The 72,089-nt window shown below is 42.9% G+C and overlaps 1 protein-coding gene across 1 annotated transcript; it reads left to right on the forward strand.

The window, feature by feature from the left end:
• Nucleotides 1-7,478: 7,478 nt before the first annotated feature.
• On the forward strand, nt 7,479-41,752 carry LOC126282679 (uncharacterized). Its single transcript, XM_049982217.1, has 3 exons — nt 7,479-7,719; nt 24,695-24,979; nt 41,075-41,752. Exons 1-3 carry the CDS (start codon nt 7,479-7,481, stop codon nt 41,116-41,118), a joined length of 570 nt encoding a protein of 189 aa, XP_049838174.1. The 3' UTR covers nt 41,119-41,752.
• The last annotated feature ends 30,337 nt before the right edge of the window (nt 41,753-72,089 follow it).

The raw sequence follows: 72,089 nt of genomic DNA on the forward strand, positions 1-72,089 counted from the left end.
GCATGGTTTCTGTATTTTGTTCACATCCTCTTTCAAAAATAGTTTTTCTCCACTCTACACTACTTTTTTGGCCAAATCATTTTCTTATAGCTTCTCGATGCATTTCTTCCTATTCATCACAACACGTTCTCTTTTATAGCCTACCCCATCTTAAGCTAACTTAAATCTACTGAACTCAGATGCTAAACTAAAGGACGAGGCAATGCAACAGCACAAAACAATTAATACAAACAGCAATGAAAAAAAAATGGAAGTTGTCAAAGCAACCAGCAATATTACAACTAATATAAGGCAATAAAAAAATGGAAGTTGTCAAAGCAAGCAGCAATATTACAACTAATATAATGCAATGCACAGCAAACAAGAAAAATAAATCCGTAGTAAAACTGCCTTAACAGAGTAATACAAAGTCAAATTCAGTAACATTATGCCTGGTAAACAGCAGCAGCAAATGCAATAACTTTTACCTAAACATGACAAAGCTCAAGCAGAAAAAATATTACAGTAAAAATGACCATGTTTAATACCTACGTCACTTCTTAATACTACAGTGATGCATCAGGATAACTTACTCTACGAAAAAACTACCAAGTAGTTGAAAAGAAAATTATGTATGCAGTTCCTGTGAAGGGAAATGTCTTTTTGTGCTCCCTCATTTTTTTTGGAAGTATATCACATTATTATTAGATACTGGATCAGTAGACAGAAAATATTTATGTAAGTACATCTATAAAATTTTATTTTAACCAATGTTGCAGTGCAGTTAGGAACTAGATATTGAACAAAATAGACAAAGCAAGGCGTGAAACGTCATTCACTAGCCACATGGCGTTTCATAGTGCAGTAAACAAGCTTTCAACAAGCAAGAGAATACAAGTGAAATGTTTTTCATCATTTCATTTCAGTAAATATCGTAAATTAAGATCTTCACAGTGTAATGTTTTCAAGTTTGGGCGTGGCGTATTTGAGATGCTTTCTACAAAGGAATGTCAATAGCGAGGTTAATGGCCTCCTTTTTTCTCCACCTGTGCCTCTGAAAGGCACACACTAATGACTTTTTCTCAAGGTGGCTGGCACACCTGGCAGCTCACAATGCATTACGTTATGGTCACTTACCTTTCTTACCGAAATATTTACGACAGCAGTTTCCGCTACAGTGACAGTCTCATGTAAAAATATTTTTACAGGTTGAGAATTTGCGTTACAAACGTGTAGAAAATAAAATCCTGTAAATATAACGGTGTCCAAAAAATTTTCGACAGCATTGTAATACATTCACACATGTACACACATTTCATAATTCTTAAAGTACGATTCTTGGTTTCCAACATCCTGTTCCACAAATCAGAGTCCCTAACCACTACTCATTATTCCTTACCTTATTATACATATACATATTCATATACACTTCTTCAGTATTTCATCATAATAAATACGAAGCATAATCAAATTACTCACATAGCATCAGCCTATTGATCATAATCATACCGCAACAGCGTAATACACATCGTCATCATAACATCATAAAACCTCAGCCAAATCTCAAAAACGTCGTAGCTTTTTGCAATAATTTCAAAACCTAAAGAAAATTCTATGCTTATTTGAATAGTGTCATCTACCTCAAACGTAGTTTAATAATCATGAACTCATACCAAATACATCAGTCAAAGCTCTCATAATATCACAATGGTTCCGAAAAATAAACATTTCACAAAGTACAGACAAAATACAATTTGATAAGTGTGAAGTTATCCAACTGTGTAATTACGTAAACATCTGTCACTGATGTAGTAAAATAAATAGTTGTCTCTCTCAGTTAAATGATCAGATAGCTGTGTATTTCTGCGTTAGAGAAATATGGTACCGATGTGTAAAGTTATATAAGCAAATACCATATTAGCTAGGGCTCCTTGTGCTTGCCATACACATGGTACACAAAGTAAGCGTATACCCCGCTGAGGATTAATGTAATTATATCCTCAGGTGTTATAGATTACAGCAATGGAATGAAATGTATCGCGGAAAACCTTTGTATCATTGTACTTCAAATATCTTTAAAAGTAAATGTTTTAAGTACAAAATTTATCACTAAAATACGTGTACTGTAGCGCTAAACTGTGCTTCTCGTTGTAAGATAATCTCTGTGGAAGTGTCGTAGTTATCGTCCTCCAAAAGCTAAGTCAATGTACTTACCTTATGATAAACAAAAGTGAAATGCTATGCGTATAGATATCGTAGTTATTACGTACCTTATCGTGGTCAAGAAAGTACTATAGTGTAACGTATTGTTGTGCTACGGAAAAAGCTGTCTCATTGTAGCTATACCACAAAGGTTACTAGTAAAACATGTTTTACTTTCCAGAATAATTCAGAAAAACTGTGCAGATATAAAACAGACACACCGCAAAAGCAACATTGCAAATTGTCACTCATTAGTAGCGTCGTGATAAAATCGTGTAGCTGTCACATAAACTAACCACCGTGTCATCTGGTATCTCACAGAAAGTACTTTAAATCCAGAATGTATTTTCAAGTAAACCAAAATGTTGCATTAAGATCTCATTAGCAGTACCGGTACATGTTCTAAGTATGTCAGCCTTATAGTAGTTACGTAATCGTGCAACTAACAAGAAAAATGTACACACACAATAACACTGTGTCGTCTGTTCACTACAACAATGCACTCGTAAATACTGTCTAAATAAGTTCTCTTGGTTCTTGACTGGATATTTAACTTCGATCATTGTTGCATGTTAACAGATTCTAAGTCTGACAAAGCATACTAGTAATGTAAAGTGAAAAGTTATATGTCAACGACAAAGTTAAAAAACAGATTATATCTCAATAAATCGTTTTACATGTGAAATGTAGTGTAATCCTTCACTCTTCCTAGTGCGCAGAGTTTCAGCTTCAAAGCAATTATCACGTTGTATACGTCGGTAAAGAATACTGGAATTTTTCTCTGAGCCAGCCGGCTCACGTGGCTGCCTGCGGTGCAAGTCATTGTCTGTTTCTTTTTTCGCGTGAGTCGTTATTGGGATTAGGAGACCTAACTGCTACAAATTCACCTTGTCGAGATGGCCCTGCCCTGTTTGAAGCTCGCCAGTTCTGATGGAATTCAGGTCTGTCGTTTTGTCGGTAGTTTACATAGTTTCTTGTTTGTCGGTCATGTGGTGGAGAATTTCTCCCGGAATCGTAACTGCGTGGTGGACCGTTGCGTCTAAAGTTATTCTGTCTCCCTTGATAATAATTATTTTGGTTCCCATATTGTCTGTTTCTATGGTTGTCTCTGTCACATTCATTACTATGGCAAAGCGATCTTACTCTGTAACTATTATTCTGCCAGTGGTTGTCATACAGGTGGTGTCTGTTTTGGTCACGATTTACGTTGTAAGAATAGCCTTGTCGTGTCCAGTTATTATTTCTTTCCTCGCGGAATTGTGACGGATGTGACCTGTAATTGTTGTGTCCCCGTTTTCGCGTCCCGCGATTGTCAGTGTCAATTTCCAATTCTTGTAAGAGTCCCTGAAAAGATTCAATGTCGTCTTTGCAACGTCCTGCCAAAATAATATGTCGCAAATGTTCAGGTAATTTGATTAAGCAAATGCGGATGAGTTCTGAGGGGCTGTATGGGTTTGAAAGATACTGATTCTTATGTAACATGTCTTCGAAATATTTGACTAGACTGGAAAATTCAGATTGTTCGAAATGTTTCATAGTTATGATGCTATGTTTTACTCGGCCTTGTGTAGCTTGAGACCAATATGCTGAGAGGAAGGCATGATAAAATTCTCCTTCACTGTGACAATCGTGAATGACCGATCGCATTCTTACAGCTGGTTCATTCTCCAAGTAGCCACACATAAATTCTAATCTGTGCTCTAATGACCAGTTGGGAGGAAAACAATGAGAGAATTGATGGAGCCACGCTTGTGGATGAATGTCGTTGCCATAATTCTTAAATGTTTTGAATTTACATGCAGTAATGTACAGCTTATAGTCAAAATCATCGTGTCGGCGAGTAGCATATCGGTCATTGTTACGTAGTGTCGGCGGTTCCATCTCAAAATTCGGTGCACCTTGCCAATTTCTTTCATAATTTCCGAAATGCCCTGCGTTGTTATTTTGTGGCTTTTCCGTATTTCTAAGCTCCTCTTCCCGTTTTGGAGCGCGGGTGTCTTCTGAAATATGTAATTTTTGTATTATCTGCGTCAACTGATCTTGTACTTCCCGGATTTCTCTTTTGTATTGCGTATTAATTTGATTCTGATTTTGTTTGAATTTCTTAATTTGTTCATACTCTTCTGTGTCAGTGATGGCTACAGGTCTTGTGTCATCCAGATCATTATGTACCTTTGCAGATAAATTAGTGAACTGATCCGAAAATTCGGCTACTTCCTCCGATAGTGAACACATTTCCTCAGTGTGTTTTTCTGAACCAAGTTTCAGAGTGCCCATTTGTGTTTAAATCGAATCTACTGTGTCCTTTAAGTTTTCCTGAGTGCTTGCAAGTTGCGTAACCGAATCGGTGGATGCAACTTAGTCCATTTTAGCTTGCAGGTGTCGTGATTTTCACGAATAATAGTTTGCAATTCTTTTATGGCTGCTTCGTGATTCTGTAATGCATTTTCATGCCGCGAAAAAATAGGGTGAAAATGCTCACAAATTTGTATTTTTACGTCATTACACATTTTTTGACATTTCGATTCAATGTTATGTAACTCAGTAGTTAAATCTTCACGTGTTTGTTCAAGTGTGTTATCTAACTTCCGAAGATTTTGTTCCATTGTGTCTAACTGTTGCTGTGTTTGTCTCTGGTGTTGTTCCATTGTGTCTAACGTTTGAAGCTTTTGCTGTGTTTGTCTCCGATTTTGCTCCATTATGTCTAACGTTTGAAGCTTTTGCTGTGTTTGTCTCTGATTTTGTTCCATTATGTCTAACTTTTGTAGATTTTGTTCCATTGTGTCTAACTGTTGCTGTGTTTGTCCTGATTTTGTTTCATTTGTTGCATTATTTCCGATAATAATGTATTAGTGTCTGGAATCTGTTCCTCTATGCTTTTCGGCAGTGCATTTGCACCGGCAACATTCACATTTTGACAAGCAGATAATGTGTCTTGACTTATTTGAGAAAACGGTGAGGACGCAAAACCTGAATGTACAGTATTTCCTAGATTGTGTCCTGTCATTTCGGATTCCTGACGCGAGCTGTTGCCGACCGATCGATCGATAATGCTTCCCTGTTCTCTAATTGTTTCACTGTCTACACCATTATTTGCAGCCCGCTCCATTTCCCTATGCACTATTACCAAATTACTACTTTGAACATTAGTTAATTCATTACATGGTGGCGCCAACACACTGCTTTCGTCTTAACTGTCATTTCTCAGTTTACTTTGGAGCCTAGTATTACGTTTTTCACACGCCATTATTGTCACAATATTTCACACGACAACACAGAAAAACACAATTTGAAGAGCAAAAATAAGAGAACACATTAGCGTAGCAAATAATATCTACTTAATTGCAAGCGCAGCTGCGAAATACTTGGTGCAAATCTACATGCATACCACAACTGTTTTACTGTACAACAATGAAAGACTACAACTACAAAGGAGATTCTCTCTACAATTACGCGCTAGCAATAAACAAAATCTACAGTAATTACACAAACTGCAAGAAAAAAATCAGAAGATTCCAGTGAGGTATCCTCGGCTAAGAGTCGACATATGAAACATCCCCTTAGAACAATTATACATAACTGTGCTTAAACTGACACACAATATTTTATTTAGCGCAACGCAATCTGACTTTCAGTAATCCCTACAAGAGAATGGCCTGACTAACATGAACCTATACCTTTCACAAATCACTTACCTCACCAAAAATCTTCGTTACTCGAACTACTGCAATACAGCGAGCGCCACTACTGCCAGCTAAATAAAAGATTCAAACTACGAAAGGCACTAACTACTGATAGGCTTAGTTAGCGAATGAAAGATTCTAATAGAGAACAAACAATGTATTTACCTGAATAGTCATAATATATATAGCAGTTCATGACATCTAGTCTTACAAATTTCAAAACTCCGCCATCTGTCTCCCCATATCCACCACTGCTGGCGGCTCACCTCCAACTGCGCAACGCTACGCGCTGTTAACATCCAGATGCCCAACTCTACAATGCAGACAACAATGCAAACTACCCACAGACTGCGCACAGCACAGCCAGTGATTTTTCATACAGAGCGCTACGTGGCGTTACCAATAAGAAAACCTAAACATCCTACTTACACATTGACCAGACGTTTTCAATTGGTGAGAGATCTGGAGAATGTGCTGGCGAGGGCAGCAGTCTAACATTTTCTGTATCCAGAAAGGCCCGTACAGGACCTGCAACATGCAGTCGTGCATTATCCTGCTGAAATGTAGGGTTTCGCAGGGATCGAATGAAGGGTAGAGCCACGGTCAAAACACATCTGAAATATAACGTCCACTATCCAAAGTGCTGTCAATGCGAACAAGAGGTGCCTGAAACGTGTAACCAATGGCACCCCATTCCATCACGCCGGGTGATACGCCAGTATGGCGATGACGAATACACGCTTCCAATGTGCGTTCACCGCAATGTCGCCAAACACGAATGCGACCATCATGATGCTGTAAACATAATTTGGATTCATCCGAAAAATGACGTTTTGCCATTCGTGCACCCAGGCTCGTCGTTGAGTACACCATCGCATGCACTCCTGTCTGTGATGCAGCATCAAGTGTAACCGCAGCCACGGTCTCCGAACTGATAGTCCATGCTGCTGCAAACGTCGCCGAATTTTTGGTGCAGATGGTTGTTGTCTTGCAAACGTCCCTATCTGTTGACTCAGGAATCGAGACGTGGCTGCACGATCCGTTACAGCAATGCGGATAAGATGCCTGTCATCTCGACTGCTAGTGATACGACGCCGTTGGGATCCAGCATGGCGTTACGTATTCCCCTCCGGATGCCACCGATTCCATATTGTGTAACAGTGATTGGATGTAGACCAACGCGAGCAGCAATGTCACGATACGATAAACCGTAATCGCCATAGGCTACAATCCGACCTTTATCAAAGCCGGCAACGTGATGGTACGCATTTCTCCTCCTTACACGATGCATCACAGCAACATTCCACCAGGCAACGCCGGTCAACTGATGTTTGTGTGTGAGAAATCGGTTGGAAACTTTGCTCATGTCAGCACGTCATAGGTGTCGCCAACCTTGTGTGAATGCTCTGAAAAGCTAATTATTTGCATATCACAGCAGCTTTTTTTCCTGACGGTTAAATTTCACTTCTATAGCACGACATCTTCGTGGTGTAGCAGTTTTAATGGCCAGTACTGTAGAATGAGATTCATTTAGAGAATCGTTAGGCAGTGCAGTCCAGTTGAAGGTCAGCACGGTAGAGGCTACGTGACGAGTTGGCCGCTATTGCTGTACGTATGCAAGGTACCTGTTACGAAGCTGACGCATCCTGCGGCTGGCCCTGGCGTCAGAGCAGCAGGTGCGGGCCGGTGCTGGCAGCGGGCCGCCGAGGTCATCTGCCTGGAATCCCGCGCTTCAGGGTCCAGGGGCTGCCCCGCGCACGCCCAGCTCCGCTACTTCTCGCACCGGCCGCGCTCGCGGTACGCAGTCTCGCCTCCGCCGCCATGACGACCGCCTGGCTACTCCTGCTGTGCGCTCGTGAGTACTGCAGGCGCCACACCGGGCTCTTGTCTGCCCGTCTCTGAACCAGTGCAGAGTTTTCGAACAAGAATAACAATATCCTGTGCAGTTAACAACTTACTGTTATAGATACGACTGTGCACAATATATCACTTCTCGTACTTAATTCATAAACTTCTGTGCAATTACCGTTTGTAGTGCAACACACATCTAAAGGACTGTTTCTGTCCATTTGCTCTCATTCACATCCCATGTGCATAACATCGACTACCACCAGCACATTGCCAGCAATATTCTTCATGTGAAATTTGAGTTTCTCCCGGCGTAAAAAAATATGCAAACAACATACGGGAATGCAGCCGGGTGACGTCATCGACAATCGCTGATGTTTCGACTGGTCGAGACCCCATCATTTTCAGGTACAAATGCCTTTGTGCCCAGAAAATTACAGGCTGTTTATTCGTAGCAAAAAAAAAAAAAACTTTCAAATGGCTCTGAGCACTATAGGACTTAACTTCTGAGGTAATCAGTCCCCTAGAACTCAGAACTACTTAAACCTAACCAACCTAAGGACATCACACACATCCGTGCCTGAGGCAGGATTCGAGCCTGCGACCGTAGTGGTCGCGCAGTTCCAGACTGTAGTGCCTCGAACCGCTCGGTCACCCCGGCTGGCTATCAGTAGTAATATAATTGGTTGTCGAAGACGTCACCCGGTTGCATTTCCACAAATTATTTGTGTAATAGTCTTCATATCATTCCTAATAAACAAAATTCACTTGTTACAGAGATCTCCGCTTGAAAATCGTGTCTAAACAGGGTTCCCTGTACCATTACACATTTGTGGAAACATTTTTTTGTCGTTTTTGTGACTGATGCGAAGGTCCAGCGGTGCGTTGAAGTTTCCCTCAATTTCTTACAAACCAAATGTCTGCAGTACGTCAAGATCGTTGACACTGATAACAAGTTTCACTAAATGTCAATATGTCTGGCTCGTTCGCACAGTGGGCAAGTGCCAGACTACAAAACGAAAGGTCTGTGTTTCAGTCTCCAGTCGGTCCCAGGATTATTTATTTTCTATTTTTTAATCGTATCTTTCTTCTCTGGCAATGTTGAATTTCGCCATGATGTGGAGTATACAGTAAATTGTAAAACCGCCTGCAACAGAGTGGGTAAGCCACTTCATAGGTCGAAGAAAGGCAAAGGCCATCCTATATCGTCTTCAGACTGAAGATGACCTTAGGTCATATACATTACAGCGCAACAGCATTTGTGTTTTAACTGGTTCTCATTTACTTAGCCATAAAGCTAACTGCAACAGCTGAATCGATTTATATAGCTATATAGATTAAAAATTGTCTCACACAGGTAAATCACTCATTTTGATGCTCTGACATCAATGACCTTTCACAAGTAACGCATTAAATGTTGCCTATGAGTAATAACAATTTTTTTTCCACAAGTAGAGAGTGGATTCTAGAATTTACGTCCAACTTTCTTCACACTACGTCCGGTTATAGGTGCAGGTTCGCATGCGGACTACCGAATAAACTCAACGTATCGTTCTTCCAGTCGGTTTACTCTTTACTCCACTATTGACTATCGTAAAAATTCCTTTACTTTCCTTCATTTACCTAGAGTTGTACAGAATTTCAACAATGGATGTAGCTTAGATATGCTGTAGGCGGACATATAGTCTCTTCTTGGTGACATGTTGATATCGTACTATCCAACTTCCAGCCAAAATGCTACTGTATATCAATAGCTTACTAGTACTGCCTTCACAAACTACTTTCCCTTCTTACATGATACAATAAGTGAAAATTTCTGCTAGTAGACTGAAATCTTACTGTTAGTTTCAGAGACCTTTACCGTAATTTCACCTTGTTTGATATTAATGAGGGAAAAACTGTATCTTCGTGAAGATTAAAATGCCAGTTAGTTTGGTTTTCTTTGTAAAATAGAAAATAATCGGTTTAGATCGCATGTCCTTATGTTAAATTTGACCTCAATAATCGTTTATTTTATGTGATTCATTTTATTTTATGCGGTTCATTGGCTACGATTATTCATTGTAGCCTATGTCGGTGAGTAAGAGTCGAATTCTTCAATACACACTCAGTGTTTGGTCATATACCCGCTTTCCCAACTATTTTTTGTTTGTTTATATGAAGGAAAATGTATGCCTACAAGTTATACCTGAGAGCGCGCAGTTGTGTTAATTTCCACTTTCACTTTCGAGAATTAATTTTTGGAAACTGATGTTCTTGTTTATCTGAAGTCAAACATAATGGATTCATTGTCTTTTCCAGGATTATACTGAAGCTGGTAATCAGAAATATTTTTGATAGTGTTGAAGGTATTCCAGCTGTACTTCCTTCTATTTCTAAATTATGTTTACAACCTCTGCTAAGTTATTCTTCATCTACATGGTTACTCTGCAATTCATACTTAAGTGCCTGGCAGAGGGTTCATCGAACCATTTTCATACTATTTCTCTACCATTCCACTCTCGAATGGAGCATGGGAAAAAGGAACACCTAAATCTTTCCGTTTGAGCTCTGATTTCTCTTATTTTATTATGATGACCATTTCTCCCTACGTAGGAGCATATCAAAAAATATTCACGCATTCGTAAGAGAAAGTTGGTCATTGAAATTTCGTAAATAGATCTCGCCGCAAAGAAAACCGCCTGTGTTTCAATGACTGCCACCCCAGCTTGCGTATCATATCAACGACACTCTCACACCTATTGCGCGATAACACGAAACGAGCTGCCCTTCTTTGCACTTTTTCAATGTCCTCCGGTCATCCTACCTGGTAAGGATTCCATACGGCGCAGCAATATCCCAGCAGAGGACGGACAAGTGTACAGTAGACTGTGTCTTTAGTGAGTTTGTCGCATCTTCTAAGTTTTCTGCCAACAAAGCCCAGTCTTTGTTTCGGCTTCCCCACAACATTATCAATGTGGTCTTTCCAATTTAAGTTGTTCGCAATTGTAATTCCTAGGTATTTAGTCGAATTGACAGACATTAGATTTGTGCGATTTATCGTATACTCAAAATTTATCGGATTTCTTTTAGTACCCATGTGGATGACCTCGCACTTTTCTTTGTTTAGCGCTAATTACCACTTTTCGCACCATACAGAAATTCTCTCTATATCATTTTGTAATTGGAACTGATCGTCTGATAATTTTACTAGACGGTGAATTACGGCGTCATCTTCAAACAGTCTAAGGGTTTGTGAGATTATCACCTAGATCATTGATATAAATCGGGATAGCAGAGAGACGAACTGTCACCTCTCTGAGAGAAAATCACGAATCTAGTCACACATCTGAGACGATACACCATGTGCACGCAATTTTATTAATAGTCGCTTATGAGAAAGCCTTGTGGATATCTAGGAATATGGAATCGATCTGAGATCCCTTGTCGACAGCACTCATTACTTCATGGGAATAGCTGTGTTGAACAAGAACAATATTTTCTGAATCCTTGTTGTTTATGTATCAATAAGTCATTTTCTTCAAGATGATACATAATGTTCGAGTACAGTATATGCTCCAAAATCCTACTGCAAATTTACGTCAGTGATATGGGTCTGTAATTCAATGGGTTACTCCTATTTCCTTTCTTGAATATTGGTGTGCCCTGTGCTGCTTTCCAGTTTTTAGGAACAGACCTTTCGTCAAGTAAAAGGTTGTATATGATTGCTAAGAAAGGCGCTATTGTGTCTGCACACTCTGAGAGGAACCTGATTGGTATATCATCTGGACCGGAATACTTGGCTTTCTAAGTGTTTCGCAACACCTAAGGTATCTACTTTTACGTCACTCATGCTAACAGCTGTTCTGGTTTCAATTCTGCAATATTTACTTCGTCTTCTTTCGTGAAGGAATTACGGAAAACTGTATTTAGTAACTCCGCTTTAGTGGCACCATCATCGGTAACATTTCCACCGCTGTCGCGCAGTGACGGTATTGACTGTTTTTTACCATTGCTGTACTATACATACGACCAGAATTTCTTTGCGTTTTCTACCATATTTTGAGACATTATTTCATTGTGGAAACTATGAAAAGCATCTCGCATTGACGTCCGCACTAAATTTCGAGCTTCCGTGAAACTTAGCCAGTCTTGGGGATTTTGCGTTCTTCTGAATTTGGCATGCTTTTTTTAGTTGCTTCTGCAGCAGTGTTCTGGCGTGTTTTGTGTACCATTGTGGATCATTCCCTCCTCTTATTAACTTAAGCGGTATGAATCTATCTATTTCTGTCGATACTGTATCTTTGAATTTGAGCCAAATCTCGTCTACACTTACATAATTAGCTTGGAAGGAATGGAGACTCCCTCTTTGGAAGGCATCAAGCGATTTTTTTTCTGCTGTTTTAAATAGTTATATTTTGCGTTTGTTTTAAGTGGTTTTGGTGATACGGTTTTGAGCCTCGCTGCAATGACGTGTCCACTAATCCCTGTATCCGTCATGACACACTCTATTACGTCAGGATTATTTGTGGCTAAGAGGTCAAGTGCGTTTTCCAACCATTTACAATTCCTGTGGGCTCATTAACTAATTGTTCAAAGTAATTCTCAGAGAAAGCATTTAGTACAATTTCGGAAGATGTTTTCTGTCTACCATCGGCTTTGAACATATATTTTCGCTAACAAATTTAGGGTAGACTGAAGTCTCCACCAATTATAACTGTATGAGTGGGTTACTTATTTGTAATGAGATTCCAGTGTTCTTGGAAGCGTTCAGCTATTATATCATCTGAGTCGGGGGATCAGTAGAAGGAACCAATTATTATTTTTGTACGGCTGTTGAGTATAACCTTTACCTATAGTAAATCGTAGGAACTATCTATTTCGACTTCGCTACAAGATAAACTACTACCAACAGACACAAGCACAGAACCACCCTCTTTATTTAATCTATCCTTTCTAAACACGGTTTGCGCCTCTATAAAATTTTCGGCACAATTTATCTCCGGCTTTAGCCAGCTTTCTGTTCCTATAACCATTTCAGATTTAGTGCTTTCTATCAGCGCCTGAAGCTCTGGTACTTTTCCAAACATCTACGACAATTTGCAACTACAATACCGACTGTTCCTTGGTCGATTCTCGTCGTTTCTTTGCCCTGTACCCTTTGAGGCTGGAGCCCTTTTTGATCTTTCCCGAGACCGTGTAACGTAAAAAACCGCCCAATCCACGCGTCACCCGTGTAGCCGCCTCCTGTGTGTAGTGGACACCTGACCTATTAGTGGAACCCGGAACCCCCACCACCCTATGGCGCAAGTCGAGGAGTCTGCAACCTACACGGTCGCAGAACCGTCTGAGCCTCTGATTCAGACCTTTCACACGGCTCTGTACCATAGGTCCACAATCGGTCCTGTCGACGATGTTGCAGTTGGTGAGCTCTGTCTTCATGTCGCTAGCAAGACTGGCAGTATTCACCAACTCAGATAGCCGCCGGAAACCAGAGAGAATCTCTTCCGATCCATAGCGACACACGTCATTAGTGCCGACTTGAGCCACCACCTGCAGTTGGCTGCACCCTGTACTCTTCATGGCATCCGAAGTACCCTTTCCACATCTTGGATGATTCCCCTGATATGCACACGGAGTGCACATTGGCTTTCTTCCCGTCCTTAGCTGCCATATCCCTGAGGGGCTCCTTCACCCGCCTGACATTGGAGCTCCCAATGGCAAGTAATCCCAGCCTCTACGCCTGTCCGAACCCCTCAGGAAGACCGGCCACTGTGGCAACAGGCTAGGCCGCCCTTGCTGGCTTAGAAATACTTTCAGTAGTGGGTAGCAGCTCAAACCTGTTATGGGGACGTAAGGGCACAGCCTTGCGGCCAGCACCAACTTTCGCCTTCCGCCCAGGGATTCGCGACCCCGCCACGGTTCGCCAGTCACCGTCAGGCAAGTGTCGACCGGCAGGGACGTCCGAATCCGAGGGCGCAGTGACATCAGAGATCCCAGGCGATGCTACAACTTTTAGAGGCGAAATCATTTTGTAGCTCTAATAATGAGACAAAAATATGTAAATCTTACATAGTCTACTGATTTCTGCCTGGTTTTTATGTTCAATAATAGCAGATCACACATAAACATACACTTGACATCCAAGTAACATTTGCATCTGCTCTCAAATTTGTGAGATGCCCGCACACAGTGCGGACGTTGAGGGTGGAATCAGCTAATTGTTTAATGTGTGGATAACTTCTGTAGCACTACTGCAGTCAAACGAAGGAAAAAGGTTAAGAGCTGCATTGTATAATACACAGCTGTACTACTTTTTTTTTTATTAAAGGTGGTCGATTTCGATCATGAATCTGATCATCTTCGGTTGCCTAAAAGTTATTCAGCTGCAATGCCAAATGAAACTTTAAATATTCCTTCCTTCTACATCTATCTACATCTATACCCATACTCCGCAAGCCACCTGACGATGTGTGACGGAGGGTACCCTGAGTACTTCTATCGGTTCTCCCTTCTATTCCAGTCTCGTATTGTACGTGGAAAGAAGGATTGTCGGTATGCTTCTGTGTGGGCTCTAATCTCTCTGATTTTATCCTCATGGTCTCTTCGCGAGATATACGTAGGAGGGAGCAATATACTGCTTGACTCATCGGTGAAGGTATGTTCTCGGAGTTTTAACAAAAGCCCGTACCGAGCTACTGAGCGTCTCTCATGCAGAGTCTTCTACTGGAGTTTATCTATCATCTCCGTAACGCTTTCGCGATTACTAAATGATCCTGTAACAAAGCGCGCTGCTCTCCGTTGGATCTTCTCTATCTGTTCTATCAACCCTATCTGGTGCGGATCCCACACTGCTGAGCAGTATTCAAGCAGTGGGCGAACAAGCGTACTGTAACCTACTTCCTTTGTTGTCGGATTGCATTTCCTTAGGATTCTTCCAATGAATCTCAGTCTGGCATCTGCTTTACCGACGATCAACTTTATTGATCATTCCTTAATACAACTGCCTATTTGTGATAGTCATAAAAAGATCAAACATCAAAGACGCAAGCAAGCTTCTTCGATGTTTACTCATACAAGACAATTACTGCATCTTCTGAAGAGTCTGATGCGACCCGCCGTGAAATTCTCCTCTGCGCCAACCTTTTCATCACAGAGTAGCACTCGCAACCTATTGAATCAATTATTTTCTGTATGAATTTCAATGTCTATCTTCCTCTTTGCAATTTTTACCCTCTACAACTCCCTCTAGTATCGTGGAGGTTATTCCGTGGTGTCTTAACATATGTCCTATCTTTCAGTCCCTTCTTTTTGCCAGTGTTTTCCATGGATTCCTTTCTTCACCGATTCTGCGGAAAATCTCCTCATTCCATTCCTTATCAGTCCACCTAATTATCAATATTCCCCTGTAGCACCTCTTCGCCCATCATTTCCTGTAGCTTAATCCTTCTTTTCTCAGAATTTCGAACATCTTCCACTATTTCATATTGTCGAACGCTTTTTCTAGAACGACAGATCTTATTAACATTTCTTACTTTTTCTTCAGTCTCGATTCCATTATCAAACGTGAAGTCAGAACTACTTCTCCGGAGCATTTATCTTTCGTAAAGCCAAATTGATCGTCATGTAACAGATACACATTTTTCTTTGCCGTTCTTCTTTATATTAATGTTTTCAGCAACTTGGACACAAGAGATGTTAAGCTGACTCTGCAATAGATTTTGCATTTATGTACCCTTATGCGGTTGATATAGGTTTCTTGGGTTTCTTCTTTCTCACAGATGTGCTTTACGACAGGATGCATTATGATGGTGATACATACTCTCCGAACTGTTCTTCTACCGTATGAGGTACACAATGGTGTAAAAAGTGTTCATATCTTCCTTCACTAAACGAGTTCTCAAGGCTCAGTAAGGTGAGAAGACCATAACCACGAAAAAATACTCACCTCCGTACCTCAATGTAGCACTAAAAATTGTGGCCGGCATTCGCCAAGCCCAAGTCCCTCCATCGGTTTGCCATAGCGTGATTTACCACTGCTAACCATTCGTTTCCTGTCATCCACCATTCAGTGGCGTTGTCTTTACACAACTCCAAATGTCGCTTAACACTGATTGACTTATGACGAGGTGCTGGTTTATGAGAAGCTGCTCAACCATTATTGTACCCCATTCTTTTTAATTCCATTCGCACGGTCATTGTGGTAGCTGGACTGCAGCAAGTATTTGGAACTCACGAGTTATTTCTCCCTCCTGCTGATTTCATGCGATTTTTACAACCATCTACCCTATTCGTCAGTAGCTGAGATTTGCCTAGTCTTGGCTTACAGGACAACCTCGAGACGTCAGACACTCAGATCGGTACCAAACGTTGTGTGTCGATAGAGTATAAACCAAAACACCGACTTAATTCGTGCTATGTGCTATCGTCCAGTAGAACATGTGTTCCCGCATCTCGTGGTCGTGCGGTAGCGTTCTCGCTTCCCGCGCCCGGGTTCCCGGGTTCGACTCCCGGCGGGGTCAGGGATTTTCTCTGCCTCGTGATGGCTGTGTGTTTTGTTTTGTCCTTAGGTTAGTTAGGTTTAAGTAGTTCTCGGGGACTGATGACCATAGATGTTAAGTCCCATAGTGCTCAGAGCCATTTGAACAATTTTTTAGAACATGTGTAAATGGTAATTAAAAGTAACACGAGAGCTACAGAGTATAGCAAAAGCCTATCTGTGAGCTGCAAACATGGAGATCTCTGGTAGGTCAGTTGGTAGACCGCCGTACAAGAGGATCCGCATTCGAAACCTACTGATGGCTATTTTTTTTAACAGTTTACATGTGAAATTGTTATATGGGAGAACATTGTTTTGTAAAAGGACGTTTCAGAATTTGTAGCACTGTTCCTTTGGAAGTCTGCTTTCACTTCATTAGTTGAAAGTACCAAACCAATTGACTACATTTGTATGAATAGGTGTGGTGTCATCTATACAAATTTACGCTGTAAGTTTTGCTGCTTTCAATTAATGAAGCAAAAGCAGATTGCCAAAAGAACAGTACTACAAACTCCGAAACGTCCTTTCAGGTGTCAGAAAAATATTTTCCCTTATAACAATTTGACGCGTAAACAGTTAAAAAAAATTTCGCCATAAGTCAGTTCTGATCTTGTGATCTTTAGTATGACGATCTGATGCTCTACCATCTCACCTATAGACGATATTCACAGCCGAAGCTCACAGACACGCTTTTCCTATACTCCGCAATTCTGGTGTTACTTTTAATTACTGTTCACGGGTCTTCTACTGGACGAAAGCACATAGCACGAACTGAATCAGTGTTTTGATTGATACTCTCTCGACACAGAACGTTTGGTAGCGATCTGAGTGTCTCAGATATGGAGGTCTGGGTGTGAGCTGTAGTTGTTCCTTCGCGTTTTCATTTCACAGTAACATCACCAATGTCCGCCTTGCGCACTATGGAAGGGTCAAAAGTGTCCCTAAAGGTTCTGTTACTCAGGTGAGATACATGTAAAACCCGCTTTCGAAGTCACCGATGTCTACTCAGCGATCCATTCTGCTGTTTCTGCTACTGTACTGATAAGACGGCTCTGTCCGCCTCCTTTTATACTGACGGGTCTGTTCATGTCATATCTAGCAGTCAATGCCGCATTCCAAAGGGTTGTCCAGACACTTTCGATCAGACAGTGTGTATTCGTGAGAGTTCTTATGTGACAAAGCAGTGCCACTGACAATTTTTTCACAGTCTATCATTGACAAATGATTATTCTAAGATGTACTGTCGGAACATCGGCATCCGTTTATTGATGTACAACATATCGCAGGTGATCCCCACCTTCAACGAGATAATAAACACCTCAGTCCTTCACAACGCTGTCATTGTTTCGTGGGATCGTTTTCGATGACGAGTCACGAAATGACACTGAAAGAAAACAGACGGTCTCAGATGTTGTAGGGGGGAATTCGGATAATTGCATGAAAAATGAAAACAAGAGACTTAAGATAGAAGTGATGGAGAACAGTGACTAACTGAAAGAAAATTCTAGCTGTTTTTATTAGTGGATAAAAAGCTGATGGGAAGCAATGGTAGTTGGTTAATTAATATCGGGAAACAAGTAAAGAAACTGTAATCCTTGGGGTATGTAATGCAGGATCAATAGACGTAACACAAAAGGAATTAATAACAAACGTCAACGAAGCCAGAAGTAAGTTCGGTGTAGAAATGCCGCTGCCGTCCATGATCTCGCTCTTGTATTTTCGTCTAGGGGAGTGTTCTTGTGAGATTCCTGCTGCGGTAAAATCATTATCCTTGCGCTCGCCCACCTTGAACGCGTCGCCAGTTATCTTTTATTTGGGCAGGGACAGCATGTAGCGTAATGTTTGCAGAAGGTAGTCTGATGGAATCAAAGCTTCAAGGCCACATGTGGCGTCGCTCAGTGCTGGAGGACTGTAGAGCCGGATCCGGCGATATTCTGGTAGCCGGTACTTGCAGGAACGTGGCAGTTTTGTTACGTAAATGTATGTAATCTTGATAACGTTGTCCGGGGCTGGTAAGATTTGCCAACAAAAAGCAAACACAGTGTTGGCACAATGTTTCAGCAAAATGCTGCTACACGTACGCCTAGAAAGATGTTATCACACTGAAGTGCCAAAGCAACTGATATGCGTATTCAGATACAGAGATATGTAAACAGACGGAATATGGCGCTGCAGGCGGCAACGCCTATGTAACACAACAAGTGTCTGGCGCAGTTGTTAGATCGGTCATTGCTGCTACAATGGCAGGTTATCAAGATTTTAAATGAGTTTGTACGGGACGTTATAGTCGGCGCACGAGCTATGTGACACAGTCTCTCCAAGGTGGATTTTCCCGTACGACCATTTCACGAATGTCAAGAATCCGGTAAAACATCAAATCTCCGACTTCGCTGCGGCCGGAAAAAGATCCTGCAAGAACGGGACCAATGACGACTGAAGAGAATCATTTAACGTGACATAAGTGCAAACTTCCGCAAATTGCTGCAGATTTCAATGCTGGGCCATCAACAAGTGTCAGCATGCGAACCATTCAACGAAACCGATATGGGCTTTCGGAGCGGAAGGCCCACTCGCGTATCCTTGATCACTGCACGACACAGAGATTTACGCCTCACTTGGGCCCGTCAACACCGACAATGGACTGTTGATGGCTGGGAACATGTTGCCTGGTCGGACGAGTCTCGTTTTAAATAGTATCGAGCGGATGGACGTGTACTTTTATGGAGACAACCTCATGAAACCATGGACCCTGCGTGTCAGCAGAGGACTGTTCAAAATGGTGGAGGCTCTATAATGGTATGGGGCGTGTGCAGTTGGTGTGATATGGGACTCCCGAAACGTCTAAATACGACTCTGAGAGGTGCCACCTACGTAAGCATCCTCTATGATCACCTGCATCTTCCTCTGTGATCACCTGCATCCATTCATGTCCATTGTGCATTCCGACAGACTTGGGCAATTCCAGCAGGACAATGCGACACCCCACACGTCCAAAATTGCTACAGAATGGCTCCAGGAACACTCTTCTGATTTTAAACATTTCCGCTGACTACCAAACTCCGCAGATATGAACATTACTGAACATATCTGGGGCGCCTTGCAACGTGCTGTTCAGAAGAGTTCTCACCCCCTCGTACTCTTACGTATTTATTGACAGCCTTGCAGGATTCATAGTGTCTGTCCCCTTCAGTCATACTCCAGACATTAGTCGAGTCCATGCCAAGTCGTGTTGAGGCACTTCTGCTTTCTCGCGGAGGCTCTACACGATATTAGAAATGAGTACCAGTTTCTTTGGCTCTTCATTGTAGTTTCGTGTGTAATTTACGTTACAGTATGAGAGTGTGAATCTCTGAAGTAACGAGAAACACAATCGAATTGGTTTGCGTTTGCAGCAAGCTCTATTAAGTATCTAGACACATAAGCGGAATAAAAACACCTAATAAAAGTTTATTGTTGCCACAAAGATATTTACATGCCATGCAGAACTTCGCAGTGATTGCGGCACAGTGCAATTTCTACGACTTGCATAGACCTGTACACAAAAGTGGTGATGATGTATTCCGTAAGTAATGTCACAAATTAATATCAAAACCATCGAGGATCGTAGAACACTCAACATAAATAATAACATGGAAATATAGTTCTGAACTTCGTTACTGTACTTCGCAGTACAATGTTGGCTACTCCGCGTGACGTGTCATACAAAAATAATTTCCATTTAAAATAGAGACGTAAACATACGGTGTACTGAACCTTTAAAACCCAATGTCAAATGGTTCACAGTTATTTTGAGGTTGGTGACTTATTAAGAGCAGCTGTACCGAAACACGAAATGATTCATTGTTACGGTAGATTTGAACAAAACCAAACATTAATTCATATCCTAAAGTAATATGTCCTGTAATGTAGTTATACTAAGACTGATAAATGCATACTGAATATTCGGAATCTTTAGGGATAGTAACGAGTAGGAGATAAGGAATTAACAGTCGGAAATGAACAGTCTTTTCTTGAAGAAGACAACCCACACCTAATAGCAACACGTGGAGTTCGTAACAATTGTTCAAAGTTATGACCGCCAGTCTAAATACAAGCTAGTAGTCTAAATGCAAGGAACTCACAAAATAACCCATTTCTTAACTGCAATCTGTGTTAATACTCGTTCGGCCCCAAGAATACTCTCCACAGTGTTTCTTGGTGTGTTTTTCACGGGCCTGTTGGTGGGTGTGTATTCATGAATTTTGTTAAGTGTAAACTTCCGCAGCCGGCAGTATCACAATTAATAAAATGTTCCGTGCTATTATGTGTTGGTCGAATCGATTTCACATTTAAACCCAACGTTTCGTCCCCATCTGCGAAGGACATTTTCAAGGGGGATCGTAGCTGCTTTGAAATGTCCGATTGATACCTCGGCTCTCTACTGACTGACGTCACCCAGTAACGAGACAGGGAATCAGACATTCAAATAATTGTGCGAATGCATGGTGTCCGTTCTTTCGGACAGGTCCGAAACACTGACACTGATTAGCCTCAATGGGCAATGAATCCACCAGATTCGGTGCGGATGTATAATTACGTCCGACGTCCTGCGGCAATGCAGGACATGGGCAGGCACTACGGATAGGTGGTGCCAGGTTTGAATGTGCGTCGATATGGAGGCGTTCCGTGATAGTCAGCGCATTTGGGATAAACACTGTGTCCAGGTGGCGCAGTGGTAAACGTAAGTGCATAGTTAGTAGCAGATCCTGGGTTTAACTTTCAGTGTGGCACACATTTTCTCTAGCCGCCACAGATGCTGCAGAAAATCCTGATGCAGCTGATATCAATAGTTCATTCCCTTTCCACGTTCACCTCCTTCAGTTTACGTAATATTCTAAAAAATCTAAGATTCCCCTTGAAAATGTCCTCCGCAGATGTGGACGAAACGTTGGGTTTTAATGTGAAATCAATTCGACCACGGCCTAATCTTTTTCAATACCACCTCTTCAGTTGTGCAGAACGAACAATTATTTATGCGGAGTCTTGCTACTATAATGATACAGTTTCTGGTACATATATATTCACGACGATAAATTTCTCCTAAATAGAATGACGCCTGTTCAGAACTTCCCCCTGTGCAGTCGTTTGGCCTCCTGTGCTCTACATCCTACTGCAACATACAAGTACTTTAAGTACTTCATGTAACGAGTAACGCTACATCTTTGACAAGCAGTGGGCGACTTCGCCGTGGACACGTCAGCCTCTTTCTAGGTAGCTCCACCAACGACGATGCAACAGACAGTTATTTGTTATGAAACAAAGCATTCCTCACACGGACTGGCCATTGAAGATCTCGTATCACCTGGAACATTCATTCCGACCACTAGTTCAGTATAGAATAATCTCACGTTAACCCTAAAAGTCGCTGTCGAAGTTCCGTGTCATGCCACCAGGAACGTACGCCGTGTTGCTTCTGACTACATAATTTACTGCCACCATTTTATTATTTCCAATTTTGACATTCATACTTGTTGCGCTGGTGATTATTTATAATCTACGCCAGTGAATAGTGTGTTGATTTGTTGTAATAGTTTTAAAATAATAATACACTACTGGCCATTAATATTGCTACACCAAGAAGAAATGCAGATGATAAACGGGTATTCATTTGACAAATATATTATATTAGAACTGACATGTGATTACATTTTCACGCAATTTGGGTGCATAGATACTGAGAAATCAGTACCCAGAGCAATCACCTCTGGCCGTAATAACGGCTTTGATACGCCTGGGCATTGAGTCAAACAGAGCTTGGATGGCGTGTTCAGGTACAGCTGCCCACTCAGCTTCCACACGATACCACAGTTCATCAAGAGTAGTGACTGGCGCATTGTGACGATCAGTTGCTCGGCCACCACTGACCAGCCGTTTTCAATTGGTGAAAGATCTGGAGAATGTGCTGGCCAAGGGAGCAGTCGAACATTTTCTGTATCCAGAAAGGCCCGTACAGGACTTGCAACATGCGGTCGTCCATTATCCTGCTAAAATGTAGGGTTTCGAAGGGATCGAATGAAGGGTAGAGCCACGGGTCGTATCACATCTGAAATGTAACGTCCACTGTTCAAAGTGCCGTCAGTGCGAAAAAGAGGTGACCGAGACGAGTAACTAATGGCACCCCATACCATCACGCCGGGTGATCGAGCACAGCGTTCCGTATTACCCTCCTGAACCCACCGATTCGATATTCTGCTAACAGTCATTTGATCTCGACCAACGCGAGCAGACATGTTACGATACGATAAACCGCAATCGCGATAAGCTAGAATCCGACTTTTATCAAAGTAGGAAACGTGATGGTACGCATTTCTCCTCCTTACACGAGGCATCGCAACAACGTTTCACCAGGAAACGCCGGTCAACTGCTGTTTGTGTATGAGAAACGTTGTAGCTATTGCCACCAGCGGCAATCTTGTGTGAATGCTCTGAAAAGCTAATCATTTGCATATCACAGCATCTTCTTCCTGTCGGTTAAATTTCGCCTCTGTAGCACGTCATCTTCGTGGTGTAGAAATTTTAATGGCTGGTAGTGTAATTTCGCGTGGGTTGACAGCTTGTTGTAGGTCTTTCAATTGGACGCCACTTCGGCGACTTGCGCGTCTCCTACCTATACCAGTTAGACAGACAGAAAAATTTCAATCGTTCGACCAGAATTCGATACCGGTACATCTGTTTTTCAAGTCAATTGCTTTACCATTAGACCACCAGGTCCAACATTGCAGTTGTGGTAAGGCTGGAGTTCTCTGAGATTTGTTGGGACCCACATTTGTACGGCAATCAGCAGTTCAGTGCAGAGGAACTAAACTGGAGCCAGTCTGTACATGGGCAGTCACTTTTATGAATCTGTTCTCTCGGAGGGCTTCAAACTGCTATCGCCCTTATATCAGCTTCCGTTGCTCACGAGGGCAACAAAAGCGACCGATTGATGACTGGAGCTCACTTCTGCGGAGGCGCCAACCGGTTGACATTCCCCTGGACGATGTACAGACCGTTGGTGACCGGCGGTGACCATACTTGATTTCTCTGTGACCACCATCACCATCAGCCATTTGACATACGTTCATTTTTTGTATGCATTACTATCTTCAACCACACGAGTACATATCCATGGTACTCTTGTGTACTATCTAAAATCTCTACCCACTTTCCATTAGATCATCATTCCCAATGTTTCATTTAATCTGGGATCCAGGAAACATACTCCATAACCTATCTGCCATTAATTGGTGAAGTAACATGTCTTGGCTACCTCCACAGTTACAACATCCACTCTGATTTGTTTCTTATCTAGTACCTGTACCTCCTAGTTGGTTCAACAAAAATCTCTCCATTGTTCGATGAACAAATCTAAATATTTGAATGGTTTTCGCATTGAGAAATCATCTCTCACCGCCGTAAGTTAAGGCTGGTAATATACGTGATAGCAAACTCTACTTTTTGGACGATTCTCAAGATTATATCTGAAAAAGTTTAGCTAATGTCCTCCAGTGCACTTTTACACTTTCGTTTTGTTTTCCAATTGTGTCACCATATGGGTCCATGACTTCATAGACGATTTGAACTGTTTTCTTTTCGATATGGTATAGTCTGATCCATGAGGTGCCTCAGATAGAATCCATTAATGTGTATTCTTCCACCATTTTCTCGGCTTAAAGTTTTGAAGAACTCCTCTGCGGCAGCTGGTATTAAGTTTCATGATGAGGACTCTCCTTTCCTTTTCTTTCAGTTTTATTCACTATACTGATAAAGTGTGATGGACGCTGTAGCATTGGTCTAAACATCTTTATTTTTAATCAATGCGTTGTTTCTGAAAATAACAAAAGACTGCAGCCAGCTAAATAAACTACTATAGACTCTAAGCAGTAGGAAGCATATGGTTAGCGAAAGAAAGATTTCGTTGAAGAGAAAATTTTACCTTATTCATGTGACATCGATTCCGAAAAATTATGTAGTTGTCAATAAATCCACGCCCCTAACATTATCAACCAAACATCCATCATCATACATTTCCTAACGTATCTTCTTGTGAAACACATCATTTCACCTCGCTTTACAATGCATGTCCTACCAACGCAGAGTTTCCACTAAAATACCAAGCAAATACACTTCCCTATCAACTCGCTAGCTGTTAATCCGTCCAACCACAGAATCTCTTGCCCAGAGCGCAGAGCGCTGTCAGCGATATTAACACAGTCTATAGCGCTGCCAACATACAAACAAGCCACTTACATTTTCAACAAATAATAGGTCCATATTGTTGTCGAAATGCGTCTCCTCATACAACATCTTGCGTGCACAACCTGACACTACTCAGAATTTCAGAGGTGTTTTCCCACAAAATGTAATCAAGAGTCGCCGATCACTGTGACGAGTCGAGGGCTACGTGACTTCCAGTGCTGTGACACCGCGCGCGTGTTGTTCACAGTGGGCGTGGCAGTGTCGCTGCCTCAGGGGCGGCAGGGCTGGTGGCCCGGGGTGCTCACCCTGCCGCCCGACCCCCCGGACAGCGCCACCACCAGCACCACGACGACGACGCCGCAGCCGCCACCGTCGCCGCCGACGCCACCCACCCCGACATCTACGGGTGCGCCGGCGTCTCCGGTGCCCTGCGACTGCCCGACGCCGCCGCAGTACAACCCCGTGTGCGGGTCTGACAACCAGACGTACACCAATCCACAGAAGGTGGAGTGCGCCAACACTTGTGGGCAGCGTGAGTATCACCAGAAGACTGGTCTAGAGGCCTCATAACAACGTGTAAATACCGAAAGGTTGTCTAATTCGAAGTTTACTATCCCCGATAAAACAGACGACATTGCAAAAAGACGAAGGAAACATATGATCATCTTGTTTCATGAATATTGCTTATTACCAAGATCTTCTTCCTCCTCTTCTTTTTGTCTGCTGCTCGTGGTCTCGCAGTCGCGTTCTCGCTTCCCGAGCACGGGGTCCCGGGTTCGATTCACGGTGGGGTCAACGATTTTCACCTCCATCGAGATGACTGGGTGTTTGTGTTGTCCTCATCATTTCATCTTCATTCATGAAAGTGGCGAGATTGCAATGAGCAAAGGTTGGGAATTTGTACCGGCGCTGAAAACTGCGCAGTTGAGCGCCCCACAAACTAAACATCATCATCGTTTTCTTTTGCAATTTCCGTATTATGCCAATTTTGGCCTGTCTGTTACGGTCTCCACCTTACTCTCTTTTCTCATTTTGTTTGCAGTTGGTCATCTCCGGATTCCTTCTTTGTAGATATTCATTCCACTCCTTTTTGTTTTCATCCAGTTTCTCTTTAACACTCCAAAATCTCAGTTTCTTTCGAATACCTTAATTTTGTATTTTATGTTTTCTTTCATTCACCACTCTAAGATATCTAATTTCTATTCTTTGTATTTGTTTTTTTTTTTTTACTTTTATTCACCTCCCTCGGTTCTTTTGCGTATAATAGGTTTACAATGTGACTTTTTAAAAAATTTAAGTCGCGTGTCATCCTGTATCTTATGCTTTGAAGTTCTACGTATTGATTGTTCCACAGATACTTCCAAATCTATTCAATTTGATCTGCATATCTTCTTCAATTCATACGATATTCATCCACGATAGTTAAAATATTTGACTTTTTAATTTTTTTTCATTAACTGCTTTATTAATTCTGATTGCATATTTTCCACAAAATGCCTTTTACTTATGTTTACTAGATTTTTATATTATATTCTGTACATATTTTACATAATACCTAAATAAAGCAGTAATTTTAGCATTACCAAGATATTGAGTTGGACCCCAGTGTTCATCCTAAGGTTCATTTGCGATCTGGAACGTCATTGTAAATATTGAATTGCGTATTGCATAGCATAGGCCTTTCTATCGGTTCCGTACATATACACAAATGGCCATTAGAATTGCTGCACCACGAAGATGACGTGCTATAGACGCAAAATTGAACCGACAGGTAGAAGATGCTCTGATATGCAAATGATTAGCTTTTCAGAACATTCACACAAGGTTGGCGCCGGTCGCGACACCTACAACTTGCTGACACGATGAAAGTTTCCAACCGATTTCTCATACACAAACAGCAGTTGACCAGCGTTGCCTGGTGAAACGTTGTTGTGATGCCTCGTGTAAGGAGGACTTTGATAAAGGTCGGATTGTAGCCTATCGCGATTGCGGTTTATCATATCGCGACATTTCTCCTCGCGTTGGTCGAGATCCAATGGCTGTTAGCAGAATATGGAATCGGTGGATTCAGGAGGGTAATACGGAACGCCTTGCTGGATCCCAACGGCCTCGTATCACTAGCAGTCGAGATGACAGGCATCTTATCCGCATGGTTGTAACGCAACGTGCAGTCACGTCTCGATCCCAGAATCAACATATGGGGACGTTTGCAAGACAACAACCATCTATATGAACAGTTCAAAGACGTTTGCAGCAGCATGGACTATCAGCTCGGAGACCATGGCTGCGGTTACCCTTGACGCTGCATCACAGACAGGAGCGCCTTCGATGATGTACTCAACGACGAACCTGGGTGCACGAATGGCAAAACGTCATTTTTTCTGATGAATCCAGGTTCTGTTTACAGCATCATGATGGTCGAATCCGTGTTTGGCGACATCACGGTGAACTCACATTGGAAGCGTGTATTCGTCATCGCCATACTGGCGTATCCCCCTGCGTGATGGTATGGGGTGCCATTGGTTACACGTCTCGGTCACCTCTTGTTTTCAATGACGGCACTTTGAACCGTGGACGTTACATTTCATGTGTTACGGACTGTGGCTCTACCGTTCATTCGATCCCTGCGAAACCCCACATTTCAGCAGGATAATGCACGACCGCATGTTGCTGGGTTCGCACGGGCCTTTCTGGATACAGAAATTATTCGACTGATGCCCTATCCATCACATTCTTCAGATCTCTCACTAATTGAAAACGACTGGTCAATGATGACTGAGCAAGTGGCTCGTCACAATACACCAGTCACTACTCTTGATGAACTGTGTTATGATGACGCTGCATGGGCAGCTGTACCTATACACGCCATCCAAGCTCTGTTTGACTCAATGCCCAGGTTTAACAAGGCCGTTATTACTGCCAGAGGTGGTTGTTCTGGGTACTGGTTTCTCAGAATCTATGCACCGAAATTGTGTGAAAATGTAATCACATGTGAGTTCTAGTATAATATATTTGTCAAATGAATAACCGTTTATCATCTGCATTTCTTCTTGGTGTAGGAATTTTAATGGCTAGTAGTGTACCTTCTATATGTAAGATCACTGATTGTTCTTTACACCAACTTTAGACAGCTGATGTAAGCTATATCGGATAATTTATGTCCTCGTTATTCTCCATAACGTTTCTGTATCCACATTATCGGTTGCCCCATCAAAATCTGTAAAAGCATTGCGTCTCTCTTTCTTATACTCTCTCTGCTTTTCAGTAAGCTGTCGTAAAATAAAAATTTCATCGGTCGTTGATTATGCTTTTCTAAATCCGACCTGTTTTTTCATAAGTAAAGACCCTGCCATTTTTTCAGCCTTATGTTTAATATTTTTGCATAAAATTTATATGCCGTTTCAAGTAAGTTTATCCCTGTGTAGTTTTCACGTATACTTTTTTCTCTTTTCTTACATATCGATTTTACTTTCTTTTTCTTCCAATTCCCTGGTACGCGTTTTTGCTTCCAGCATATATGAAACATATACAACAATTTAAGTTGTAATGATTACCCTCAACTCTCCATTAATTCGATAAAAATCTGTTACTCTTTAGTTTTTTGTAGTAATTCTCTTATTATTAGGTCATCTAGACATTTTACTACTATTTCTGTATACTTTTCTTGTTTCTTTGCCATCTCAGTATCATACCAGAGGTTTTTGTAGTACTTAATCCACTCTTCTTACATAATATTATTTAGATTATTTGTATACTTTTCTGTTTTATTTAATGTTTTCAAGTTCTTATTTGTTATCTACTGGTGATCGTGAATATCATGTTCTGTGTTACTAATGTTCTTGCCTCAGGTTGCTGGTGGGACCTCTTACGTATTGCAGAGGGCAAAATAAGGTTATGCTACGGACGTACAGATAACAGATTATGATTTCACCCTTTTCTGATTCCATAATAAATTTCATGCTGATGTAGAGAGTGTGCAGACGTCTTAGGAAGTCACCGAGCCGTTCTCTACCATAGCTCCACACTACGAATATATCAATGTAATGATACCACACCTTGAGTTTACAAAATTTCAAGCCCTTTGGCTGTCTTGCAAATGCTGTATGAAGAAAATGACACCCGCCAAAATGGATTACCCATGGCGATACCTTTCAGACGTTCGTATAAGCACCCATTCCATATGTATCAGCTCTTGGTAAGACAGGATGAAGCAGCTTGGTTATGTCCAGTGAGAAAATGGAACCGACTTGCTTCAGAGAGTCTTTATGTGCCAAACTGGTAAAAGAAGAAACAACATCTGACCAGAATGTCGTTTGGTCAAGTTTTGGTTCCTTCAGCTTTTCAGTGATGCGTCTAGAGTCCTTAATGTCTGTGCCGGCCGGTTTTCAGTTTCGGCTGAAGCAGAGGGGCCACGTGTTTTGCCAGTTTGCACGTTAGTGGGCCAGTAGCGCTTACTCCGGTGTTTGCAAATTTCTCCGTGGAGAATTTCGCAAAATAGATACAGATCTGGGAAGGTGAAAACTAGGTGTATCTCTTTCTCTACGAGGCCCATGAGGTAGAACAAGAAAGCTCACGTTTAATTTCTTGCAGCTCATTTCCGTGTGAAGCAAGGAGAATATTTCTTGTTAAGCAAAATGGTTTTGATACATATAAATTTCAATTAATTATTCGTGTGTTTAAGAAATTAAGTGCAAAATGGAAAACCAACAGCTACTTGAATTTCCCTGTTGTTGTGAATTCCATCTCCATTTGTCTGTGAGACCATCACTCACGGTTATGCGCAATTGATACTTTAGTTTTTATCGCCGTAAGTGAATATGCGATGGCGTGATAGATAACACTCGCTGTCTGAGGAAATAATACGTGTCTGAGTTATCAGTATGCGGTGCTGTTACCTGTGTTGCAATTGGACGTTTCTAGTTACTTACGTGATAACTTCTGAAACATGTCAAGACGCGTGTAATGCTAAGAATTATTTTTGTCCGGTGTTTGTTTTCTATCTTGCCACTCATGTTACGCATTACTCTGATTCATTCGTCTGACGGCTGATGTATTTACTGTGTAGTACACGAAATTATATTCAAGCGAAACTCCAACTGCAATGCAGGGAATGGAGTATGTTGTAGAAATGATTTTTAACTTACGAACATTTTACACATGCTCTTGTCGCATTAGAAGTCTATCCTACTTTGTCATGTGGAATAAACGTGGTGCTCAGCCACTGAGTGCATCAAGAAATATATCCGTGTTAGGGCAAGCGACCATTCACGATAAGTTGTTCCAAGGGCTGTCATATTTTTGTTTTAAAAAGTCATTGGAACGCACTGGATATGATGTTGATAGCTAGTCGCCTCTCGGTGAGCCCACAGGTCTGCAGTACCCGATTGAGGTGAGAACTTTACGAGGTGTTGGAATCGTTTTGGAGAAATATTGATCCATGCATCTAACAGTGGCACACACAGTTGTTCTTGGGTAGTTGGTGCTGGATTCATTGCGAGTACACGGGCATCTACAGCATCCTAAAATCTCTGTTTGGTTAAGATCGTGCGATCTGTGGGGCCAGCCATGGTTTTGAATTCATTAGAGTAGTCGTCAAACTACAGCGAGAAGCCAAAGAGCGTTGACAAGTCGTTTCGTCCTGATGAAACTTGGTGGTTCTGTCAACGGCATCAAATACTAGAAAAGGAAGCAAATGGTGTACAAAAATGTAGGAGAAGTTCTGTAACTTGCGAGACTTCTCAGACTTTCACTTCTCTGTGATAAAAATTTAGTATGTTTTGTTATTACACTTTTAAAAAATGGCATTCACTTTTGATATGCTATAGACGTTTTCTGAAATTTAAAAAAAATTCTCCGGAAATTTCAGGTTGTTTCTAAATAATAAAACATGTTACGAGGTACATCATGGTCATATACCTAACTATTCTATTGACATTTACAAAGTGTAAGAATCAAGAAAATCTTGTTACTATGGTAATTAACAGCCTATCTGTTAAATTACTACTCTACTAGACACCAATAATGAGTGAGTCAAATCAAATTGCACTGAAGTGACAGAAGTCAGGGGATAGCGATATGTGCCTATACGGAGGCCATTAGTATCACGTACACAAGCTATCAAAGGGCAGGTGTCATTTGTACTCAGGTGATTCATAGGAAAAGGTGTCTGAAGTCATCATGCTTGCCCGACGGGAGTTAACAGGCTTTGAGCGCGGAATGGTAGTTGGAGCTAGACGCATGGGGCATTCCATTTCGGAAACCGTTAGGGAATTCTCTATCCCGAGAAACGCAGTGTCAAGAGTGTGGCGAGAATACCATATATTAGGCCTTACCTCGTGACGCAGACAACGCACTGGCTGATGACTTTCACTTACAGACAGAGAGCAACAGCGTTTGTGTTGAGTCGTTAGTGTTAACGGACAAGGAACATTGCGTGAAAGTACCACGTAAATCAATTTAGGACTTACGACGAACGTATCGGTTACGGCAGTGCGGCGAAATTTGGCGTTAATGGGCTATGGCAGCAAATGACCAACGCGTCTTTGCCAACAGCACGACATCGCCTGCAGCGACTCTCATGGGCTTCTTGACCTCGTCCGTGAGAGTAGGGCAACTAGAAAACCGTGGCCTGGTGAGATAGTTCCCGATTTTAGATGATAAGAGCTGATAGTAGGATACAGTGGCGCAGGCCCGACGAAGCCAAGTATCAAACTTGTCAACGAGGCACTGTGCAAACTGGTGGTGCATCCTTAATGGTGTGGGCTGTGTTTACATGGAATCGACTGGGTCCTCTCTTCCAACAGACCCGATCATTCACTGGAAAAGGTAAATGTTCGGCTGCTTGGAGACTATTTTCAGCCATTCATGGACTTCATGTTCCCAAACATGTCACTGGGTCACAATTGTTCGCAATTGGTTGGATAAACATTGTGGACAATTCGATAATCATATTGCCCGAAATGAATCCTACAGAACATTTATGGGCCATAATCGACACGCCATTTCGTGTACAAAATCCTGCATGGATCAATATTTCTCCAAAACGATTCCAGCACCTCGTAACGTTGTCGCCTCAATCGCTTTCGCAATTGTGTACGGCTGTAGAGGCAGCATGGCTTAGTATGTCTGCAGGGGATTTCCAACGACTTGTCGAGTCCATGCAGCGTCGACCTAATGCATTACAACAGGCAAAGTGAGGTCCGACGCAAGATTTCATGACTTGTCACCTCAGAGTTAGGAGCAGTACTACAGAAAACAAGTGAAAGGCAATTGTTTTTTGAAATTAAAGCAACCGGAAACTAGTACAAATTTCCATTTTCAAGACAGGTAAAATTGTTGAGGCATTAACGAAATCGCTTTAATTTGCAAATATCACATGTTCCATGGCAAAGGCCTTGCCCTGCTTCAACATGTAACACAGTCCATGACCGACGAAGTATAACTTTACCGTCCACATGTTATCTAACTAGTTTTGGAAATAAGTAGAATTTACTTTGCTTGCCATAAAATTTTATAGCTGGAGAACTGACGACATATTACAAACAGCTTTAGTATAATATAAAGCTCTTAAATGTGTAAAACTCGAAATATTTACAAGTGCTACGCAAAACAAAACCTCGCGAACAGCAACAGCAAAATCTGCAGAACACAGTGGAAACTGCTATGGTAGAGTCTAATGCACATTCCTTCATGTGATTCTAAAATCAGTCACGAGGCTGTAGTACCAACCAAAAACCATCATGTATTCCTAGGTACACTGTCTAGGTACAACACTTCCCCCCAATATAAAATTTGCATCTGTCATTGATTCGTGGTGCCGGATAATGGAGCCCAATTGCGATCATATGAAAAAAGGCCAGGCCCTAACTGAGCCAACCTCGGGTGGACACAACCTTACAAACTGATCAGCCAGAACATTATGACCACCTACGTAATAGCCGGTATATCCACCTTCGGCACGAATAACACTGGCCACGCGTCGTGGCATGGAAGGAATGAGGAATCCGTAGGTCTCTGGGGGGATTTGACACCACATCTGCATACACAAATGACATAATTCCCGTAAATTCCGGATAGGGGAGCGATGACGTTTGACGTTACGTTCAATCACATCCCAGATGTGTTCGACCAGCTTCAGATCTCGTAAACTGGGGGCCAGCACATTAGTTGCGGCTCGCCACTGCGTCTTCGAACCACTCTGCCCCACTCCTGGATTTGCGATATGGCACATTATCTTGATGAAAAATGCCACTGTAGCCAGGAAACATGATCGTCATCAAGGGGTGTACGTGGCCCTCAACCAGTGCACGATAGTCCTTGGCTATCACGGTGCCTTGCACGGGCTCCAGTGTACCCATGGGTTCCCAAATGAACTTTCCCAGAGCATAATGGAGCCGCCGGCAGCTTGTCTTCGTTCAGCAGGAGCTGTTTCGTGGAATACGACGGATTCGCCCCCTCCCCTTGGCATGATGAAGTAGGTATTGTTATTCATCAGACCATGCAACGCTCTGCCACTGCGCCATCGTCCTTTGCCGATAGTCATGTACCCACTTAAGTCGTAGTCGCAGATGCCATGATGTTAACATTGGCACATGCATGAATCGCCTGCTGCACTGGCCCATCGTTAGGAGTTTTCGGTGCACTATGAGTTCAGTCACTTGTACTCTGCCCATCATTAAAGTCTGATGTTAGCTCCGCCATAGTTCGCCGCCTGTCCTGTTTTATCAATCTGCCCAGCCTACGACGTCCGACATCTGAAATGAGGGGTGGCGTCCCAACCCCATGACGTCTGGACGTGGTTTCACCTGGGTTTCGGCACGTGTTGAAGACACTCACCACATCACTCATCGAACACGCAAAAAGTTGTGCAACTTTGAAATGATCGTTCCGGACCATCACAATCTGCCCTCTGTCACACTCACTCTGCCTTACCCATTCTCCACATGGAGAGCGCGCCCGCTGATGGTTCATGCACTGCGTGTCTGTCTGACCTGCAGTCGTTCCTCATCAGATGGCGCTGTTGTCACCTGGACGGGTTTATGTCGATAGTAGTTCGGTGTCAAAGTGTTCTGGCCGATAAGTGAAGACATGCTGGAACCATTGTTACATGCGGAATTCACTCAATACAACCTGTGGCTGACTTATATTCTTCAGGCGATTACTATTCCTGGGGAGATATGGCTTGTCGATCAGTTGGAACCTAGGCACACACAATATAGGTTATCCGCCGATGGAGACACCACACGAATGCTGTTTTTTTGTTGTGGTTTTCAGTCCTGAGACTGGTTTGATGCAGGTCTCCATGCTACTCTATCCTGTGCAAGCTGCTTCATCTCACAGTACGTACTGCAGCCTACATCCTTCTGAATCTGCTTGGTGTATTCATCTCTTGGTCTCCCTCTACGATTTTGATCCTCCACATGGCCCTCCAATGCTACATTGGTGATCCCTTGATGCCTCAGAACGTGTCTTACCAACCGATCCCTTCTGCTAGTCAAGTTGTGCCACAAACTCCTCTTCTCCCCAATGCTATTCAGTACCTCCTCATTAGTTATGTGACCTAGCCATCTAATCTTCAGCATTTTTCTGTAGCACCACGTTTGGAAAGCTTCTATTCTCTTTCTGCACAAACTACTTATCGTCCACATTTCACTTCCATACATGGCTACACTCCGTAACTTTCAGAAACGACTTCCTGACACTTGAATCTATACACGATGTTAACAAATTTCTCTTCTTCAGAAACGCTTTCCTTGCCATTGCCTGTCTACATTTTATATACTCTCTACTTCGACCATCATCAGTTATTTTGCTCCCCAAATAGCAAAACTCCTTTACTACTTTAAGTGTCTCATTTCCTAATTTAGTTCAGCATCACCCGAGTTAACTCGACCACATTCCATTATCCTCGTTTTGCTTTTGTTGATGTTCATCTTATACCTTCCTTTCAAGACACTGTACATTACGTTCAACTGCTCTTCCAAGTGCTTTATTGTCTCTGACAGAATTACAATGTCATCGGCGAACCTTAAAATTTTAGCTTCTTCTCCATGGATTTTAATACATAATCCGAATTTTTCTTTTGATTCCCTTACGGCTTGCTCAATATACAGATTGAATAACATCGGAGGGAGGCTACAACCCTGTCTCACTCCCTTCCCAACCACTGCATCGCTTTCGTGCCCCTCTACTCTTATAACTGCCATCTGGTTTCTGTACAAATTGTAAATAGACTTTCGCTCCCTGTACCTTACCCCTGCCACCTTTAGAGTTTGAAAGAGAGTATTCCAGTCAACATTGTCATAAGCTTTCTCTAAGTCTACAAATGCTAGAAACGTAGGTTTGCCTTTTCTTAATCTTTCTTCTAAGATAAGTCGTAAGGTCTGTATTGCCTAACGTGTTCCTGCATTTCTACGGAATCCAAACTGATGTTCCCTGAGGTCGGCTTCTACCAGTTGTTCCATTCGTCTGTAAAGAATTCGTGTTAGTATTTTGTAGCCGTGACTTATTAAACTGATAGTTTGGTAATTTTCACGTCTGTCAACACCTGCTTTCTTTGGTATTGGAATTACTATATTCTTCTTGAAGTCTGAGGTTATTTCGCCTGTCTCATACATTTTGCTCACCAGATGGTAGAGTTTTGTCAGGACTGGCTCTCCCAAGGCTGTCAGTAGTTCTAATGGAATGTTGTCTACTGCAAGGACCAAATAATTATCTTCGTGTAACTACTATCTCACAATAATAACGTAGACCTGAATTAATAAGTTTGCTTGACTGCACACAAATTGGCGAATATTATGATTCTTGAGTAAAAATCTCCACTTTGTATGAGTACTTACTTTGCAAAAAGAATAAATGAACTGTTATTTGCGAAAGAATGCCTTCAGTCCTCTATCCAGGCTGACTCTAATAAATTCAACTGCAGTCCACTCGTAGGACATCACTACAGTTGAATGGACTAAAAGATGAAGACTCAAACTAAAAAATCACTTTCAACAAAAATTGAAATTCACAGCACTGCATTTCGTCGTTATACATGTAGTCTGGAGCCACTTAGAATCTCAACTAGCCTTCAAGAATAACTGCAACATTTAGTTTGCACGATACAGGCATCACATAATCACAAACAGACCAGGGCAGAACTTTGTTTTTAACATTTTTCGTAGTGTCCATGTGCGCCGGCAGGGGTATGTGCTCTTTGGCCACGCTGTTAACCACCAGTATCTCAGTTCACCGATCGTTTTACCAGCAGCGGCTCTCCGTGGAGGTGGAGACACCCAGCTTCAAAGCAATGCCTTCGCCAGTCTGCTCCGAGCAGTTGGGGCATCAGTTCGATGTGTCCACGGCCCCCTGTTTAGCGCCTGTGCCACGAAGCACTATGGAATCTTCACTCGAGAAACGTAGTGTGATAAAAAGTTTGTGCGAAACTGAACAAATGACTTGCAGACATCCAACAATTGATTGTGACAGCTTACTGGGACAGTGCTCTATCGTATTCGCAAGTTCCGATGTGGCTGAAGGCATTTAAGGAAGGATTAGAAGCGGTGGTGGACAAACCCTGCGCACAACCGACTACAATTTGACGCCGTTGTGCGATGTGATAAATGTCGACCGCCCGTTGAGTGTCCAAATGTTTGCAGAAAGTCTCAACATTCTGAAAACCGTTGTACAGGGACTTGTGACAGGCAAATTACACATGAATAAGTAGTTTGCCAAGATAGTTCAGAGCTTTTCACGGATGTAGAATCAAGGAACATATTTTGTGTTCAGACATAATGACCTTTCTACACTCTGAGAAGATCATCTCCAAAAACCAGCACGATTTTAGGAAACAGCGGTCTTGCTAGACACAGCTGACCCTCTTTGTGCCTTATATACAAGAGGCTCTAGATACCGGCTCACAGGTTGATGCCATATTTCTCGACTTTCGAAAGGCGTTCGACTCAGTTACGCACTGTCGGTTGCTACAAAAAGTGCACGCTTACGGTCTATCGAATGACATATGCGGTTGGATATAAAGTTTTCTAACAGACAGGGAGCAGTACGTCGACCTGAACGGGGTAACTTCAACAGAAACAAGAGTAACTTCAGGTGTGCCCCAGGGCAACGTGATAGGTCCTCTGCTTTTCACTATTTACATAAACGATCTGGTTGATGGTATTGACAGCGGCCTTAGACTGTGTGCCGATGTTGCTGTAGTCTACAGGAAAGTAGTATCACAGGAAAGTTGTGAACAAATCAATGAGGATTTGCAGAAAATAAATGTGTGATGTAATGACTGACAGTTATCTCTCAATATTACTAAGTGTAATATACTGCGTATAACAAGGCGAAAATCCCCATTAATGTAAGAGTACAAAATAAATGATGAGTCTTTGGAAACGGTAACATCAGTCAAGTATCTGGGTGTGACTATACGAAATGATCTCAAATGGAATGATCATATTACACAAGTAACGGATAAGGCGAACACTAGATTGCGGTTTATTGGTAGAATCCTGAAGCGATGCAGTCCTTCAGCAAAGGAAACAGCTAGTTCGTCCAGTCTTAGAGAATTGTTCGTCTGTATGGGACCCTTACCAGTTGGGTCTGATTCAAGAGATTGAGAAGGTCAAAAGAAGAGCGGCAATATTCGTGATTAGTACATTTAGCCATCGCGAGAGCATTACAAATTTCATAGAAAGTTAGAAGTGGGACACATTTGCAGATAGACGCCGCGCTAAACAGAAGGGGCTGCTCTCTAAATTCCGAAATCTAAACTTCACCGAGGATGAAGAGCATATATTATTACCACCAACTTTCAAATCGCGTGATGATCACCATTCAAAGATAAGGGAAATAAGAGCTCGTACTGAGGCGTCCAGACAGTCGTTTATCCCTCGCGCAATCCGCGAGTGGAACAGAGGGGGGGAAATATGACTTTGGCGCGAATTGTGCCCTCCGCCACACACCGCTTGGTGGCTAGCGGATTATATATGTAGATGTAGACGATCAGAAGAATCACCGGGTGATTGTTGCGACTAAATTTCTCGAATGCATGTTAACTGAGCTTCTGTCATGGCCAATGGCACTACCGGGGATGAAACATGGTGTTTCGAGCATGAGCCAGAAAGCAAACGTCAAAACTGCAAGTGGCACACCTCTGCATCCCCAGAACTTTGAGAAAAGCAAGGAGGAGCAAGTCGAAAGTGAAGACGACGTTGACTGCCTTTTCGACGCCAAACGTGTGGTCCACACATAGTTTATTCCTCAAGGCCATATCTTGAACGTAGAATATTATGTTGATGTGCTGGAAACAATGAAGATTTCCCGGGTGAGAAAACTGCCACTATCTGGGAGCTCCACAGCGGCAACTCTCCATGCCACAACACTTTTTGCATCCCCGAGTACCTGGCGAAGCACAGTTTGGCAACGCTGACGCAACCCCTCTATACGATGCAGACATAGCTCTGGCCCACTTCTATCTCTTCCCGAGGACACAGAATGTCCTGAAAGTAATCAGTTTTGGATACATTGAAGCCGTCCAAGGCACCGTGACTAGAGGTCTCGGCGAGGTCACCGTTGAAGCCTTCCAGGACGCGTACAGTGAGTGGCAAAGGCGCTGGAAAAATTGTGTAGCTGCCGAAAGGAACTATTTGAAGAGCGTTAAACGTTTGCAACGGTTTCTACAGTAAATCTATTGGTTAAAAAATAGCGTAACTTTCTGGACACACCCCGTATCAATTCATGGAAAATGCCCCCTTGTCTAGACAGAAGTTACCCTCTCCGCTATGTGAATTCCCATCATCGTGTGCCTACACCGAGTGATCTCAGGGTAAGGCAATTTAAGAGGTCCGATTTAAGCGGTCTCTCACAAATTGAAACTGAAGTTCACTGGGCCACATGACAGCCACCACTATTCCACAGTCTAGTGCCGTCGTTCGCGGACCCTCCCTATCGATATACGAGCGAAGGAGGGAAGATGGTCATCGACTGCTGAAGCTTAAACGCTGCATTTGTCTCCGTACACTCCTGGCAGAATTGATTTCCCCGAGGCTGCACAGCCCGGTCGACATCGATCTGACGCACAGCAGACTGTCGATCATGTCGCATTGTTTTGCGGAGACGACCTGGCGTACGTTCGTCAAACTCCTGTGGTCCTCCAGTGCGGCTATTTACGCGTGTGGAAACGTTGTCTCTGATACACTGTACTCGTACTTGCACCCTGGACATCCTGACGTTATAAAATGAAATTCTTTGGTAATTTTCGATAAGCTACGACTTGCGCCTATTATCATCCCACCGTCAAAGTCGGATAACTCGTGCTGACATGTTCAGTACGTACACATCCGTAAAAGAATCTACACACGCTCCATGCTCCGCATCTATCCGTTACATTCAGGTTACGTACAGAGCACATCTCATAGAATTTGTATCACTTATTTCATGATTAAAGAAAATACACACACATAAGAAAAGGGTTGCATCACCTCGGTTCCGTGAGTTCCGGAACCTGTACAGAAAATTGGAATAGAGATCAACATAAACATCATTTCCGCCCTTTTTATTGCTCATGAAAACCACACATAGCATGTTGTACAACCATACAGCGACACCTTCAGAGGTGCTGGCGATTCGACGTAGATCCCTCAGAGTGGTTGGTGGGTCACGTCGTCCATAAACAGCCCTTTTCAGTCTATCCCAGGCGTCTACCTGGAGAACATGCTGGCCACTCTAGTCGAGCGATGTCGCTATCCTGAAGGAAGTCATTCACAAGATGTGCACGATGAAGACGAATGCCTCTCCATTATGCTGCCGATATGGTTGCACTATCGGTCGGAGGATGGCCTTCACGTATCGTACAGCCGTTACGGCGCCGTCCATGACCACCTGCGGCGTACGTCGGCCCACATAATGCCACCCCAAAACAGCAGGGTACCTCCACCTTACTGGACAGTGTGTCTAAGGCGTTCAGCCTGAACGGGTTGCCTCCAAACACGTCTCCGACGATTGTCTGGTTGAAGGCACATGCGACACTCATCGGCGAAGAGAACGTGATGCCAATCCTGAGCGGTCCATTCGGCGTGTTGTTGGTCCCATCTGTTCCGCGACCGCGCTACATGGTGTCAAGGTTGCAAATATGGATCTCGCATTGGACGTCGGGAGTGAAGATGTGTATCACGCACCCTATTACGCACAGTTTGAGTCATAACACGACGTCCTGTGGCTGCACGAAAAGCATCATTCAACATGGTGGGGTTGCTGTCATCGTTCCTCCGAACCATAATCCGTAGGTAGCGTCCTGCACTGCAGTAGTAGCGCTTGGGCAGTCTGAGCGAGCCATGTCATCGACAGTTCCTGTCTCTCTGCGTCTTCGACATCGCTATTGTTCACTCAGAGATGCCTGGTCGCTTCCTTTGTCGAGAGCCCTTCCTGGCACAAAGTAACAATGCGGACGCGATTGAATCGCGGTATTGACCGTCTAGTCATGGCTAAACTACAAACAACACTTGCCATGTACCTCCTTCCTAGTGGAATGACTGGAACTCATCATCTATCGGACCCCCTCCGTCCAATTGACGCTGCTCATGCATGGTTATTTACATCTTTGGACGGGTTTAGTGACGTCTCTGAAGAGTCAGAGGGACTGTGTCTGTGATACAATATTCACAGTCTACGTCTATCTTCAGGAGTTCTGGGAACCGGGGTGATGGAAAACTTTCCTTGATGTGTATGTATTTGTAGCTTAATCAAAAGGAACGAATTATCAGCTCGTGCAGCATATGTTAACTTGCAACAAAACGAATCTGTATAAAAACGTTGAATGGCGGGATAACGAGCTACTTTCTTCAAATCCTTTCTGCTCTGACACAAGCGCGTCTAGAATCAGTGCACTTGATACAGATTCGTGCTATCAGGATTAAAAGAGTAATAGGTATCTACATGCGATGGCGATACATCTTGGCCATCCCTCTCAACTTTCCGAGGTTTTCCACCTGTGGTTGATAGAGATGGATAACTGGTGACTGGAGCGAGGGGTTGGGGGGGGGGGGGGGGGGGGAGTGGAGTAAAATCTGCTAAGGTCCTGATATATAATAAAAATAGTTGAGGAGCCAGAAAACCATTCTATTTCTTTATCATTCTGCACCAGAAAGGGAGTAGTATCAAGTCAGATTTAGAGGATAATTGAGAGAAAATCCAATTACGATTCACTACAGAATTGATCACATTACTGCAGTGCAATGATTGTCCCTATTATCACTTGTTATCTTTCCCAACACCAGTGCCTCACAGGCAAGGCATTTTACTCGTTGTTAAATTAAGACGCCATCAGGAAGAAGAGTAGAAGTATGTGACTGGGGATGTGTGGGACAAGTCAAAAAATTCAGGGTAATTAGAGTCCAGTAACCTTTCATTCTCTATGGTCCTATTTACTACTGCTCTCTTAAAATTGCATTGGACTCTATTTAATATGTGGTATGGTGTCTGTAAATCTCAGAAAAATATGATAACGAATTCTGAAAGGAATCCGCGACCGGATCTTCTCCCGAGGAGCTGGTCTGCAATGGACCTTTCTAGACTAGATGTAAACTCCACGAAACGAATAAAAGTAGATGTTACGTAATGCACTTGACTGTCTTTGTTGCAGGCGTGACTATCCTGTACCTGGGAACATGCCAGCTGAGGAGGTAGTAAACTCCGTCTGAAGGAGAGTTGGCTCTGGCTGAAGTCTGCTTCTGCAGTCGTCTGTCTGTGCTACATCTTCTCCGCCTTCTCGGTGCTGGCACTGCGCAGCTGATTCAACACAATGTTCATTTAAGATGCTACGAACTGCACCACGAAAATTACAAAGTTGCTTTTTGACAACCAAGGTGGCCGCTGTGGCCGAGCGGTTCTAGACACTTCAGTCCGGAACTGCGCTGCAGCTACGGACGCAGTTTCGAATCCTATATCGGGCATGTATGTGTGTGATGTCCTTAGTTTAGTTAGGTTTCAGTGGTTCTAAGTCTAGGGGACTGATGACCTCAGATGTTAAGTCCCATGGTGCTTAGAGCCATTTAACTAGTTGACAACCAAAAATCAATTCTGAAATTAACAGTTTCATGGCATGTTTCACTATATAACAAGAAAAATGAATCCTTACTAAAGTAACAGATATTTAAAAAAATAACGAAAAATTAATAACAGTGATAAGAAGTAGTAGGTACCTTTTCCCTAAGTTCACTCGTAATTCTGAAGTTATTTCATTATTATGTTTTACTGAATAATGATCGCCGTAAGTGATGCGTTTGTTCCTATTTTTGTTAATAAATACTTTCCACCAGTTTGCAGTGAGAATTTATTTTGTGCTTTACACAAACTTTTGATGAATTGATACTTATTTATTTATCTATGTTTTTGGTTCCATACAATCGTAATACCATATGTATACCCGTTAACCCTGTTTCATGTTCACAAAAATCCTCCTCCTTTCCTGACAAGTGAATGACGTTATACGGGATGTGAAGGGAAAGTACACTACTGGTCATTAAAATTGCTACACAAATAAGAAATGGAGACGATAAACGGGTACTCATTGGACAAATATATTATACTAGAACTCACATGTGACTACATTTTCACGCAATTTGGGTTCATAGATCCTGAGAAATCAGTACCCAGAATAACCACCTCTGCCCGTAATAACGGCCTTGATACACCTGGGCATTGAGTCAAACAGAGCTTGGATGGCGTGTACAGGTACAGCTGCCCATGCAGCTTCAACACGATAACACAGATCATCAAGAGTAGTAACTGGCGTATTGTGGCGAGCCAGTTGCTCGGCCGCCATTGACCAGACGTTTTCAATTGCTGAGAGATATGGAGAACGTGCTGGCCAGGGCAGTAGCCGAACATTTTCTGTATCCAGAAAGGCCAGTACAGGGCCTGCAACATGCGGTCGTGCAATATCCTGCTGAAATGTGGGGTTTCTCAGGGATCGATTGAAGGGTAGAGCCACGGGTCGTAACACGTATGAAATTTAACATCCACTGTTCAAAGGGCCGTCAGTGAAAACAAGAGGTGACCGAGACGTGTAACCAATAGCACCCCATACCATCACGCCGGGTGATACGCCAGTATGGCGATGACGAATACACGCTTCCAATGTGCGTTCACCGCGATGTCGCCAAACACGGATGCGACCGTCATGATGCTGTAAACAGAACTTGGATTCATCCGGAAAAATGACGTTCTGCCATTCGTGCAACCAGGTTCGTCGTTGAGTACACCATCACAGGCGCTCCTGTATGTGAAGCAGTATCAAGGGTAACCGCAGCCTTGGTCTCCGAGCTGATAGTCCACGCTGCTGCAAACGTCATCGAACTGTTCGTGCAGATGGTTGTTGTCTTGCAAATGTCCCCATCTGTTGACTCAGGGATCGAGACGTGGCTGCACGATCCGTTACAGCCATGCGGATAAGATGCCTGTCATCTCGACTGCTAGTGATTCGAGGCCGTAGGGATCCAGCACGGAGTTCCGTATTACCCTCCTGAACCCACCGATTCCATATTCAGCTAACAGTCGTTGGATCTCGGCCAACGCGAGCAGCAATGTCGCCTTACAAAAAAGCGCAATCGCGATAGGCTACAATCTAACCTTTATCACAGTCGGAAACGTGATGGTACGCATTTCTCCACATTACACGAGGCATCACAACAACGTTTCACCAGGCAACGCCGGTCAACTGCTGTTTGTGTATAAGAAATCATTTGGTAACTTTTCTCATGTCAGCAAGTTGTTGGTGTCGCCACCATCGCCAACCTTGTGTGAATGCCCTGAGAAGCTAATCATTGTCATATTACAGCATCTTCTTCCTGTGGGGGTAAATTTCGGGTCTGTAGCACGTCATCTTCGTGGTGTAGCATTTTTAATGGCCACTAGTGTATATTAATGTGATGAAAATCTGGACAAGCAGTCGAATTTACTGTCCTCCTTCATAAACGAACAAGTTACGCATCTTTGTATTGCAACGGTTCAGTTAATAACCTACTACAACAGACCTCCTTCCATCTTATACCAGAAATTTACAAGCGATGCCGTAAATCACGAAATTATGCCTCATTCCCTTAGAAACGTGAGTAATTTTGCGCGAATTCCCACAGTAACATCGGCGCCCGATTACTGCTTGAAACCAACACCTGATTTGAAGATGCATAAAACACATTATTAAGTCCAGAGAGACGATGTTACTTCTTCTGCATATTCGCTGATAGTATTAACTACAGAGGTTTGAGCACACATGTCAATAACTGAGCGAGATGTGACAACGGCGTTGTCAGAGGAGCGTATCCATGTAGCTATTTAATATGCATCAACATTATATCACCACCATGTAACCAAAACAAATCGCATGTATCAAACTTCTTGCTACTGCAAAATGTTTAGAATGCATGATATATAACTCTACAGCCCACTGCCTGTTTATTCTGTGGTTGTTTAAACAGTTATGAACTTCCAAAAAACACTGGAGTTATTACAGGACAACACATATGATAGTGTAAGAGATAAATAGCCTTTTGTGTAGTTCTGTAAAGGTAAAAGTTTTCAAACGCGCTCGTCATGTGTGGTTATCTGTACGGATTTCAGTACACTGTACACTATTTCAATTTGTTTTTCTGTGTCAACTGTCTACGTTAAATTTGATGCCGCCCTTATGTTCCGAATTCCGCACTGACATCCGTCTCTTTCACTAAATTGCTTGTTCTCTACATCTGAAAACTTTATAATCATTATCTGTTCTCCTTGCAACCTCTTCCCCCGTTAGGAACACATTTTTGACCTCCTTAATATCATTTTTGTATGCAAGTGATTCAGCAGAAATTACAAAACCTGCTGTGGTTTACAAACTAAATACGAATAACTTCCATGGTTTTTCGCCTACAGTCAATTTCACAAGTTAGTTGCTTGTATCGATGTGTTGTTCTCACATCATAAAATACTAAAGCGAGATGGCACTGTGTTTCTCGCTGGTCTTTTATTTGGTAGAAGTGGGCTGAAATCCTTGTCTGACAGTCGTGATGTAGAGCCTGTAGTTCTACTGAATCGTATCTGACGTCCATTGCACTGTCCTGTCTCTGTTTTATAAGAGCTCGTGGATCGTCATTAAGTCCTGTATGTGGGAACTTCAGCACCTGAATATCTCTAAGACACAACCACCCTCCAGTAACACGTTTGTAAAATTTGTGCACAATGGAATCTAAATGCGAATGTCAAATCATTTGGCCCTGTGTAGTGAAACTGAAGTTGACATAATGTGTTAGTTAGTTAATTGTTCCATGAATCTTTTCGCACGATAAATCGTAATGATGTGGAACGAGTCGTTTTACATTCACATCGCAAATGGTAAATATTGGTTCAATCTGTACATTTTAAAGTGTTTTTTTTTTTAATTCAGGCTGATACGACTTAGTAGTTCCTACCCACCACATTTTACACATGATAACAATAGTAATTCTTCTAAGGAATAGAAATTGTCGAGGAGAAACTTTTCCGGTTTGTTTTCAAATTTTACTTTCCTGTGTGTCAGACATTTTACATCAGTGTGTAAGCGGTAAAAAAACTTTGTTGCCGCATTGTACACCTCTTTTTGTGGGGAAGACAACGTTAATATAGAGTAATGGATCTCATTTTCCTCCTAATATTGTTATTATGTGTCCTCTTGAACTGTAGTGTATAATTTACAAAAAAATTCATGAAGGAATAAACATGATGTGCAGCAGTAGTCAGGATGCCCAACTCATTAAACAGATGTCTACAAGAAGATTGTAGGTGTGCACCACATATTATTGTTACAGCATCTTTCAGAAGAACGAAGACTTTCTTTCTTAATGATTATTCCATGTGAAATTATTGAATGAACACATGCAAAATACGCCAGTTTACTGATTTGTCCATCCAAAAGATCTGCAGTGATTCTAACCACATATTTAGCTGAACTAAGTTGTTTCGGGAGCGCCAAAATGTGCTTTTTTCCAGTTTAAATCCTCCTCAATATGGATGCAAGACGTCTTTCTCAGGGTGTATTGCTAACAATTGAAGAATGTTCTTAATTTCAGTATGAGAAGTTGGTGATGCATGAATATGATTGAATTTTGTGTGCTTTACTCTTTTAGCATACTGCTGTGATTATTCTCTTGAACTGTTCGTCCCTATACTTTCTACTATATTAAAAAAAATATTATGAAATGTATTTGCCTCCAGTCACTCCAGTAGTGACGTTATCCTATTGTGCGGCTGGTGTCCTGTCTCGTTTCGTTACATTCCATATGGCTTAAAGTCTGTTGTCGGATTTACTGATTTTACTGATTCCTGACATTAAGTGCATGTTCTTTGATTTATTCCAATACACTACCCCCTCCGCCCGTCCATAAATAAACGAAATTAATAATGTGACCAAAGGAAAACTGCCCACCGGAGCAACAAATGGCACTCAGTATCACGATATATTTATTTCCAAAAGACGTGAATAACATGCAACACACAACACAGCACATCGATTACATTCATGCTTGTGTCTCATAAAATGAACTGTACTGACATACAGTTGACAAAGATGAACACAGGATGAGGGGCAAACTGACTAAGTCTGACTTTAACAGCGAAACCCGATCTGAATGTAGATAATGTGATTGACAGTGGTTGTGAACTGAAACTGAAAACTACTACAATCGGCTTATACCGGACAGCGACTGCTGCTAATGTAAGGGCCGGCTGCAGTGGTGAAATTCACTGGAAAGATTCCTAATGCCGGTGCTGCGAAATGCTCACCACATTCACATAAAAATCTCGAATATGGTGACCAGTGCGCCTCCATCCCCCCTTTCTCGTCCGAATCCATCTTCGCGCCCAGATGACGAAATGAAAAACGATCTCTCCACTAGATATCTTCAGAACAGACATGGGCACTTCACAAATGTAACGACATAAATGTGTGACGTGTCCATGTCTATTGTGAAGATATCTGCGGAAACCAGTTTGACATAGTGGTGCTTTTTATAAGCACAAACACTTGCATGCTTTATCTCGTGTCGTGAATGGGAACCTGAATGCGATGTCAATGACGCACCGAAACTGGTAGCGCAATGAAATTATTCCAAAAATTTACGGCTGTTGGATATCTGTGATCTGCAAGTCATCAAGTAACCGCAGTCCAGTATTCCATCAACACAAAATGGAATTACAGATATTTAGAATTTATCGTGAAGGCAGTTATTTGCAGTTACGTAGTCTCAGCAACAAGAACAGTCGAAGTAATGACCTCAGCGGAAACATAACCTTGTTTGTTGAAAATATTTTACAAAGAAAAAATTTCTACTAGGGAATGCACGAACGCATGTGCGATGTAACGGTGAATCAAGACTTACACAAATGCAAGAACACCACCCCATGAAAGTACATAAGAATTTCGTACATGGAGACGAATACACGAGGATGAAATTGGTAATACAACGAAAAAGTGATTCGTGAAGTCATAACGCAGGAAATAAACGTTATAATTTACCAGTAGATTATTCAGACAAATGCAATGTGGCGGCGCTGTATAAAAAACGAGTCGGAGTGTTGTATATTTCTTTGAAACAACATCTTAGAACCACAAAATAAATAATATTATTGATTCCCTGAAAACTTCGTCGTGAGCGGAAAAGCTAATTGTAAGTCACTCGGGGTTACAATTTTGTAGCCGAGAGAAATTGAAAATGTGACCGCAGACCCAAAACTTTGCATGTAAAATCTGCAAGTAAAAAGACACACGAAAGCTATACGACTTTACCTAATCTACCATCCTGGTTCCTAATCATATGACTGCTGAAGACATGTTTGCGGCTTGCTACGGTCTCACCATTATACCGCAGCCAACTCATTGCGTTCATATTCACAATAGACGAGGGCCTTCAAAACAGTTTGCTACATCACGCTGCTAACAATGGCGGACAAGAAAAGTGTGTCTATGTCCAGAAAAACGTGACAGAACAGAGATCTGCCGCTGAGTGTTCTCGTTATCGCAACCTTTATAAGATCTTAGGCTTGCGCTTTCTCGTTTTGGCAAGGATACCACGCTCTAGCAGAACGTCCCATGGTGTGACACAATGTCTGATCAGACAAGTGACTTACACCGAGCACGGTAAAGTTCTACGCTGCTCATTCTAAACTTTTAACGAAAAACCACTCAAAAACTGAGGGTTTCTTCAGCGAGCATTGGATATGCATGTTGGGAAAACAAACAAACAGATCTTGTGGCAGACTGGAGTGAGATAATGCAAATGAAATGGAAGCGGGCAAGACTAAGGCAGGCGAATGCGTGGTAATTGGGCCAGGTTGCTGGATTCCAAGAGGTAAGAAAAGCAAGATTCAACGACCTAATGGAGGGTGACATTGAAATTGGTTGACATTAAAAAATAAGCAGAAACAAAAGATGAACGCTTATAGTTGTAAACGGTAAGATGTGGAACTGTCTTCAGGAGGCTTTTATCCAATAATAAACGAAGGGCTGCCGATGCCGGTGATGATATAATCGATTTTGTGACGTTTTAGGTGAACTGAAACCTGTAGGAGTAAGTGAAGTGAAGTGTCCAGCAGTGTTGCCAACTCTCTAAAACCAAATACCTTAAATGTGCCAACAAAAAGAAGCCAGAAAAAGCTGAAATAAAATAAGGTGCATTACGTGCAGTTTTATTTTTGTAATAATTATTCTGTGTAACAGAGCAGCATGAATTTATATTTATTCCCTTAATTTGTATATTACACTAATACAAACAATTAACTGTGAATGAACAACATTTGAATCACATAGCTTAGATAATAAGGAAAAAAAGACCTGAATTCCTAAAAGTTCAAAACGAACTATATGCAACATTAATTTGTATCCATGAAACCTATATTTAGTACTGTTTCATCCAAATCATCTGTGCACTATAGTGAAGTTGACAGCTTAGAAAACTATTGCACTGGACAGAAATTCGGTGGTCCTCTCCTCAGTTCACTTGCTGACACATTATTTATTACAACTGTGAAGCGGATGACTTCTGACTCATCCTGCATACATCAAAGTCTGCTTTCCTTCGAACAGCTATCTTCATTATTGTGAAGTTACGATACTTTAATGCTGTCAGCTAGGCTGCAATGGCTTTTCCAGTAACGCTGTCAACTGTTTCCGTTTCGTAGGTTCCTTTTTTGTGTATACGTATTCTGCCGAACTCAGAATGCACACCACTACAACTTTAGTTTTCTTTGTTGTGCTTTTTCATTCATTTAATAACAAATTTTCGTGGGATATAAAACGTGTTTTGAAATCCTTGTTCAGTGTAACAACTTTCCCTTAATCAACATGGATCTCAATCCTTTCCCATAGCAAAAAAAAAAAAAAGTGATTGTGCCAAAACCGAACTTCTGGACCCAGCTAAGCCACTTATTTGCCGCCTAAATTGTATTAAAAGCAGCCAGAGTTAGCTCTAAAAGATGACTTGGTAACACTTGTGGGCAGCGTAGGAGAAGTGGCTATTGCAAATTATTTGCCCTGAACAGTGGCGTTGCCTGCCGAGAAGTTGTCAAACTAGCGCTGATTACACCTTCATTGTTGCCAGTGACAGAGGACGCATGTTTCGTTATTTTTTTAGTAAAACTTTTCTGATTTCCAGTCGTCTGATATAGGTAAGCCATATCATTAACCTGTCATCTTACTTCCGTAAAGAGTAATAATTTTTTCAGTATCAATGTGTAAAAAACGTCTTTTGGCCTACAATGTTGTTTATTTCGATTCGATAGATTCTTCTATGAACCACAAATGCCAACATGGCATCATATCGGGAAAAAGGGCCACAGCACTCGTCGGGAAAACTGACGAAGCTGTTTACGCCAAGAGTTAGTTGCTTTCGTATGTCATGTATAATACCGCAGATCAGAGTGACTTATTAACCGTTTTATATACAAAAATATTTTTCATTCTATTCGCTGGTGACGGGATTCGAATTAAATACACTCCTGGAAATGGAAAAAAGAACACATTGACACCGGTGTGTCAGACCCACCATACTTGCTCCGGACACTGCGAGAGGGCTGTACAAGCAATGATCACACGCACGGCACAGCGGACACACCAGGAACCGCGGTGTTGGCCGTCGAATGGCGCTAGCTGCGCAGCATTTGTGCACCGCCGCCGTCAGTGTCAGCCAGTTTGCCGTGGCATACGGAGCTCCATCGCAGTCTTTAACACTGGTAGCATGCCGCGACAGCGTGGACGTGAACCGTATGTGCAGTTGACGGACTTTGAGCGAGGGCGTATAGTGGGCATGAGGGAGGCCGGGTGGACGTACCGCCGAATTGCTCAACACGTGGGGCGTGATGTCTCCACAGTACATCGATGTTGTCGCCAGTGGTCGGCGGAAGGTGCACGTGCCCGTCGACCTGGGACCGGACCACAGCGACGAACGGATGCACGCCAAGACCGTAGGATCCTACGCAGTGCCGTAGGGGACCGCACCGCCAATACCCAGCAAATTAGGGACACTGTTGCTCCTGGGGTATTTGCGAGGACCATTCGCAACCGTCTCCATAAAGCTGGGCTACGGTCCCGCACACCGTTGGGCCGTCTTCCGCTGACGCCACAACATCGAGCAGCCCGCCTCCAGTGGTGTCGCGACAGGCGTGAATGGAGGGACGAATGGAGATGTGTCGTCTTCAGCGATGAGAGTCGCTTCTGCCTTGGTGCCAATGATGGTCGTATGCGTGTTTGGCGCCGTGCAGGTGAGCGCCACAATCAGGACTGCATACGACCGAGACACACAGGGCCAACGCCTGGCATCATGGTGTGGGGAGCGATCTCCTACACTGGCCGTACACCTCTGGCGATCGTCGAGGGGACACTGAATAGTGCACGGTACATCCAAATCGTCATCGAACCCATCGTTCTACCATTCCTAGACCGGCAAGGGAATTTGCTGTTCCTACAGGACAATGCACGTCCGCATGTATCCCGTGCCACCCATCGTGCTCTAGAAGGTGTAAGTCAACTACCCTGGCCAGCAAGATCTCCGGATCTGTCCCCCATTGAGCATGTTTGGGACTGGATGAAGCGTCGTCTCACGTGGTCTGCACGTCCAGCACGAACGCTGGTCCAACTGAGGCGCCAGGTGGAAATGGCATGGCAAGCCGTTCCACAGGACTACATCCAGCATCTCTACGATCGTCTCCATGGGAGAATAGCAGCCTGCATTGCTGCGAAAGGTGGATATACACTGTAGTAGTGCCGACATTGTGCATGCTCTGTTGCCTGTGTCTATGTGCCTGTGGTTCTGTCAGTGTGATCATGTGATGTATCTGACCCCAGGAATGTGTCAATAAAGTTTCCCCTTCCTGCGACAATGAATTCACGGTGTTCTTATTTCAATTTCCAGGAGTGTATTTTATGTTATCTCAAACCGCCTCTGTCCGATTTGGTCTAATGCAAAAATCCGATTATAAATTGTCTGCTGCAGATACCTGGAATTCTTGCAGATAGTAGGACACGAAGATGTTTAGAAAATACGCAGGGGAAGCAGGGCAACAAACATGGCATCCAGTTGCGATTTCACTGGGCACATTAACCCCTTAGGTAGGGAAAGGTGATCACTAAATTACAGAAAAATGCATGCAGTTCTTACATATTATTTTCTTTTCCCTTTAAAATTATTGTGGTTCATGGTGTGGGTTCCTGTAGTCCTGTCCTACTTCATGAACCACGGGGAACGCATGAGTGGCCAAGTAAGTGGTCCCGACAGTCGGGATACCAGCTACTTTGGAATAAGGCTTGGCATCTCGGACATATTCTCAGTCGTGGTCACCTTTGTGCTCATACGGCAGAGGCTACCAAATCTACCGGTTAGTCCCTCAACCGTTAGGGGTAAAACTCAATGGGACTCGGGGCAAGTAAGGCTAGCAACCTGCTTCCCTGGTACTTTAAATATGATGCTGGCAATAATCAGAGCAAAATGCCTCGGACCTTTGGAGGTGACGGAGTCCCACCTCTAACTGACAAACCAGGAACTCCTAATATACGAATCGGGAAACAAATGGTAATGAGATGTGGGGCTATTAATATTAATGGGGGCTACTCTGAGAAGAAGGTAGAGCTATCAGAGGCTGCAAGTAAGATGGGGCTGGACGTTTTAGCTGTTAGTGACATTCGGGTAAGGGGGAGAAAGAAGAGGAAGTGGGAGAATACAAGGTCTACCTGTCAGGAGTCAAAGCAGGAATAGCACAATGGGGTGTAGGGCTTTACATCAGGAAAGAAATGGAACCCAGTGTAGTTGCAATAAGGTATGTAAGCGAACGACTGATGTGGATAGATTTGACAGTGTCTAGCAAGAAAATTAGGATTGTGTCAGTATATTCGTATTGTGAAGGGACAGATCAAGATAAGATAGATAGTTTTTATGATGCACTCAGTGATGTAGTTGTTAGAGTAAAGGACAAGGACAGTGTTCTGCTCATGGGTGATTTTAATGCCAGGATTGGAAATCGAACAGAAGGGTATGAAAACATTATGGGTAAATTTGGGGAGGATATGGAGGCCAACAGGAATGGGAAACAACTCTTGGATTTCTGTGCCAGTAAGGGCTTAGTAATCACAAACTCCTTGTGTAAACATAAGAACATTCACCGGTATACTTGGGAAGGCAGGGGAACCAGATCTGTCATTGACTATGTAATAACAGATCAGGAATTCAGGAAGGCTGTGAGAGACACACGTGTATTCAGGGGATTCTTTGCAAGCAATTAAAGGTCTTTACATGGATAGTCAGGCAGCAGTTAGAGTTGACAGTAAATTGAGTTCATGGTTCAGAGTAGTTTCAGGGGTAAAACAAGGCTGCAACCTGTCTCCACTGTTGTTCATATTACATATGGATCATATGTTGAAAACAATAGACTGGCTGGGTGAGATCAGTATATGTGAACACAAAATAAGCAGTCTTACAAATGCGGATGACTTAGTTGTGATGGCAGATTCGATTGAAAGTTTGCAAAGTAATATTTCAGAGCTAGATCAGAAATGTAAGGACTATGGTATGAACATTAGAATCTCCAAAACGAAAGTAATGTCAGTGGGAAAGAGATATAAACGGATTGAGTGCCAACTAGGAGGAACAAAGTTAGAACAGGTGGACGGTTTCAAGTACTTAGGATGCATATTCTCACAGAATGGCAACATAGTGAAAGAACTGGAAGCGAGGTGTAGCAAAGATAATGCAGTGAGCGCTCAGCTACGATCTACGCTCTTCTGCAAGAAGGAAGTCAGTACCAAGACTAAGTTATCTGTGCACCGTTCAATCCTTCGACCAACTTTGTTGTATGGGAGCGAAAGCTGGGTGGATTCAGGGTGCCTTATCAATAAGGTAGAGGTTACAGATACGAAAGTAGCTAGGATGGTTGCAGGTACTAGTAGATGGGAACAATGGCAGGAGGGTGTCCACAATGAGGAAATCAAAGAAAAACTGGGAATGAACTCTATAGATGTAGCAGTCAGGATGAACAGGCTTAGATGGTGGGGTCATGTTACATGCATGGAAGAAGCAAGGTTACCCTAGAGACTCATGGGTTCAGCAGTAGAGGGTAGGAGGAGTCGGGGCAGACCAAGGAGAACGTACCTGGATTTGCTTAAGAATGATTTTGAAGTAATAGGTTTAACATCAGAAGAGGCACCAATGTTAGCACGGAATAGGGGATCATGGAGGAATTTTATAAGGGGGACTATGCTCTAGACTGAACGCTGAAAGGCATAATCAGTCTTAAATGATGATGATGATGATGATTGAAAATTATTTTCTATCATACCTCATAGTACGTAGATACAAAATGTGTTAGCGACAACATTTGCTGATAACCACGGTTTGAGGAAAATTCAGTTTCAATTCAGAGTGGCCACTTCAGGCCACCTCGCCTTACCCAAGTCAGGTTGTTAACGAGGGACAACAAATAATAAATTTTTATTCAATTTCTCTGCCCTTTGTATGGGGTAAAGTGAAATTCTAACGTGCACTGATCATATGACAATAGACCAGCAAAATGTTAATTATAGACAGAACGGACTGTTACTTCGGTCAACTTCATCCTCCTTGCCTCGTAGAAATACGTAATTATAAAAATATTTAGTCATGTACTGTACTCCAATCAACGAAGGAAAATTACGACATGAGCAACATACCAAAAATTCCCACCGTGGGGGGGGGGGGGGGGGTGGAGGGGAGGAGCGTTTAAAGGTTACTTTCTTATGAATTTTCTTGAAAGACATCTAGCTAATTTACTTCCCTCGTGCAAACTAAATTTCCCACAAAAGGACCAAATGTATTTTTTTCTAGGACTAATAGTTTTCGTGTGGCAGGAGATAAAAATTCGCTAACAGTAAAAACAGTGAAGTAGGCTGAAGCAATGAACTGAAATTTGTACCAGCGCCACGATTCGAACCTGGATCTTCTACTAACTAGGCAGACACGCTAACGATTACGCCAGTTACTGCAGTTACCAGAGGTGCAGGGATTTTAATTCGTTACTTCAGAATACATCATTATCGTAGGTAAAGGTGGGATTCAATATGTCTCAGTAACATCAGCTTTATGTTATAGGTATTAAGTAATGTTCCGTAGCATAAAATTAGTGTCTATTGTTAAACGAAGTGGTTCATGGCCGAATATTAAATGCGAGTGCAACGTCTATGTGCAGTAGAGCCGTATTAAAGGACAAATAGTGTTCTAGGTCTGTAACAGGATGGAGGGGTGGTAGAAGCACGAAAAACGTTATGTCGCCGTATTGTGGTCATGCACTTACCTCGTTCATATATATGCAAAGGGAAGAGAGAACAGTTGATTCCCCATTCTAGCTACACCACTACGTCGCAGGAGGCAACTTCAGGGTATTTCGCAAAGTTGAGTCAACCATTCTGCAGTGTGCACTTTCCACAAAGTGTGTTAACAATGCGTAGAAAACAGATATGAGCTGTTAATAATTCCAACACAAGAAATGCACAGAATTTACATAAATCTCTGCCCATTGTTCTGCAATGGGAAACTGTTTCTCACTCTCCTGTACGGCAGCTGTAATGTTCTTCCGGGAAACGCAATTCCTCCACCATGAGTGCTGTTCGCATTTCATTTTGCCCACAAACTAGACCTTCCCACCCTTTCCTGTCCAGTTCGCTTATGTCCATAGACAAAATAACTTCACTGAGCATGTGTTTATATAGTAAAGTTATTTTCAGTGTAGTAAATGAGACTTATTTGCAGCTGTTAAGTGACCTTTTATGTAAAATACTACAAACACTAGCAATTGGTAAGTGTGGTAATGTCAGTGAAATTTGTAGTGTTGGTAATGTGGCACAATGCTGCTGTCTATCATTGACAGTCTACTGTAAAGTCACCCAACTGTACTGTAGTCAGTAGGAGGTGAATTAATGAATAACCAGGAACCATTAATTGTGTCACTGGAAGACTGCATAAATATCTTCCACTAAGGAACTACTGGCGTTTGTGGTGTGGGCTGCACTGAGTGGAGTCACGTACCGCACATCCACAGTATATCTTCCAAGGTGGGTGTGAAAATGTCTAATGAAATGGGACTGATCATGTTCCAGTCTAGACCACTAATCTTCTGTAATGCATTGCTCGATTTAGGTTGTATTATCTTAAGTTCCGTAACACCTAGATGATTTACTGCTGTTGCAGACAGAGACCGTCTAAGCCTTTGAGCCTCTTCAGATGGTGGGAGAGCTGAGGCTGTGACGATGTATTTGATACCCACCATGCTGCGAGAAGTATTCCAGCCACTGATAGAGGACACATTGAAGGCGACATTGTAGAATACGTATTGGCAGCATGTTAAACGTGGGGCAGGCTCTTCACTGTGTTAAACAGGTGACAGCTACTGCTATAGGTTATTTTTACACTATAGCTCACTTCACAACTGCAAATAAACACTCATTTACTATACTGATAACAGCTCCACTATATAAACACGAGCTCTGTAAAGTTACTATGTCTATTCACATAAGAGAACTGCACAGGAAAGGCTGGGGCAGGATCGTCTGTGTGCAAAATGAAAAGTGCGCAGCGCTCTTGCTGAGGGAAGCTGACTTTCCAGGAAGAAAGCTACAGACTCCGTACAGGACGGCTAAGAATCAATTTTCCTTCTGTTATAGCAGCGTAGAGCAGTGTGCAGAGATTTACCCAGATTCTGTCCATATACGTTTTTCCTGATAGTATTATTTGTGTTTTTCATGCAGTGTTAATGCACGTTGTGGGAAGTGCATGACCACAATCCACTGACATACCTTTCTTCACGATTTTGCTCTCCGCCCTGTTACACTACCAGAACACAATTTATCCCTTAATAAAGTCCTACTGCACTTAGTTCACGTTTGATCGAAACCCACTTCATTTGACAATAAACATTAATTTTGTACCACCAAAGAAAAAAATATATGAGATATTTTTAGACATATATTGAAGTTTAATTCCGTATAGAGAAACATTATCTTTAGAAGCTGCGGTTTCCCAGTTATTAAAGAAAAACATAAAAAAGTGACTTTAAAATTCATCCCCCCCCCCATGTATGTTGTTCATAACACTCCCTCCTACCAGCACGCAAAAATTTTCGGCTCCTCTATTTTTCCCCCTATTCGATCGTTTTGGTCTTCGTTGATTGGACTATAGCTGCAATGTGCGGTGGAAGTTAGCTATAACGTGCGACGTGGGATGGACTTTCGCTGAGGTCATTCTTATAACATGTACTGCACGTTTCCTGCGTAGTCACGCTGATAGACGGCTAGCGGCAATTACAGAGATTTGCAATTTAACGCTGCAACACATTCCCGGTGTCTATGGCTACTAACATACACAGTAAACCAACTGTTATGGTTAGCCCAAACATAGCTTTATATTCCAGTTTCATCGTTTACTCCGTTCCGTTATAAGCAAGACGGGCTGTTTGAGAAGCCGTACGGTTTTTCGCTGGCTCTCTGCTTTGTTATTGCTCGTGTAACAACTAATATATGAGATAAAATATGTTTCTACGAAAAGAGCCCTGATATACTTTTTAGGGATGCTGTGCTGTGACTTTCTTTGGATCATTAATTTTCAACAAAACAAAATATATCATGTTCTTATTATTCCTGATCTGGCTTTCTATTAAAGGAACATTGTTCCGTTACTGTAACTCGCTGAAAAGTTCAACATATCTTCCTTACTTTACAGTTATTGAAAAGGTTATTGAAAATTATTTCGTTATCAATACTGATGTTACAGTACGCAATGTTTGTTCAACATAAAAATTTTGCAGTGGATTTTTGTTAACAGTAAAACACCAATAAGTACCACGACTAACACGAGAACATGAGACAATTTTATCAGAGAAAAATATGTTTTTACTATAATGTTTGCCAAACCAGAAATACGCACAGGAAGATTTCTTTTATGTTATGAAGGTAAATTATCTTTTCGCACTGTTAATAATATATCATCCGCAGCCCGCGTCCAGCTGTAAAACACATCATAAAATATGCTGCTCTGCCCTGAAATTCCGAAAGCTGAAAGAAATAATTGTAGTTCACTATTACCTGTCCGCTTCTTTGCGGTATGATTGGTTTCATTTAATGATGTTTGAATGCGCCGCGGCGAGCGGCTCGTTCGTTCGTAGCGCAGCTCTGCACCACGAATAATATTTAAATAGCTGAAAATGTCTTAAAAGGATGGGATAAAATACCAGGCAAGCTTATTACAAATCATAATGCAAGTTTTCACTAAGTAAGTCTATTCAAAATATTTAGACAGATTAAATTCTTACACACCTTTACAAATCAGTACCTAATGGCGTCCTTCTCTCAGTCTTGACAAAAAAAAAAAAATGCTACACACGCATGCAATATAGCGTCACAGGCTCTTCCTACTCACGTAACTCCAAGAAGACGACAGAGAAATTAATGCTCGGTCACTACTATTTATACTCGTTGTGACATATTCTCATCTTTGTTTGATATTTAATAAATATCGTCTGTGGAGGTTTCAGTATTCACCGACACTGATATTATCTTTAAAAAATCGGTACATAATTCTATACAAGCATAAAAGATGACACATAATGGTTCCTCTTTATTACGTAAAGTTCACACAATCATTGTTCACGCAATTACAATCATCGAGTTGAACCTCCGCCGGGACCAGCAGCACAGTCCATGACTGGAGAGCCTGAGACCGCTCGGCTAATCCCGCGCGGCGAATTCTTGGTCTAAACCGGCGCACCAATACTGCTTTTATTTTGTTCGTGGGATAACGCAGCATCTGTCAGAAATAAGTGATATTACTATCTGAATATGTAGCTGTTTATTACTGACGAAGCGTCCGCCTGACTAACTGCGTGGTAACGTGCTTGCCTCCCATGCACTTGGCCCGGGTTCGATTCCGCGCGGGGAATGGGTGTTATGCTGTGCTCATCATGGGCCGCAAGTCGCCCAATGTGGCATCGGCTGCAATAAGATTTGCACTTGGCGGTCGAACCCGACTGGGACATTTCGGCCAACACTGACATACGATCATTTCATTTTCACTGTCGAAGCAACAGGCAGACGATCTCTCTTTATTTTTATTTTTTTTAATTAAAGTTACGAGTAGGAGGGGACAAGGCGGGCAGGGGTCGAACCCGAGGCCTGGCCGCAATGCCTCCCCCGTCCTGTCCCTGAATCACTCCCTCAAACAAGCTTTGTTATTTATTTTCGTTTTATTTTATTACTTTTATTTTTTTTTTCTGCACCAAGAACTGGGTAAATGAACAAAAGTTCTTTATTGGTACAAACTTAAATACAACAAAAATGCCATCCTTCCGGCGAAAATAACACAAGACATGATACTCGTACAAGGTGAGCAATTTTTTTTTTGTGAACAAGGTGTAGGGAAAAAAACGAATAATGCTGATGGAAGCTAAGAGGTGTAAAGCAATATACAGTGGAGTGAGGGAAAAACCAGTGTTTTCTGGTGTAGTGCATAAAAGAAAGGAGGCACGTGTCCAAGCACCTACTCCACTGTGGGTTACAATGTAGAAAGCAGCGCGAAGGGTCTCAGATGTCAGCAGGGGGGGGGGGGGGGGGGGGGGGATGCGGGAGTGCTGTCGGCGTGTGCCACCATCCAACTGAGCGGGGGTGACGTAAAGATCGCGTGGAGGTAATTAGCGAAGAAGGTTCGGTAGCGCGGTCGCTGTTCGACTTCACTGTGGGCGGTTTGTATGTATTGCCAGAAATCAAGGCGTAATTTGTCGCCATCATTATACATGTAGGTGATGGTCCATCCCTTGACCCATACAATCGCATGATTTTTGGTGGCGGGGAAATAAGTATTCTCAGGATGGATAAAAGTCCATGGGTCAGTCGAGTCCGGCGGAACACGGAGGTAACAGGCAACGAACTGTCGGGCAAGTTTCCAGACGTCACTGGTGGCAGCACAAGTCAGTTGATGGACATCGTCATCCATGAGGTGGCAAATGGAGCAGAGTGGAGAGTCCTTTAGTCCGATGGCGTGAAGACGATGATTTGTGGCGAATTTTTCATTTGCGACTTGGTACCATGTTGCCCGGACGTTGGAGGGAAGAAAAGGCTGGTTGATGTGACGCCAAACCGTGGACCACCGCGTGGAAGGATGTCGCAGTTCGATATTGTTGCTGGATATGGGACGAAGGAGTGGGGTGTAAAAATATTTAGGTCGAGGAAAACGTGTGGTCGGTAATACTGGACGCGTACTAAGTGCACATGTTTAAAATTCATTGTATTCTTTCGGAATGAAAATAGAATATTTTATACAAGAACGTGATTAGAAAATACACGGTGGGGTAAATTAAATTGGCCCGGAGAACGGAGTTCCAGAGTACAAATAAACACAGCAGAACAGGGCAATATTTAATACTAGAATGTGATTGGGAAATACACGGTGGGGTAAATAAAACTGGCCCCGAGAACGAAGCTCCTTAGTGCAAAGAAACACAGCAGAGCAAACGAAATACAGTACTAAACTGACAATATCATATGTAGAAAGTGACCACCATTCATCTCTTGCAAACTTTTGAGAACGTTTCTGAAAGTGGATCGAAGCTGGACTGCTGGAATTGCTGCAATATCATCCGAAATGTTCTGCCGCAGTTTTTGAAGATACACATTTGACTTGAGGACTCCCCACCCACAGCAATTGCACTCTGGCAGTTCAGGTGACCTGGGTGGCCAGCTAGGGCTGCGACCAGACTCACCTCCGCTAGCAACTCTGTCAGACGTGAATATTGTGTAAATGTGCCCCAAGGTTCGGGCGGCTCTATGGACATTCGCTCTATCCTGTTGGAAGCAACCGTAGGTCTCTCTCTCCTCCGTTAATACTACCACAAAATGTTTCGTACGGGCCACTTTTATTTGCCCTAACCTGTAATTCATTCTCATATAGGGATTTTCGCATTTTCAGATACACTTTTTCATATTCGTGAGAATACGGGGGGCTACGTAAACCTTCGGCGCTTTCAGCCGAATCTTTGCTTGGGTGTGTTTCACAGTCACGTAAAACATTTTGAAAAAAGGTCATTGTCGCCGGAATAGATTAAGAGACTAGAGATGGCTGAATAAACGATGTCTCACATTTAGATAAGGTAATATTTTATAATTTTTGTAGAACTGAAGGAGAAGATATGAAACTGGGATTAAAAAATACACAAGCTGTGCCGTGGAAAACAATTTATTCGTCATCCTGAGGTGACTACGGAGCCAGATATGATTCAGCTACACTACTGGCCATTAAAATTGCTACACCAAGAAGAAATGCAGATGATAAACAGGTATTGATTAGACAAATATATTATACTAGAACTGACATGTGATTATATTTTCACGCAATTTGGGTGCATAGATCCTGATAAATCAGTACCCAGAACAACCACATTTGGCCGTAATAACGGCCTTCACACGCCTGGCCATTGAGTCAAACAGAGCTTGGATGGCGTGTACAGGTACAGCTGCCCATGCAGCTTCAACACGATACCACAGTTCATCAAGAGTAGTGACTGGCGTATTGTGGAGAGCCAGTTGCTCGATCGCCATTGACCAGCCGTTTTGCAGTTGGTGACAGATCTGGAGAATGTGCTGGCTAGGGCAGTAGTCGAACATTTTCTGTATCCAGAAAGGCCCGTACAGGACCTGCAACATGGAGTCGTGAATTATCCTGTTGAAAAGTAGGGTTTCGCAGGGATCGATTGAAGGGTAGAGCCACGGGTCGCAACACATCTGAAATGGAACGTCCACTGTTCAAAGTTCCGTCGATGAGAACAAGAGGTGACCGAGACATGTAACTAATGGCACCCCACACCACCACACCAGGTGATACGCCAGTATGGCGATGACGAATACGCGCTTCCAATGTGCGTTCACCGCGATGTCATCAAACACGGATGCGACCATCATGATGCTGTAAACCGAAGCTGGATTCATCCGAAAAAATGACGTTTTGCCATTCGTGCACCCAGGTTCGTCGTCGAGTACACCATCGCAGGCACTCCTGTCTGTGATGCATCGTCAAGGGTAACCGCAGTCACGGTCTCCGAGCCGATAGTCCATGCTGCTGCAAACGTCATCGAACTGTTCGTACAGATGGTTGTTGTCTTGCAAACTTCCCTATCTGTTGACTCAGGGATCGAGACGTGGCTGCACGATCCGTTACAGCCATGAGGGCAGCAATGTCGCGATACGATAAACCGCAATCGCCATAGGCTACAATCCGACCTTTATCAAAGTCGGAAACGTGATGGTACGCATTTCTCCTCCTTGGACGAGGCATCACAACAACGTTTCACCAGTCACCGTCCATCAACTGCTGATTGTCTATGAGAAAGCGGTTGGAAACTTTCCTCATTTCAGCACGTTGTAGGTGTCGCCACAGGCGCCAACCTTGTGTGAATGCTCTGAAAAGCTAATCATTAGCACATCACAGCATCTTCTTCCTGTGGGTTAAATTTGTGTCTGTAGCATGTCATCTTCGTGGTGTAGCAATTTTAACGGCCAGTAGTGTATTTTAATTTCATATTCAGCGGTTTTCTTAAACACTAAAAAACCTATTGCGCTGCAGAGGGCTACTACATGGTGTTTGCTCCGGAAAAAAAGCTGACATGATCGCGTTGACATCACAACGTGACAGCCTGCGAAACGGAGTGTCACTGCAAGTATTACGTAAGCTGCTTATCTCAATAAGTTGTCACAATGGAAATGGATGTATTAAACACGTGGCGTAATAATTCTCAGATAAAACACTAAGAAATCCCATCAGCGTCATATAATGTATGTCATGATACGACTCTGATAACTTGATAATGACTAATCCGAGTCGTCGGTTTACACTTCCGCAGTACGATAAAAATTAAAAATAGTGAAAAGGAAATTATAAAAATCGGTGGTATTTCGATGAAGAACACCCCCCCCCCCCAAACCCTTCCGTCCACCAGGGATAATTTACGTGTCGCAATCGAAGCTACATCTACCACATTTGTCTCAGAGAACGCCCTTCCCGCAGAATCGGATCTGATCGAAAATAGAAAATGTTAATAGGACATTAGCAAACAGCAGGAGCATTCATGGTAAGGTCCTAGAATTGTTACCGCTTATTGGAGGTTATAATGCCCAGATAATATTAGGAACAGAAAGTTGGTTGAAACCGGGTGCAAAAAGCAACGAAATCCTAAATTCAGATTGGAATATTTATCGTATGGACATGTTACTTGCCCGTAATGGCAGCGTATTCATTGCAGTAAGGAATTCGACAATATCTGGCGAGGTTGTCACGCATTCCGAATGTGAAGTAATATGGATGAAGTCAAGCATAAAAGATTGGTCTAAAATGGTAGTCGGATGCTTTTTCAGACCACCCGCGTCAGAAGCTGTACTGATAGAGCGCTTCACAGAGAACTTGCAGAATTTCGGGAATACGTTTCCTGATCATGATATTGTAATAAGTGGCGACTTCTTCTATCCAGGTATAGACTGGGAGAGTGATGCTATCATGACATGTTAGAGACTGGCATTCATGTGACATTATTCTGAAAGTCTTTTCCAAAAATTACTTCTAGCAGACAGTGAACATCAAGTAGAGTATCAGTGATCATAAGGCTATGTGATAGCATCTTGACTACGGTCTTTACAAGGAAAGTTAAGAAACGCAGAAAAATAATTTTACTTAGCGTGTATCTCGACTTCAGGAAGGCATTTGACACCGTCCCTCACTGCCATATAGAGAAAAAAAGAAAAAAATAGAAAAACGAGCTTACCAAGTATCGATCCGACCAGATTTGCGACTGGATTCGACTTTCTTGCAGATAGAACTCAACATGTGGCTGTTAATGGATCAAAACTGACAGTTGTAATGGTAATTTCCAGAGTACCCCAAGGAAGTATGATGGGACAGTTCCTATCTTAAGACTTTTTGCAGATGATTCGGTTGTCTATAAGAAAGGTGGCAATGCCAGAAGGCAGTATCGGTTTGCAAAATGGCTTGCAGAGGATTCATGAATGGTGCAGGGACTGGCTGCTGACACTGAGCGTAAATACACGTAATATATTGCGCATATTTAGGAAGCGAAATCCACTAGTGAATAACTGCGTTATTGATGACAAACTGCTGGAAACAGTAAGCATATTGTAGTATCTATCCGGTCCCACTTTCAGTGGAGTGATCGTATAAAAGAAATAGCGGGAGCATGCAAAATCAAATGCGATACTAAGACTTTCAAGAATTATCATTCATCCACAGAGGCAGTGGCTTACAAGATATTTGTTCGGCCGATTCTTGATAACTGATAATCAATCTGGGACACTTATCACGTAGGACTGAGAGAAGGAGATAGAGAAGATCCTACGAAGAAATGCGTGTTTCCTAAGTGGTCGTTTAGTCGGTGCGAGAGCGTTACAGAGATGCTCAACTAACTTTAATGGCAGACGCTACACGAGAGGCGTTGTGCACCATGGATAGGTTTACTATTGATATTTCGAGAGTGTACTTTCATAAAGAGTCGATCAACATATTACTTCCTCCCACCCATACATCTCGCGAAATGACCACGATGAGAAAATATTAGAGCTCATATAAGGGCTTACCCATAACCATTCTTCCCAAGTGCCATTCGCTTATGGACAGAGAATGGGGGATCAGTTAGTGCTAACAGAAGTACCTTCCGACACACACACTCAGGTAGCTTGCACAGTATTAGTGTAAATGTAGATGTGCTTACGTAAGCTATACAGCTTAGTAATAACATGTCTTCAGTTCTTTCGAATCTCAACTCATACATATACATTTAACAAATCATTTTTCCAAGACCTATAGTCGAAATGTTTTGTTGTACTGATCCTGATTTCCGATTGTAACATTCGTAAAATTATTTCTCTTACTGTGCTAGAAAATTACTATTTCGTTGGGTTGAGTGCAACAGAACTTCTCTACAACAGACCATATATCTATGTCCCCAACTTTTAGGCCCTTTCATGTGCTGCCTACATATGTAGCTTACAGTAGAATACGTAAGTTGATGCGCGTAATACTTTAACAGTCTCACGTTCGTAACTCGGCAGTTTGTTACTACTCAGTTTCGGCTGCATTTCAAGTTCAATTATTTGTACGTCGTATTTCAAATGGAAATATCTGCAAATTAGATATTTGCATCGTCTTAGCGGAAACGAATGCCCTCTTTTAGCATAGTTATTTTGAGGGTATTAACATACAGTGTAGTTGGTACACAATAGGTTCATACTTGGGAGGGGAAGAGTTCTGCAAAAAATATTTGCGAAAATGTATCAAACGAATCCAAATTTGGAAACTGCTCAGAACAATGGATGGCCTACCTCAGTCAAACAAAGAGCCGTTAAACGATGTGGAAAACTTGAACTTAAGTGTTAGTATGTCAAACTGATGTCATGAAACGTCCCCTTAGAAAAATTACACATGATTGTGCTTAAACTGACACAAAATAGTTTTAGCGCAACGCAATCTGACTTTCAATAATCCCTACAAAAGAATGGCCCTGACTAACATTAACCTATACCTTTCACAAATCACTTACCTCACAAAAATCTTCGTTACTCAAGCTACTGTAATACCGCGAGCGCCACTACTGCCAGCTAAATAAAAGATTCGAACTACTGAAGGCACTAACTACTGACAGGCATAGTTGGCAAATGATAGGTTTTGATAGAGAACAAACTATGTATTTACCTTACTAGTGTTCAAAAGTCATAATGTACACTCCTGGAAATTGAAATAAGAACACCGTGAATTCATTGTCCCAGGAAGGGGAAACTTTATTGACACATTCCTGGGGTCAGATACATCACATGATCACACTGACAGAACCACAGGCACATAGACACAGGCAACAGAGCATGCACAATGTCGGCACTAGTACAGTGTATATCCACCTTTCGCAGCAATGCAGGCTGCTATTCTCCCATGGAGACGATCGTAGAGATGCTGGATGTAGTCCTGTGGAACGGCTTGCCATGCCATTTTCACCTGGCGCCTCAGTTGGACCAGCGTTCGTGCTGGACGTGCAGACAGCGTGAGACGACGCTTCATCCAGTCCCAAACATGCTCAATGGGGGACAGATCCGGAGATCTTGCTGGCCAGGGTAGTTGACTTACACCTTCTAGAGCACGTTGGGTGGCACGGGATACATGCGGACGTGCATTGTCCTGTTGGAAAAGCAAGTTCCCTTGCCGGTCTAGGAATGGTAGAACGATGGGTTCGATGACGGTTTGGATGTACTGTGCTCTATTCAGTGTCCCCTCGACGATCACCAGAGGTGTACGGCCAGTGTAGGAGATCGCTCTCCACACCATGATGCCGGGTGTTGCCTCGGTCGTATGCAGTCCTGATTGTGGCGCTCACCTGCACGGCGCCAAACACGCATACGACCATCATTGGCACCAAGGCAGAAGCGACTCTCATCGCTGAAGACGACACGTCTCCATTCGTCCCTCCATTCACGCCTGTCGCGACACCACTGGAGGCGGGCTGCACGATGTTGAGGCGTGAGCGGAAGACGGCCTAACGGTGTGCGGGACCGTAGTCCAGCTTCATGGAGACGGTTGCGAATGGTCCTCGCCGATACCCCAGGAGCAACAGTGTCCCTAATTTGCTGGGAAGTGGCGGTGCGGTCCCCTACGGCACTGCGTAGGATCCTACGGTCTTGGCGTGCATCCGTGCGTCGCTGCGGTCCGGTCCCAGGTCGACGGGCACGTGCACCTTCCGCCGACCACTGGCGACAACATCGATGTACTGTGGAGACCTCACGCCCCACGTGTTGAGCAATTCGGCGGTACGTTCACCCGGCCTCCCGCATGCCCACTATACGCCCTCGCTCAAAGTCCGTCAAGTGCACATACGGTTCACGTCCACGCTGTCGCGGCATGCTACCAGTGTTAAAGACTGCGATGGAGCTCCGTATGCCACGGCAAACTGGCTGACACTGACGGCGGCGGTGCACAAATGCTGCGCAACTAGCGCCATTCGACGGCCAACACCACGGTTCCTGGTGTGTCCGCTGTGCCGTGCGTGTGATCATTGCTTGTACAGCCCTCTCGCAGTGTCCGGAGCAAGTATGGTGGGTCTGACACACCGGTGTCAATGTGTTCTTTTTTCCATTTCCAGGAGTGTATATAGCAGTTCATGACATCCAATCTTACAAACTTCAAAACTGCGCCATCTCTCTCCCCACATCCACCACTGCTGGCGGCTCACCTCCAACTGCGCAACGCTACGCGCTGTTAAGATCCATGTGCCCAACACTACAATGGCAGACAACAATGCAAACTAGCCACAGACTGCGCACAGCACAGCCAGTGATTTTTCATACAGAGCGCTATGTGGCGTTACCAATGAGAAAACCTAAATAGCCTACTTACAGTCTTAGGGCTAGTATTACCATGCTAGTTTTTGAGCGAAGAAATATTTGACCTCTGACAAACTGACTACACCTGCAGTGGGTTACAATGGTGGCCCACCCACCACTTCATCGGCTTCCTCCGTCCAGGGCCAGTATCAACCGGCAATGGCTGCCGAACGTAGCTGTCAGACTAAAACACTGAGGCCGCAGGCTGGCGGCTGGCGGCTGCAGCGTGACGGGGAAACACCAAGTGTGATGATTTCGGACAATGGTTCTCACCTTTTTTTTCAACTCAGCGCCTCCCTGCTGCATTGGGATCGAGGCGAGCACTTAGGTCATATGTATCGTTCTCGCTGCTGCATTTTCTCCAAGTGCTTATACAGTTCTCCTGTGCCCTTCCTAATTCGTATATCTCACGGTAGCCTTGTGTCGCGTTCCGCGGATAATTTGTCCACTCGATTAAATGTTCTAAAAGCCGTTTTTCTTTTCATTTGTATTTTAGTACGACAATCGAATGAATTAAGTTTTGAAGCTGGGGTCAAGCGTCGTGTTAACTTGTACGGCACAATCAATTTGGGTTGCAACTACAGTAACCGCGAACACCATAAGTAATCTCAAGCTAATACGGAAACCGCAAATCCCTCACCAATTGCGAATCCCAGCACCTACAAACATACTCTAGAAATTCTGTGAAGTACATGGCAGAGGACACTTTCCGTTTCGTCATGTATTGAGGTGCCTTACCGTTCCTTTCCGGTACGGGGTGCGGGGAATGTGATTACTGAATGCTTCTGTCCGCGCTGTAGTGAGTCCAGTCTTGTCTATCCGGTGCATACTAGAGTGATATGTAATGGCTTGAGCCATGCCTGGCTCGTGTTCCTGCCATCTCTTATTAAACATCCTTTTTCTGCCGTACTGCCACTTCGTTATGTTATTTTCAATTACTTGTGCCACCGAGTTGCTTCTTTGCCTGCCTGTGAGCGGCAGCAGCAGCGCTTATCGATATAAGCCCAGCCGTATTACCATTGATGGACTGCTATGACTTCCAGATCGTCGTGTGTCGACCAGTCAGTTGGAACGTGCCAGCAGTTAGTTCGGACCTGGCAGTGTTTGAGTTGGCACACGGCACAAGATCAGTCTGGGCGCGGCAGCAGTGAAGTCCGGAAAACCATGAGTCGCCCGACTGTTGCCGACACACACGATTGGAGTGGCGACGACTTTGGTTGGTCGGCCGCGGTTGCCGAGAGGTTCTAGGCGCTTCAGTTTAGAGCCGCGCGACTGCTACGGTCGCAGGTTCGAATCCTGCCTCGGGCATGGATGTGTGTGATGTCCTTAGGTTAGTTAGGTTTAAGTAGTTCTACGTTCTAGGGGACTGATGACATCAGCAGTTAAGTCCCATAGTACTATAGCCCGCTGGTGGTCTCTACGCAGTGTCGGAGTGTGTGGGAGCTGTTACGATTGCTACGGGGTTCGTGGCTCACCGGCCCAGGACATAAAAGTTGAGTGGTAATTTAAAGATCGAAGCCACACTGTTCACATTATGCAATTGTTTTCATGGTTGGATGTTGCGGGTATTCCCGTGAGCAACAGCGAGTGTTCGAGTTGGCAAAAGTTTGGCCACTATCCGGTGGAGTTTAACTTTATTTCGGTTATTTGAAGTCCAAGTGCGTCAGCGGAATTTTTTCTTTGTGGCCGTTAGCGTTCCGGTTACCTGCCCTGTCCGCTGACGTAAAATTCAGGCAGTGTCCTTTCCTCACCCTGTTGTCGCTGTCCAACACGTGTGTGTAGTTTTGACAGCTTATGAATACTTGGTTGTGGGCGGCTATGCCTTTACGTTTTAGCTTTGGAGTTCCTTGTGCACTGGTCGGGTGGAAAGCTAGTCGTCTTGTCGTTGGGTCCGTTGGCTGTCTCTTTGGTTGGGTTGCTGGCGGATTGGATACAGTTGGGCTGACTACCTGTCTACCCTAAGCGAACGTTAATATTTCAAGTGCAGACCGACCCCTGGAAACTTCTGAGCGCCGCTGGCTGTACTGCCTTTTCTTATTGGTGTTTGATTGTGTGTTTTAATGGCGTAGAGACAATAGTTTGAATTTGGGGTTTAAATAATGGGCCTTCAGCTGCTTTAAAATTGAAAGTTCCTTAGTTGTTAAGTCTTGCATTGTTTGGGACTTAAGCCTCGTTTAAAATATTTTTTGATAAAGCTTTTGGCCTTCTTCCTTTTGAAAGTTTATTGTAGTTGTGTTTTTCAATAATGGGCTTCAGCCGCTTTAAAATTTAAATTACTTACTTGTTAAATCTTAGGATGTTTGGGCCTTCAGCCTGTGTAAAATATTGTTTGAAGATAAAGCTTTGGGCCTTCTGCCTACTAAAAATTATTTTAGTTGTTTTAAGTAATCGGCCTTCAGCCGTTTTTAAGTTAAAGTTGTTGTCTTTCAAGTATCAGACTGTGTGGGGCCTTCATCCTAATTGAAGATAAGGCCTTCTGCCTTGAGCTTTTTTTTAAAATTAATTTTAGCTGCACTTGTTCGCTATTCAAGTGTTCGATTTGTTGGGCCTTCAGCCAAGTTATAGAAATTACTTACGTGAGGCCTTCTGCCTTCTAAATATTCTGTTTTGAGTCTGAATTTTAAGTTAATGGCTTTCAGCCGTTTTTCAATTAAGTGGTTGTGCTCTTAAGGTATAGGACAATGTGGCCTACTCTACCGAAAGCTAAGTTCAGAATTTGTTTCTGTATTGTTTGGACAACTAAAGAAAGTTATATGTGCTTGAGTGTAACTGACAGACCCCTTTTGGCCCCTTTCCACAACTCCAACTACCTGTTATGTCCTGTGGATATAAGCAGGGAGTCCCTAGGCTGTAGCACACAGTGTATCCTGAGACGAAAGGTCAACATTCAGGTTTGAATCAAAAAAGTTTAGCTGAAATTGGCTCTAAAACACATACCAAAAGAGCAATGAACACTTCTACTTCGATACTATGAACAAATGTCTTTTACTGCAAGTTCTTTCCTTTCCATATTTTGGGAGGAGGTATTATGGAGTACAAAAAGAAAATATTGTCTAGTAAACATGGGCTCTAAAATGCATACCTTAAGAGCTACTAGCACTTTTTCAGTAGAAAAGATATGTTCCACAGTTGCGAAGACGGCTCGCAACTCTGAAGGTATGTCTTGTTTTCATCCTTACTACCAACTCTCAAAATATGGAAAGGAAAGAGCTTGCAGTAGATTCGTTTCACGGCATCGAATATGTCTTAAGGTATGGCTTTCAGAGAGCATGTTTACTACGCTTTTTTACTTCGAATTACTGTTTCTGTCACATCCCTTAATACCGACCATTCGTCCTGGGATACCGTACATTGTTAAACAGCTTGCTTAATTCTGTTTATTGAGAGTTTGTAAGCAGGCCATCGTGACGTAGGTGGCGTCTATTTTCAGGCGTCTACGGGTCCAACTTTAGAAGCAGCTCCGAGAACCTCTCCCATGTGTCATACAAACCTCTTGCTTCATTGGTAACCGCTGTGAACTCCCCGCAGAGAAAGTAGATCTATAACAGTCCGCTAAACCTCCTTGGGTAGGGAATGAAAAATGCAAACTTAAAAAAAATAAAACTGTCGTTCTTTTAGCCGACATTCCTCCTGTGCCGACCCTATTTCTCAAACGAGAGGGAGGGAAGGGGAGAGTGTATGGAGAAGAAAGGGAGAAAAATTACGGTACTATGGGAATGGAGGTATCTATAACCACACAACTATTACATGCAGTTAACTGTCCACAGTCGTGTGTGCGTCACTGTACGATTTTTAGTAATCTCCCAGCATTAAAATCTATACAGTAGACAAAAAAGACGTACGCGACTTAGAATGGAGGTGTGTAATAGCAACAGCAGTTTATTTCCCTCGGAATCATAAAAATGTTCAAATGTGTGTGAAATCTTATGGGACTTAACTGCTAAGGTCATCAGTCCCTAAGCTTACACACTACTTCCTAAGTTATCCTAAGGACAAACACACACACCCATGCACGAGGGAGGACTCGAACCTCCGCCGGGACCAGCCGCATAGTCCGTGACTGCAGCGCCTGAGACCGCTCGGCTAATCCCACTCGGCTCGGAAACATAGGAGAAGAGATGTTTGCGTCGGGCGACTCTGAAGAGAGGTAACATTTATGTGGAGAGCTGTAACGTGAATCGCGTCTGTATGCGATCAACGCTTACGTACATGCCCTTGTAATAAACAAGGTCCGGGCACTTTACCATCAGCTGTTAGGGAAGAGTCCACTACACGTTGCGCATGAAGCTGGTCTGTGTTGTGGATTTCAGTTACAGAGAGTATGCTAGAGAGTATCTATCTCGGATTATCCATGCATATTTCATTTATCCATCTGACCCACTTTCGCATCTCTTTCATAACCACGGAGTGCAAATTATTTAACGAAGTCGATTAAGCATTATCGATTTCAAGTCGTTTATTCTCTTAGAATATTGTATTTTTCGATTCCTCAGTTAATACTAGTTTTCTAAACTTTGTAAGCACGTTGTAGCTGGGTAGTTTGCTTCTACGTTACGGCGTCTGCTAGTTCAGAATTTTTCAACATTTCTGTGACGATCTTCCCTGCACCAACCTAACCTGTCACCATGGTTGCTGTCCCTCTTTGTATAAAATCAATTTTCGTTGTTAGTCCTATCTGGTATGGGTCCCACACACATATTCTAGTAGTGGTAGCATGAGTCTTTGTACACTACTGGCATTTTCCCAGTAACTCCCAAAAGAAATCTGCCATCTGCTTTACCTCCCACTCGTTTAAACAATGCATATAAGAACCTTAAAAGTTCTTACAAACAAGCAACAAGCACCTGTATTGTGATTCATAATTTTTTGTGAAGCGCACAATTTCATAATTTGATGTCGACGTTGATTTAATCAACCGCCCATCGCTGGTCGGCCCAGTTCGGTCGGAGACTTCGAGAGCATCAGTACTGAGTAATGGGTAGACGATAGTTAGGCTGCGTTCTGCGATTAGCAACAGTGGCTAAAGTAGTTTGCAAGCAGGGAGCACAGAAACCCACATCAAAGGAGATGTTTTGCTTATTTTCTTTTTAGAAATAAAGTTTTCTGTTAATTAGAAAAATGTTTGCACAAACTATTTTGCATTCCTGCCACCGGCCATCGCAACGTCTCTACCTCCTTGTTTGTGTCGGTGCTGGCTCTCACAGTAGCTGACACAACAAACAACGTTTAAACAGGTTTGAAATCTTATACAGACGTGACTAAGTATTTGTGCAGTTTTGTTGAAACAGTATTTCATTACAGATTCTTGCATATCTGCAAAAGGTCTGTTTCTATTAAAATTCTCTGTCACGTCACTAACATACAACATGAACACCAGTGGTCCCAATACACTTCTCGGGGGCATGCTTGAAATTTCTTCTACGTTTGTCGATGAGTCTCCACCAAAGGTAACATGCTGCGTCTTCCCTAACAAGAAGTCCTCTCTCCAGTCACAACATTCGCTTGAGAGCATATATGATCACATTTCACTTAATAATATTGTGTGGTGCTTGACTGTTACAGTTCAGCACATGAATGACTGATACAAAAGGTTCACGAAAGTTGAAAATGTCGCTCCTCGTACTAAATGATTTTAGGATTTTATGATTTTATGGCTGTGACATAAAATGGTCTTAAATTTGTTAGATTTGCACTCTGCAACAAACTATGTCTT

The sequence above is a fragment of the Schistocerca gregaria genome, chromosome 1, assembly GCF_023897955.1.
Source record: "Schistocerca gregaria isolate iqSchGreg1 chromosome 1, iqSchGreg1.2, whole genome shotgun sequence".
Taxonomy (NCBI): Eukaryota; Metazoa; Arthropoda; class Insecta; order Orthoptera; family Acrididae; genus Schistocerca; species Schistocerca gregaria.

Bases quoted from the DNA above. Each gene is read 5' to 3' on its own strand.
- LOC126282679 (XM_049982217.1), top strand. From the start codon at position 7,479: ATGCAAGGTACCTGTTACGAAGCTGACGCATCCTGCGGCTGGCCCTGG. The intron at 7,720-24,694 runs GTGAGTACTGCA...TGTTGTTCACAG, and splicing joins GCTACTCCTGCTGTGCGCTC to TGGGCGTGGCAGTGTCGCTG. The intron at 24,980-41,074 runs GTGAGTATCACC...TCTTTGTTGCAG, and splicing joins CGCCAACACTTGTGGGCAGC to GCGTGACTATCCTGTACCTG.